The 72089-nt window shown below is 43.3% G+C and overlaps 1 protein-coding gene and 1 pseudogene across 1 annotated transcript; one reads left to right on the forward strand and one right to left on the reverse strand.

The window, feature by feature from the left end:
• Window positions 1-2355: 2355 nt before the first annotated feature.
• On the reverse strand, window positions 2356-44665 carry LOC111143517 (tetraspanin 2). Its single transcript, XM_022497330.1, has 7 exons — window positions 44569-44665; window positions 33814-33911; window positions 31218-31292; window positions 29852-29950; window positions 28549-28620; window positions 6684-6767; window positions 2356-4322 (listed from the first exon to the last, which is right to left on the reverse strand). The coding sequence occupies exons 1-7, from the start codon at window positions 44615-44617 to the stop codon at window positions 4257-4259; spliced, it is 543 nt and encodes a 180-aa protein (XP_022353038.1). The 5' UTR covers window positions 44618-44665; the 3' UTR covers window positions 2356-4256.
• A 19265-nt stretch (window positions 44666-63930) lies between these two features.
• LOC111142957 overlaps window positions 63931-72089 on the forward strand; it is a 22109-nt pseudogene continuing 13950 nt past the window's right edge.

Here is a 72089-nt window from a genome sequence, read left to right on the forward strand (position 1 = left end):
CATTGTTCATAGTAAGTGATTTTTGAAAGGTGCAAATTTGATTTTGTAACTCATTGTTTGAAATTTTTGCCGTGATAGTTGTACAAAGATAAGACTCCTTGGATCAGTTTAATGGGACCCTTCATCTTCCCAGTTCTTGACATGCTCTCTTGGAATTCTTCCATGCTATCTCTTTCAGGGTCTTCTTGATGTTGTTCCCCAAGTGATCCGCTTTTCTTCTCTACTGCTGTTACTTTTTATTTGGATAATTTGTATGGGTTCTTCAGGACTCAGTTTAGAGACCTCAAAATTCAGAAAATCTTTCTCCCCTGACCATCCTCTCTAAGGTAGAGAGGGTCTACTTTTGGTTAATGAATATCATAGCACTTACCTCATGGGAATTATATTTGCCTGTTTTTTCCCCTTACTCTAAACTCCTTGAAGGCAGACTTCTCTTGTTCATCTTAGCATATCACTATCTTCTAAAGAGTTTTGTCAAATGTATAAAATAGTAGTCCTCAAACAAAGTAAAACAAATTCTAATATTAGAGTAGGTTGCATCTTACAAGGCAGAGCTGGTCCAGAGGAAAATATAGGGACTCTGGCTATGGCTATCGATATCAAATCTTTGAATTAAAATAGAATTGGGAAATACATCAAAAGCTATTCATTAATTCTATAAATTAATATTTTCAAATAGGTATTTGGCATCATGCAGAAGTACCTTTAGTTGTGCAAGATGATGCATATTTGATTTATAATTAACAGAAATTTTCATCAGTGTAATAATTATAACAATTTAGATAATATTCATTAGTTGCCAGGTTTGCTTACCTCAAAGTTGGTTATTTTAAGTTTCTTCTATTTAATATAAGTAAAATCATCAGTAAATTATGCAAGAAAACAAAACAAAACAAATCCCAAAAGCTTCAGATGGGTTTCCGGCACATTAACTAAAAATTTTATGAAATCAGCATAAATTTTGCTTTGCAACATTCAGGACATATTACTTCTATACTTTATGCTTTCCATATCCTCAGGAGACAGCCATTGGAAAAGTGGTTTCCTGGGATGTATTTAACTTTTGTTGACAGTGAGGATACCAACAAAATGATTAATAACATTTTGCATTAATTAAGTCTTTTTACCTTTCAATGAACACGTATACATAATAACTTAGAGATACATTTTATAGGAAAAAATAATCATGTTGAAAGTAGAAATTTTTGTGCCCCTCAAAATACACCTTAACAGAAATTTGATTTTGAGGAATTCAAATAAGATGATGTAGTTAATTGATGGCCTCAGGGCCCACAAATGCTCTCTCACAGGGATGTGTAAGATATGGTTGCTGAAATCAGGGGGCTGGTGGTCAAAGGGGATGTCAACACAGTAGTGAACCAGGCAAGTTCTTGAACACCCAAGGGTGCCTCTTCCTTTTAATCTTTGATAGTTATTTCAGAAGGGAAGATATGTTATCTCCTTCACTGTCTTCTTCCCACAAGCCTCTTCTCCTCAAGTAAACCTATTAATGGGGCACACAGGGAAAGGAGAGCAACTCTCCTGGATGACTGTGTGTAGGATTACACTGGTCCCTGTATCAGTGTATGGCTTTACCGATTGAACCCTGGACAACAAAGGAGATATTCTGGGGAAAAGATGTATAATCTGGATGAGACAATGTTAATCGAAATCTAACTACTTGCACAAAAGTCCTTAGGATGTTACTTTTACATCTAGCTCCTCATAGTCACACTACAGAAGGGTTACTACTTTTTTTTTTTTTTAGCCATATTATTTGGTAGTTGGACATTTAGATAAGTTGTGTAAAGATGTGTATAAAGATACAATAGAATTTTAAGAGAAATCAAACAAGAATTCCAGTACATAGAAAATTTAATTTAAAATAACTTAAAATAGTTCATCAAGAAATTTTAATTCAGTGCCTCGGTACCAGATGCTTCAGGGTAAGTTTGGGTCTGATCTCAAATCAGTTCAGATAAATAGCTATAACCAAGAATTTATATATATGAATATGTATATATGTACCCATATATGTATACATGTATGTATGTCTGTATACACATTCATGCATACATATATTAACTTATTTATGTATATATTCAAGAGTTATAAATTCAAGACACATATAGATTCAAGATATATAGGAATTCAAGATATATATAGATTTACGATATATAAAAATCTGCCCTCACTCGGAGGTGGAATTCTTCAGCTTTACTCACGGCACAGATTTTGGAAAAATTACTCCTAAAAGGAACACATTAACCATAGATGGAACAGATCTCTACTCCCCCACTTTTAAGTATTGTACTCTTCTTAAGGTTGTTAAATCAGGTATAGAATGAAACTTTTTTATTTATTTATTTTTTTAAATTAGAGACAATTCTGAGGTGGAAGAAACCTATGCACTTGGGCCTGTCTTCAGGTAGAGGATGAACTAAAGCCATGAAGAGAGATGGACTGTTTGTTCTTCGCTTAAAAGTTTATATTTCTCACCTATACTGGAGTATAAACATCTATTTCATGAAATGATTTTCTTAAAATAATCTTTTCTTCAGCTATAGACACAGTAAGGTAGCCATGTACAATTAAATTTTTAGCTTGCTTCCAATCTGACTTTTTTCCCAGAAAAGCTTCCTCCAACGTTAGTAGCAGTAGCAAGTAAGCAACAGCAGAAGTGTGGTTCTCTATGCAAATGAGACTATTTGTAGTCGTTAGGTCTTTTCAGCAAAACGTTTTGTAGAAGTTTCTTGGGGTGCACACTTTTCTTTAGTGCATACCCAAAGATTGTGTTCTCACAGGTGGATGAGCTTAAGTAGGTTTCCAAAATCCCCAGTACTTTCACTTTTGTATGGCCTTTTAAAATGTAATTTAAAAAACTCTCTAGGATCTAATAAATGTACTACGTTGTTAAAAATTGACAAAGATACCAGTTTAGATTCTAAATTTGGGTTTACCTACCTCAGTTGAAGCATCAAGACCATAAAGAATATGAAAATTTTATTTTTATAAGGAGATTTACACAGAAAAAAACACATTTCTGTTCTGTGGGTTTTATTTTAGTTAGCTTGTTCCTGTTGTGTGCACACAACTAGTAGATGCCTTTCTTTCTTTCTTTCTTTCTTTGGCCAGGGATGCTTCTGATATAATATCTGAATTAGGAAGGATTTTGTTTTAGCTTAAGTGGTAAAAACTATAGGTCAAAATCCATGAAGAAGAGTTCTCTAGGTGAATAAGAAAAATACAAAAAAATTAGGAAAATATGTAAACTCAAGTTATGAGGTATTTCAGAGATACAGTGCCAGTAAAAATGCTCTTTCCCACTATTCGCAACTGCCAGAGCTCTTGCTTTAGTCTTTCTGTCTGCACACTTGAAGAAACGTGGAAAAGTTTGAGATAAAAGCCCTTTTGCTCATGTGAGGGCTGCTATAGTTCAGAGCGGAGTCAGAAAAAGAAAGTTATAAAGTAATATTTAAATGTATTTATATAAGAACAAAAAATATCCTTAAAAAGTTACTAAAAGATTTTTTTTTTTTTTAAGTCCTAAAAACACTCACTTTTATAGGGCTCATGATTGTCTGTGTGACCACTCTTTCCAGAGGGAGTTTTTTGTTTTTAAATACTAGGAAAGTATGACTTATTCAAATTAGATTTTCCATGCTGTATTTAGTCTCACAGATATGTTTAGTTCTAAAACTGTGGTTTACTGTGTTCTGGGGAGTATGTATATAAAAAAATCCCAGGAAACCCTTACACCTAACTCAGATGCAGTCAGTGCATCCTACACCATGATCTCTCAAGTCCTGTAGCTTATTGCTTCCGTTAACCAGAAATCCTGAATTCTCTGTATCTAACTTTCTCTGGCTAGAATCTGGGAAAATGACCCATGATCATTTCTTCTAAATAGCCAAGTTTTTAAAGTTTATCAAAATTTGATGATCTTTTTCTGAGAGTCAAATAGGTCATTCCTCTGATAGAGTAAGAACCAGGAATTTCCAGCAAAACAGATTTCATTATGTACAATGCATACACCAGAAGCTCACAGATCACACATGAATCTCAGTCAACACACACAGCATTCACTCAAGGGGTAAATGAGTAATGAGCCAAACATACATACATGTGCAAATGTACAATTAACAGCATATTATTTTAGATCCTAATGTCCTTTGAATATTAAAAATGAGTCAGGAGACACTTCCGGTGACAGCCGTATGGAAGCTCTAGGTTGCAATTTTCATGTAGAAGTAGCTTCATATCACATCTCGTGAGGTTCGTATTGCACAGCAAAGCACCATGCTGAATATCATGCCAAAGATCTGCAGCAGGAGGAACCACTTGTTAATGACTTTCAAACAATAGAAACTGATTTTAAAAAAAAAGAAAAGCAAACTGCATGGGTGTCTGATAATTAAAGCCAAAAATTACTGACTGTAAGTGACATTTTTATATATACTACTTAATTATGGTTGCTGGCTAAAGACTTCCATATTAACATGTGAACTATTAGTTGTTTACACTTAGGTCTAAAGAGTTTCCTGTTGTTGGAAAAGCTCTGAACTTTTGCAACAGTGACCACATATTACAAAGTAGAGCATCTTTTCATTTTTCCTGCTCCATTTTAAGGTACAAATGATGCTTCACTATTTAACTCAGTAGTTTGCCCAAAGCATAAACTAAGGTGTTAGAACTATGGTATTACTGATGTCTTCTGCCTCTTGGATAATTCTTTGAAAAGCCAAATACTTGGCAAATCCAATAGCCATTGGTATAGTTTGAATAGAAGGATGTCAAAAGATCTTTCTTGTTCTCAATCATTTCCCCAACAATTTCCTAGACCCCATAGAATGTTATCAGCAGGTGCAATGTTTATAAACTACTGTCAATGTTTGTTTAAAGAAATCTGTACCATAACCCTATGATTCTCTCCTTAATCCATCCTTCATCAGACTAGAATCTATAAATGTTCAATTTAAAAAGCCATGTACTATCTGCTATATGGAAGGGAGAAAGTAGGCTTAATAAAAGCAGCCTGGAGCAGGGCTCTAAGCTCCTGGCTGCCAGAACTCAGTACCAGTGTGTGGCAGAGGAGACACCTCAGGACATCTGGCTCACTGATTGCAACTCTTACCCTAAGAAGAAAGGAGTTACAAAAGGATCAGATCTGGGGGTGCGGATTCAAGATGACCAATAGAGGGCCTTTCCCGGTAGTGTGGTTGTCAGGTTGGATACAACACTTGCTTCGTCCTGGTTGTACCCTAAAGGGATCCCCTCAGAAAGGAACTTTCTTAGCACTGTCCTGCCACTGTCATGAGTACAGGTGACTGTCTCTACGATGCTCACTCTTTGAGATGATGAAATTGTTAGGGGTGTCTCTTTGGTACCTCCATTATGCAGCCCATTTTCAAATCTTCTGCCTCAAAATTGTTCTCAGGAAGCCACAGAATAGCGAGCAGGCTAGCCCCAGAGCAGGTGAGGAGGGCCTGAGAGATGTCCCTTGGGCTGGGAGGCCCTCAGTATAGTATTTCACCTGTTGCCCCATCCTGCTGCACTCTAAATACAGAAGAGAGGGAAAGTGCGTGTGTGTCCTGGAAAGCTGCCAATTCCTTGATTTTCCTTGCAATTCCCTTTGCCCCCGCCTTAGCTGATGCCATGAGTTCATCTACATACAGAACTAGAGGGTAAGTACTACCTCAGCATCAGCTGTTATTACTCAGCCCTGGACGGTGGAAATCACCACTTTCCTAGTCTGACTCAAATCCTGCTTCCCTCCAGCTTACCTCCACAGGGCAACACAGGTCCTTCTATCCCTCGGCGGCTTCCTTCTACCTTAAAGACAGAGCCCAATCCCTCAAAAGGGCACACAAAGACCACAGTTTTGCAGACTCTCACAGCCTCCTCACTGTCCTCTCTTCCCGCGGGCCCCTACCAGCTCTTGCACGCTCGTGTGCTTTGGAGGCCCAGAGCCATCTGCAGGTGCCCGGATGCACTGTGCTTCCCGCTTCTGCATGTTATTCCTTCTGTCGGGGTTCTGGTTTGGGAGGCTCAGATTGTGTACAGAGCCAGCATTCATTGAGTGCTATCTTCCAGACACTTCAGATGAGTTAATGCCTACAAATACTTTATATGTATTATCCCATTTCATCTTCACAACAATCTTAGGAGGTTGGAACATTAAAATCCTCATTTTACAGATGAGGTAATTGAGGACTAGAGAAACTAAAAAACTTTCCCATGATCCCAGGGCTTGTAAGTAGTGGAGCTAGGAGGTGAACCCAGACCGGGGTGCCAGAGCTTGCACTATTACTCCCTACACTACACTACTTCTGCAAATCATAGGTAAGAGAGATTTACCTGGTGGGCTATTTTAAATTTCTAACAGTAAGAAGAGACCCAGAATTGGAAATCACTTGTCTAGTTTAAGCTTGCTGGTCTTAATGTGGGAAGTTATTGCAATGATAAACTCAAGGTCATAATTAGGTTCAAGTTAAAATTGGTATCATATTTGAGAGAACTGAGTATTGATAATCAAATGCTTTGTTCTTAGAAGATGTCCTGTCAACAACCATCTGTCTTTTATGAGAAATCTCTCCTAAGATACTGCCGTATCACACTTGAAGACAAATAAGATGCAAAGGCTTCTTAGAAAGCAAAAAAGTTAAGTTCTGGAACTTTCTCACCGTGAGACCTGCAATCCCAATACCAACAATTCCGATGAGCTGGAGCTTAACACTGATTATGGCCTCAATTTCATCAATGCAATTCTGTTTTGGAAAAAAAAAAAGTCAGGAATAACAAATGATGATATCTGTGAGTTATCACTCTGATCCAACCCTCTCCTTCTCTATAGCATTCTGTTAAAGTTAATCCGTGTCAGCTTCTGCTCACATTTAAACCACTTCTCATAGATAGCACCATTCTGATAACCTTAAAGCGAAAGTGTGTATTGGGGAAAAAAATATAATCCTCTTCTTTTGGTGGAATGTTCCTATTTAGGCCAACGACTGCTTCAGAACCTAAAACCTGGCTGGAGGAAGCTATTCTAGGACCTGAAGCATTTAAAAATTTGGGGCATCTTCTTGCTTTCGGCATATAAAAATAAGTAAAATATCCCCCAAATAGTAGTCCCTTGCTTTTGTGTTGTCATTAATAACTTAAAAGACTTTCTGCATACTTGGTCCAATTTACTATGCAAAGTAGGTATTACCTAGTAAGAGGCTTAAAAGTCTGTACAGGTTCAAATTAAACAAAGGAAAACTGAATGTTAGCAGTTAGAGGACCACTCTTTTCTATGATGGCTGGGCTGCATGTATCTCTATCCTTTCATTTGCCCCATAGAGACTTGTGCAGGGCAGGTTCAAAGAAAAGGGGTTATTGGACAGAGAACAGAGCAGACCATTTGTAATTATAATTAGTTTCTCCAGTTTCTATTTGGAATCCTCTTAAGCACAGAGGTATGCAATTTTGTCTTTAGGCTGCCCAGGTCCTTTTACTTGTCACTGGTCAACTCCCTTTAACACTCACATAAGCTATATGAAACCTTACCACTATTTTTGTGTCTCCTATCATACTGCATTCATTCATCATTCAATCATTCATTCAACAAACTGTTCTTGAGCATCTACATTGCATCAGTCAGTCACTGGAATGATATAGTAGATATGGAGATACATGATTTCTTCTGCCCTTAGGGAGCTCACAGCTTAGAAAAGGATATAGACCACAAAAAATACATTCTAATAAAAGTTTGAGAACCACTATACTAGATTTTGGCTCTCTCACTGGAGAAAATGGGAGTCAACCTATAGGAAATCCTCCAACCTTCTTCTCCTTCACCTATAAACTTACATGCTCCATTCAGGGCCAGGCAGTGTTGAAGGCAGTGAGCATGCAAAGTCAACAAGGGAGCTCTGCTCCTTACTTCCTTCTCTCTCATAAAGTCAAAGAAGTACCCTTCTCTGTTGAAAGTTAACTCTTTTACTAGAGCCAGACCTCATTCCTTCTTATCTCTCAGGAAGCCTATGCTGTCAGTTATCTTCTTGTCTTCCATACATTCAGCCTCTACTTTTCCACTGACATTTCCACTCATCATATAATGCCATGCCTGTGTACTTCAGTCTAAAACAAAACAATCCTCTCTAGTGTTGTCCTCCTCTCGCTCTACCCATATCCCCCCCTTGCTTTCACACCAGCTTCTTTTTGTAAGAGAAATATGGTTTATTTTTGCTTACTGTTGAAATTTGGGAAATTCATTAGTTCCCTCTTATCTGTGGTTTTGCTTTTGCAGTTTGCTACCTCTGGTGAACCATGGGTCTGGAAGCAGATGATCCTCTTAACATATTGTTAGGTCATTAGTAGTCCAATGACCTAGTTATCTCACCATTTTATCATCTCACATCATCCCAAGAACAAGGGTGAGTATGGTATGGCAAGATATTTTAAGAGAGAAAGAGACCACATTCATATAACTGTTATTACAATATATTATTATGATTGCTTATTTTATTATTTGTTATTGTTCATGTCTTACTGTGCCTAATTTATAAATTAAACTTTAGATATTATGTATAGGAGAAAAGACAGTATATATAGGGTTTGGTACTATTCATGTTTCAGCCATCCACTGGGGTCTTGCAACATATCCCCTGCCGATAAGGGGGAACTACTACAGATTATTAAAGAAAAGAAAATAAGACATATTTGTATTCTTACACTGCTGGTGTATTCTTTTTTTTTTTTTAAAGATTTTATTTTTCTAAATGTGAAAAATAAGATTTTGTTTTTCTAAATGTGGGGCTTGAACTTACAACCCAGAGATCACGACCCAGAACTCACACCCCAGAGCTCTACCAACTGTGTCAGCCAGCCACCTTTATTGGTGTATTCTTTTCTCTCTCTTTTTTTTTTTTTTTTTTTTTAAGATTTTATATATTTGAGAGAGAGTGAGAGAGAGCATGAGCAGGGGGGAAGGTGCAGGGGGAGAAGGAGAGGGAAGAGCAGACTCCCCTCTGAGCATGGAGCCCAATGCCGGGCTCATCCCAGGACCTCGAGACCATGACCTGAGCTGAAGTCAGACGCTCTACTGACTGAGTCACCCAGGCGCCCCTGGTATATTCTTTTTTTTTTTTTTTTTTTTTTTTTTAAGATTTTATTTGCTTATTTGACAGAGATCACAAGTAGGCAGAGAGGCAGGCAGAGAGAGAAAGAGAGAGAGGAGGAAGCAGAAAGCCTGATATGGGGCTCAATCCTAGGACCCTGGGATCATGACCCAAGCCGAAGGCAGAGGCTTTAAACCACTGAGCTACCCAGGTGCCCCACCCCTGGTATATTCTTAAACACAAACACACACTTAGTTCATATGTGCTTTTTAGACTTAAAATTATGACTTCAAAATTACTTTCTTCAAAAATTCTTTGAAATACTGGCTTTTAATGATTATAAAATAATTCATCATAAGATAGTACATAATTTAGACAATCCTTTATTTTTTCATATTAGTGGCCAATTCAGTACTCTATTCTTATGAATAACACTGCAATGATACCACATCTCTGATTTCTTTTCCTTAAAATAAATTGAGGAGTGGAATTTCTGAATCAGAGGGCATGAACATACTTAACTCACTTGTCTTTAAATTTCTTTTAAAATTTTAACTCCAGTTACTTAACATACAGCGTTATATCAGTTTCAGGTGTACAATTAACACTTCCATACATCACCCCATCTCGTCACAAGTGCCCTCTGAAATGCCCATCACCTGTTGAACCCAGCCCCTCACCCCCCTCTCTGTGGTAATCATCAGTTTGTGCTCTCTAGTGAAGAGTCTGTTTCTTGGTTTGTCTCTCTCCCTCTTATATTTTCTCCCTTTTGCTTGTTTCTTAAACTCCACATATGAGTGAAATCATATGGTATTTGTGTTTCTCTGACTTATTTCACTTAGCATTATACTCGCCAGCTCCATCCAGGTCATTGCAAATGGAGAAATTTCATTCTTTTTAGTGGCGTAGTAATATTCCATGTGTGTGTGTCTGTGTGTATACACCGTATCTTCTTTATTCATTCCTCAGTCAAGGGACATTTGGGCTACTTTCATATTTTGGCTATTGTTGATAATGGTACGATAAACATCAGGGTGCATGAATCACTTTGAATTAGTGTTCTTGTTTTCTTTGGGTTAATACCCAGTAGTGCGATTGCTAGATCTTAAGGTAGCTCTATTTCTAACTCTTTGAGGAGCCTCCATAATATTTTCCACAGCAGCTGCAGCAGTTTGCATTCCCACTGACAGTGCATGAGGATTCCTTTTTCTTTGCATCCTAACCAACACCTGTTCTTTCTTGTGTTGTTTATTTTAGCCATACTGAAAGGTGTGAGGTGATATCTCATTGTAGTTTTGATTTGCATTCCCCTCATGATTAGTGATGTTGAGCATTTTTTCATGTGGCTGTTGACCATCTGTATGTCTTCTTTGGATAAATGTCTGTTCATGTCTTTTACCTATTTTTTAATTAGATTATTTGTTTTTTTTGGGTGTTGAGTTTTGTGAGTTCTTTATATATTTTGGATACTAACCCTTTATCAGATATGTCATTTGCAAATATCTTCTCCCATTCTTTAGGTTGTATTTTAGTGTTGTTGATTGTTTCCTTTGCTGTGCAGCTGATTTTTATTTTGGTGAAGTCCCAATAGTTTATTTTTGCTTTTGTTTCCCTTGCCAAAGAAGGCATATCTAGAAAAATGTTGCTATGGCCAATGTCAAAGAAGTTACTGCCTGTGTTGTCTTCTAGGATATTTTATGGTTTCATGTCTGACATTTAGGTCTTTAATCCATTTTGAGTTTATTTTTGTGTATGATGTAAGAAAGTGGTTCAGTTTCATTCTTTTGCATGTTGCTGTCCAGTTTCCCAGCACCATTTCTTGAAGAGACTTTTTCCCATTGGATATTCTTTCCTGTTTTGTTGAAGATTAATGGGCCTTGTTGTGGGTTTATTTCTGGATTTTCTATTCTGTTCCATTGATCTGTGTGTCTGTTTTTGTGCCAGTACCATACTGTCTTGATCACTACAGCTTTGCCCTATAGCTTAAGTCCAGAATTATGACACCCTCCAGCTTTGCTTTTCTTTTTCAAGATTGCTTTAGTTATTCAGGGTCTTTTGTGGTTCCATGCAAATTTTCAGATTATTTGTTCTAGTTCTGTGAAAAACTTTTTTGGTATTTTGATAGAATTTCATTAAATGTATAGATTGCATTGCATAGTATAGATGTTTTAATACTATTTGTTCTTCCAATCCATAATCATGGAATATCTTTCCATTTCTTTAATTGTCTTTAATTTTTTTCATCAGTGTTTTATAGTTCTCAGAGTACAGGTCTTTCACCTCTTCGGTTAGGTTTATTCCTAGGTATTTTATTTTGGGTGCAATTACAAATGGGATTGTTTTCTTAATTTCTCTTTCTGCTGCTTCATTATTGGTGTGTAGAAATGCAACAGATTTCTGTGTGCTGATTTTGTATCCTGAGACTATATTGAATTTGTTTATCAGTTCTAGCAGTTTTTTGGTTGGAGACTTTAAAGTTTTTCTATATATAATATCATGTCATCTGCAAGTAATGAGTGTTTTATTTCTTACTGATTTGGATGCCTTTTATTTCTTGCTGTCTGATTGCTGTGGCTAGGACTTCCAGTACTATTTTGAATAAAAGTGGTGAGTGGACATCCTTGTCTTGTTCCTGACCTTAAGGGAAATGTCTGTTATTTCCCCATTGAGTGTGTTAGCTGTGGGTTTTTCATACATGGCCTTTATTATGTTATATTACCTCTAAACCTACTTTGTTGAGGGTTTTTTTCATGAATAGATTTTATACCTTATCAAATGCTTTCTCTGATTATGTTTCTTATCCTCTCTCTTATTGATATGATGCAGATTTGTGAATACTGAACTACCCCGGCAACCTGGGAATAAATCCCAGCTGATCATGGTGAGTGATTTTTTAAAATGTACTGTTGGATTTAGTTTACCAGTATTTTTGTCGAGAATATTTACATCCATGTTCATCAGGCATATTGTCCTGAAGTTCTCTTTGTTGATGGTGTTTCATCTGGTTTTGGTATCAGGGTAATGTTGACTTCATAAAATGAATTTGGAAGTTTTCTTTCCTTTTCTATTTTTTTGGAATAATTCAAGAAGAATAGGTATTGCCTCTTTAAATGTTTGGTAGAATTTGCTTGTGAAGCCATCTGGTACTAGATTTTCGTGGGGGTTTTTTGGAGTTTTTAAAGTACTGATTCAATTTCACTGTTAGTATTCAGTCTTTTCACATTTTTAAAAAAAATTTCTTTCTGATTCAGTTGTGAGAGGTTATATGTTTCTAAGAATTTATCCATTTCTTCTAGATGGTCCAATTTGTTGGCATATAGTTTTCCATAATATTCTCTTAAAATTGTTTGTTTTTCCATGGTGTTGGTTGTTATTTCTCCTCTCTCTTTTGTGACTTATTTGAGTCCATTCTCTTTTTTTCTAGATAAGTCTGGCTGGAAGTTTATCAATTTTATTGATTTTTCAAAGCAGCAGCTCTGGTGTCAGTGGTCTGTTCCATTGTTTTGTTGTTGTTGTTGTTGTTGTTGTTGTTAGTTTCTATATCATTTATTTCTGCTCAATCTTTATTTTTTTACTTTCTTCTGCTGGCTTTAGGCTTTGTTTTCTTCTAGTTCTGTTTGGTGTCTGGTTAGGTGTTTATTCGAGATTCTTCTTGCTTCTTCAGGTATGTGTGTATTGCTATAAACTTCCCTCTAAGAACTGCTTTTGTTGCATCCCAGAGGTTTTGGACGATTGTGTTTTCATTTTCATTTGTTTCATGTACTTTTTAATTTCTTCTTTTATTTCCCAGTTGACTGATTCATTGTTTATGAATGTTATTTAACCTCCATGTATTTATGGTCTTTCCAGAATTTTTCTTATGATTGATTTCTAGTTTCATAGGATTGTGGTCAGAAATATGCATGGTATGATTTTGATCTTCAGTTTGTTGAGGCTTTTTATTGTGGGCTAATATGTGATCTATTCTGGAGAATGTTCCCTGTTGTATTTTAACAAATTTAGGATGGAATGATCTGAATGTATCTGTTAAGTCCATCTAGTCCAGTGTATCATTAAAGCCATTGTTTCTTGTTCATTTTCTGTTTAGATGAGTTGTCCATTGTTGTAAGTGGGATGTTAAAGTCCCCTCCTATTGTATTCTTATTGATTAGTTCCTTTATGTTTTTTTAAACTGTTTTATGTATTTAGGTGTTCCCTTGTTATAAGCATAAATGTTTACAATTGTTACATCTTCTTGTTGGATTGTCCTCTTTATTATACTATAATGTCCTTCTTCATCTCTTGTTACAGTCTTTGGTTTAAAATCTAGCTTGTCCAATTTAAGTATTTCTACCCCCGTTCTCTTTTGACATCCATTTGTATGCTGGACATTTCCCTGTCCCCTCACTTTCAATCTGCATGTGTCTTTAGGTCTAAAATGAGCCTCTTGCAGGCAGCATATAGATGGGTCTTGTTTTTTTAATCCATCTGTCACTCTGTTTTTTGATTGGAGCATTTAGTGTATTTATATTCAAGATAATCATTGATAGATGTGTATTTATTGTCATTTTATTAATTGTTTTGTGGTTCTTTGTGAAGATTTTCTCTGAAACTTTCTTGTCTTTTATGGTTTGCTGTTTTTCTTTAGTGATATATTTAGCTTTCTCTTTATTCTTTGCATATTTATTAGTGGTTTTTGATAGATGGTTACCATTAGGTTTGTACAGAACCTCTTCAGCATATAGCAGTCTATATTAAATTGGTGGTTGTTTAAGTTTGAACCGATTGCTTTTTCTTCTCCTCCCATGTTTTTATATGTTATTATTTTATTATATTTTATATCTTTTTTTGTGTGAGTTGCTGGATTGATTTTTTTACAGAAATATTCATTTTTATTCCTTTTGTATATCCTACCTCTATGGTGTCAATTTTGGTCTCTCTATATCACTCAAAGGCCTGTTAATATCTCTTAAAGAGGTGGTTCAGTGGTCATGAACTCCTGTTTTTGTGAGGTGCCCCCCCAACCCCGGGAAACTCCTTATCTCTCTTATTCTAAATGATAGAGTATTATTTCCTGGATAGAGTGTTCTTGGCTAAAGACTTTTCCCCATTCAGCACTTGGATTGTTTCATGCCATTCTCTTCTGTCTTGGAAGGTTTCTGCTGGAAAATCTCCTGCTAGCCTATGGGTTTTCTCTTGTGCTGACTTCTGTTGTCTTGCTTTAAAATTTTTTTATCACTATATTTTGCCAATTTAGTTACAATATGTCTTGGTGTGGATCTGTTTTTGTTGATTTTGATGGGAGTTGTCTGTGTCTCTTAGATCTGGATACCTGTATCCCTCCCCAGATTGGGGAAGTTTTCTGCTATTATTTCTTCAAATGAATTTTCTGCTCTTTTCTCTCTTCTTCTTCTGGGACTCCTATTATAGGAATGGCATGATATTTGAGGGAGTCATTCAATTCCCTGAGTCTATTCTCATTTTGCATAATTCTTTTCTCTGTCTTTTATTCAGCTTTCCATTACTGTCCATTACTCTGTTTTCTAGGTCACTAATTCATTCCTCTGCTTCTTTCATCCTGCTGTTCATTCCATCAAGCATGTCTCTCATTTTGTTTATGGAGTCCTTTATCTCTGCTCTATTTTTCCTTATCTCTGTGCTATCACTCAGGTCTTCCACTCTTTTCTCAAGTCCAGTGAGTATCCTTATGATTATTGCTTTAAACATGCCACTAGGCATGTTACTTATATCTGTTTTGCTTTGATCTCCAGATATGGCCTTGTCTTGTTATTTCATTTGAGATAAATTTCTGTCTCCCCATTTTGTCTGCCTCTCTCTGTTTCTCTGTGTTAAGAAAGTCAGCTGTGTCTTCTGTTCTTGAAACTGCTCTTTTATAAAAAGGAGCAGGCACTTCAGAAGAGTAACCTATGTATGTTGCTTATGTTGTTATTGTGTCTGAGTCACTTTTCCTTTCCATGCAATCATCTGCACTGACTTTCTGCCTGTTGTGTGTTGTGCTTGCTCTCTGTGGTGTTTGGGACCCAGGGAAGCCAGCTCTGAGTATGCATGCCTGCCAGGGAAATTCGGAGCAGGGTTAACAGTGTTAGCCAAATTTGCAACAGGCCACTAGTCCTATGCTACACCCCTGAGGCATTGTGGGAGTTGGGGGCTATGTGCCAGGGCAGCCAGGAGTATGAGGCTGGGCTTAGTATGCAGTTGTGACTTGGCAAATGACAGTGGCTAGGGACACTCAGCTGGATATGGTGCAGCTGTTGGGCACTCAGAGGCTGGGTAGTAGTGTGGGCAGCTTTAACAAAATTTGTCCAGAGCCGAGGTTAGCAGGCTTGGAGTGGGTGAGTCCTCAAGAGATCTTGTGGTCATGGTGCACTGCTAGAAGGTTAGGTAGCAGGTATCTGTGCAGTCCTGCTTTATGCAGGGGACTCTGGTTTTACGCTGGGGGGTGATAGAGGAAAATGGCACCTGCCAGCTCCTTTATTTTCAAAGTCACCCAACATGCTCTGAAATCAGTATGAACAGATCTGTCTCCTGTTTGCCTCTGGCACTGTGTAAACTGCTATTTTCTTGTTGATTCTTCATATAGGCTGCTCTTTAAGGGTGGTGACCCAGCTATCTCTAACTCTCCCATCTTGCCCAGTGCTGAGTCAGCTGACTTCTAAAGTTCCAGGCTCCAAGTTCCACAGGTTTTACAAACTCACGGAAGTCAGCCTCTCTGGTTTTTAAAACCAAACATTTTGGGGATTAGTCTTCCCTGGTGCAAGAGTCCATTTCTCTGTCCTTTCTGTACATGCAGTTCCCTCCCTGCTGTAGGCAGCCTCCCTCTGCCTTTCTGACCTTCCTAACTCTTCAGATGCAGCTTTTCTATATTTGTTGTGAAGTTCGTTTTTTCAGTTTTTGGACTGCTCTCCAGTTTACTGACTTGGATGTGGGTGATAGCTAACAGTAAACAAGGTGAGGCCAGGGTTTTCGTACTCTGCCCCCTAAGAAACTCTCTTAACTCACAAATTTTGCAATCATAATGACCTCTAAAAATTTTGTACCGATATCTCTGAAAATGCTCATTTTAGATCATTTTTGCCAATATAATATATAATTAATAAGAAAAAAGAACTTAGCCAATTTCATAGGTTAAACAATGGCAGCTCTTTAATTTACAATTTTTAAAAAACATTGCTATTAATTGCCTATTTTTTATGTGTTTAATGGTAATTTGGATTTCATCTTTTCTGAACTCTCTTTTCCTGTCCTTTGCCCCAAGACTACTTGAAAGAGCACCTTTATTCCTTACATCTCATTTCATTCAGCATGGGCTCTGTTGCTGACACAAAGGCACCTTTTTAAATGCTCAATCCTGTCAATAATTTGGTAGTTATCTTACTGGACCTCCTTGGACTTTTAGTTCCCTACACAAACCATCATATTTTCTGCTTCTGTGCCATGGCTTATGCTAGTTCCTCTGCAGAGAGATGTCCCCCTACCCTCTGCTGTCTAATGCTTCTATAGTTACTTCTCACACCTGAAGAGTTAACTGAGACATCATTGTTCCAATCAGCTTTCCCCTGATTCATCTAGCCTCTGGCCTAAGTAACGTGTTGGGTTTTCATAGCACTTGTACACTCTGTGCATACTTCTGTTCCTGCACTTTATTCATTTCTGTGCTTATCTTTCCTGTTAAACTCCAAATTCCTTGACAGTAGGGACTTTGTATCATTCACCTTTGTATGTGCAGTGCCGGGCCTAAGGTAGTTATTGATAAATGTTGAGCTGACCTCAGTGGCAGCACCTGACCACCTGACTCTGGTAACCATTCCCTCCCCACAGCATATGTCTTGTCACATGTGTGTTTATTTTTTCTATGTTCTTTATTTGGCAGCTCTTCTCTCCCCATTCTTAAATGCTCTTGTTCCCTGGAGTTCTCTCCTTGTCCTTTATTCCAAACCTAATGAATCAAATTCTTACCTACAGCTTTAAGATTCCCATAAAATACTGACAGTCAGACCTTTCTCCTGCGCTGCAAACTACATTTTCTGACTATCTATTGGACATTTCCAGTTGGAAGTTCCACTGGCTCCTCAAAATTATCATGTTAAGAACTGAACTCACTTTCTTTTCTCCAAAATTTGTTCCTTCTTTCTATTCCTCAGTTCAATAAAGGATACCATCTATTCAGCTGGTATCTACCCCTCTTCCTTAATATCTAACTGGTCTAGTCACCAGGGCCTGCAGATTTTACTTTCTAAATGGCCTTCTCTCCATTCCTGGTGCTCAGTCCAGCTTGTTAACCGTTAACATCTCTTGGCTGACCGTGAGATAGCAGTCTTCTCAACTGGTCTCCCTGGCTCCAGATTATTCATTTTCCATCAATTCTCCAAACTGCTACCACAGCAAACTCAGGAAAATGCAAATCCCACCCCAGATTCTACCTTTGGTGCTTTCCTAAGCATTGAGCATATAATCTAGACTTTTGGCTTCACAGGAGTATTTAAGGCCCTTCAAGGACATGCCCCTCCTCCTTGAAGGACTCATATCCACAGGCATCTGAGCTTTTAGTCACTCCCCACTGCTGATACTTTTCGGGATACAACTACCTTCTCTTGCCTCCATGCTTTACCCCACCCATTCTACCTGGAATACCCTTCTTTTTTTTTGCTAAACTCCAATTCATCCTTTAAAACTCATCCTAAGAACAACATCAGGGGAAAGGATTTCTAGAAAGATGGCAGAGTACGATGTTCCTAAGCTCACCTCCTCCCACAGACACACCTAGATAACAGCTACATCAGGGCAACCAACCCAGAAAACCTGAAGACTAGTAGAACAGACTTTCCACAGTTAATCATGGAGAGAAGGCTACCTTGAGAAGAGTAGAGAGGGCAGAGATACAGTTGGGATGGTTAGTCTTAACCACAAGCAGGAGGGGTACTGCAAGCACAGAGAATGGAGAGAGACAGACCCCATAACATACATCACAGGGGACTGGCACTGAGAAGATAAGTCCCCATAACATTTGGCTTTGAAAACCAGAAGGGTTTAACTTTGAGAGTTTTTTTTACAATCAGTGGGGTTTAACACCAGGAACTTTAAAAAGCAGCATGCTCTGCTCTAGGAGAGCCAGAGGGTGCTAGGAAAGTGAGTCACTATTCTTAAAGAGCCCGCATAGCAAACAGGCCTACTGAGATACAGCACAGAAGCAGCAGTTTGAAAAGTACCTGGGTATATGGGAAGGAGATTTATTTACATCTCAGAACATGAGCTGGAGGGGCAGAGATCTTCAGGAGACTTTTCCAAGAACAAATTCCTGGTGGGCACCTTTTCTCTCCCCTCTGCTCTCCAGCCTAAATACCTAGATACCTAGGGACCTGCAAGAACCAGTGAGAACACTTGCCATCCAGTTTGCTAACAGCACATTGCCTGCCTCTGTGTTCTCCTGTGGATCTGGGTCCGCCCCATCCAATTAGCTCCACTTGACAGGAGTCCCTCCAGAGTGGCTCCTGCCATATCTCAACCTGCAATCAGCCCAGGCAGGGACGCCACCACCCCAAAGTGACTCCTGCCATGGGAAGGGGCAAGATAACCATACACACCATTTCAACTGTAGTCCCAGTAGCCAAACCTTTATAACTGGCAGTTTAGAGAGAGAGCAAGCTCTGCCAATCAGTGCATATGTAGCTCCACTAGACAGACTGGGAGCAGACATCTGATCTCATTACTGGCCCTGCCCACCAACAAAAACCTCCTGAGGACCTCACAGGAAGAGAGCCCTGTAGTTCATGGTCCCTGCAGCATCAGCAGATGGACTGGGAACAGATATCTGGGCTGACTACAGGCCTCACCCACAAATGAAAGCCTTTTAGGGGATAAGGCAGACATAGTGCTCTGCAGTTTGGTATGACCACAGCTGCAGTAGATGAGAGGAGGGCAGACATCTGGTTTGACTGCTGACACTGCCCAACAATAAGCCCACTGTGGTCCCAGACTGGTCCTGTAACAACACAGGGAGCAGATCCTGCCCACCATAGGCAAAGTGGGCCACTGCAGTCATCTGGACTGAAGATAAACAAGGCTCAGCCAGAATAGTAGGGCCTATGCACCCCACATGGAAGACACCCCTGAAGCTCCTGGTCCTGGTGAACAGGGGACATTGCACTATGGGGCACCACAGGACCTCGTCCTCATAGGCCACTACTTTCAAAGTCAGGAGATGTAACGGACTTTCCTGATACATAGATACAAACACAAATATTTAGACACCATTAGGAGAAGATGTCCTAAATAAAAGAACAGGACAAAAACACAGCAAAAGAATGAACTGAAATGTGGATAAGCAATATTCCTGATAAAGAATTCAAAGCAATGGCTATATTCACTGGACTGGAGAAAAGAGTGAAGGATCTCACTGATATCTTCAACAAAGAGAAAAATTAAAAAAAGACTAATCAAATATGAAGAACTCAATAACCAAAATTAAAAATACACTAGAGGGAATCAATAGTAGATTAGAAGAAACAGAAAAATGGATCAGGGAGCTGGAAAACAGGGTAATGTAATGCAACCATGCTGAATAGCAAAAAGAAAAAAAGAACAATAAAAAATGAGAATAGGTTAAGGGAATTCAATGACATCATCAAGCATAATAAAATTCACATTATAAGAATACCAGAGAAGAGGAGAGAAAAGGGGGAAGAACATTTATTTGAAGAAATAATAGCTGAAAACTTCCCTAATCTGGGGAAACAGGTCCAGGCAGCACCAAGAGCACCTGACAAGGTGAACCCATGGAGATACACACCAAAACACATAATAATTAAAATGGCAAAAAATAGTGATAGAGAATTTTAATTGTACTACTGGGTATTCATCCTAAAGATACAAATGTAGTGATCTGAAGGGGCAAGTGCACCCAAATGTTAATAGCAGCAATATCCACAATAGTCAAATGATGGAAAGAGCCTGGATGTCCATTAACAGATGAATGGTTAAAAAGATGTGGTATATATACACAATGGAATACAATGCAGCCATCAAAACCCCCAAATCTTGCCATTTGCAATGATGTGGATGGAACTAGAGGGTATTATGCCAAATGAAATAAGTCAATCAGGGAAAGACAATTATCATATGATCTCTCTGACGTGGGGAATTTGAGAGGCAAGGCGGGGTGGGGGGGGTCATGGGGGTAAGGAGGGAAAAAAATCAAACAAGATGGGACCAGGGAGGGAGACAAACCATAAGAGACTCTTAATCTCAGGAAACAAACTGAGGGTTCCTGGGGGGTGGGGTGGGAGGGATAGGGTGGCTGGGTGATGGACATTGGGGGAGAGTATGTGCTATGGTGAGTGCTATGAAAGGTGTAAGACTGATGATTCACAGACCTGTATCCCTGGGGCAAATAATACATTATATGTTATGAGACTGAGGTTTTAACCCACTGAGCCACCCAGGTGCCCCAATACATTATATGTTAATAATAATAATAATAATAAAAGAATTTTAAAAGCAGCATGAGAAAAGTAAAGTTACATAGAAAGGAAACCCCATAGGATTACTAGCTGATTTTTCAGCAGAGACACTGCAAGCCAGAAGGGAGAGGCATGAACATTTCAAAGTGATGAAAGGAAAAAAACCTGCAACCAAGGCTATCAGCTATCAACCAAGGCTACCATTCAGAAGGAGAGAAAAGGAGTTCCCCAGATAAACAAAAGTTAAAGGAGTTCATCACCACTAAACTGGACTTAAAAGGAACATTAAAAGGAGTTCTGTAAGTGGAATGAAAAGGCCATAAACAGGAATAAGAAAATTATGAAAGGCAAAAAACTTAACATGTAAATACAAACATAATAAAAGTAGTAGATTAGGGGCGTCTGGGTGGCTCAGTGGGTTAAGCCTCTGCCTTCGGCTCAGGTCATGATCCCAGGGTCCTGGAATCAAGTCCTGCATTGGCCTCTTTGCTTGGTGGGGAGCCTGCTTCCCTGTCTTTCTCTGCCTGCCTCTCTGCCTACTTGTGATCTCTGTCTGTCAAATAAATAAATAAAATTTTTTAAAAATCAGTAGATTAAACACTTATAAAAGCAGTACAAAGAATAAAGCACAAAAGCAGAAAAATCAATTTTATCTATAAAAATCAAAGAATTCACAAAATAAAAGAATGTAAAGTGTGACATCATATAAATGTGGAGAAGGGAAAGTAAAAATTTAGTGCTTTTAGAATGGATTCAAACTTAAGTGACCACCAGCTTAATATAGACTGCTATATGCACAAGATGTTATATGAGCTTAACGGTAACCACAAATCAAAAACCTGTAATAATATGCAGAAAATAAAGAGAAAGGAATTAAAGTAAATTATGAAAGAAAATAATCAAATCACAAAGGAAGAGAACAAAAAGGAAAAAAGAACAGAGATGAGCTACAGAATAACCATAAAACAAGTAAAAAAATTGCAATAAGTACATGCCTATCAATAATGACTTTGAATGTAAACAAACTAAATGCTCCAATCAAAAGACACAGGGTGACCAAATGGATATAAAAACAAGACCGATCTACATTCTGTCTAAAATAGACCCATTTCAGGCTTAAAAACACATGCAGATTGAAAATAAAGGGGTAGAAAAAACTTTACCATGCAAATGGAAGCAAAAAAAGCTGGGATAGCAATACATAGACAAAATAGACTTTAAAACAAAGACTATAATATGAGACAAAAGAAAGTCACTACATAATGATAAAGGGAACAATCCAACAAGAGGATACAACAATTGTAAACATTTATGCATTCAACAAGGGAACACCCAAATACATAAAGCAACCATTCACACACATAAAGGAAGAAATTGATCTACAGTAATAGTAAGGGACTTTAACACCATACTTACATCAATGGATAGATGATCCAGGCTGAAAATCAACAAGGAAACAGTGGCTTTGAATGATACATTGGACCAGATGGACCTAACGGAGATATTCAGAACATTCCATCCAATAAGAATGGAATATGCATTCTTTTCAAGTGCACATGGAACATTCTCCATAACAGGTCATATGTTAGGCCACAAGACACATCTCAATAAATTCAAAAAGATTGAAATCATACATATTTTCTGACTACAATGGTATGAATTCAGAAAATAATCATAAGGAAAAATCTGTACAGAACACAAATACATGGAGGCCAAATAACATGCTAATAAACAAGGAATGAGTCAACCAAGAAATCAAAGAGAAAATTAAATACATGGAGACAAATGAAAATGATTACACAACATCCTAAAAATCTTTGGGATGCAGCAAAAGCTTTTCTAAGGGCAAAGAATATAACAATACATGCCTACCTCAAGAAGCAAGAAAAATCTCAAACAAACTAAACTTGCACAAAAGGAGCTAGAAAAAAGAAAACAAACCAAGCCCAAAGCCAGTGGAAAGAAGGAAATAATGAACATTAGAACAGAAATAAATGAAATAGAGACTAAAAAAGCAGTAGAACAGATCGATGCAAACAGGAGTTGGTTCTTGATAAAGATCAAGAAAACTGATAAATTTTTAGCCAGACTCATCAAAAAAGGAAGAGCAAGAACTCAAATAAATAAAATCAGTAACAAAGGAAGAAAAAGCAATATCACAGAAATATGAAAGATTATAAAAGAATAAGAAAAATTTTATGTGAACAAATTGGACAACCTAGAAGAAATGGACAAATTCCTAGAAACATATAACCTCCCACAACTGAATCAGGAAGAAATGAAAAATTTGAATGGATTGAATACTAGCAATGAAATTGAATCAGTAATTTAAAAATCCCAATGAACAAAAGTACAGTACCAGATGGCTTCTCAAGTGAATTGTACCACTTATTTAAAGAAGAGTTAATACTTATTTTATTTTTTTAGTATTCCCCCCCTTTTTTTAGAGAGAAAGAGAGCCTGCATCAGAATTGGGGGACAGGCAGAGGAAGAAAGAGAGAATCTTAAGTAGACTCCATGCTCAGCACAGAGCCTGATGCAGGGCTTAATCACAGGACCCTGAGATCATGATCTGAGCCAAAATCAAGAGTCGGATGCTTAACTGACTGAGCTACCCAGGTTCCCTGCGTTAACACCTATTCTCAAATTATTCCAAAAAAGTAGAAGAGGAAAGAAAGCTTCCAAATTCATTCTATGAGGTCAGCATTACCCTGATACCAAAATGATACCAAAACCAGACAGAGACATTTCAAAATAAGAGAACTACAGGCCAATGTCTCTGTTGAACAAAGATGCAAAAATCCTCAAAATACCAAACCAAATCCAACAATACATTAAAAAAATCATTCACCATGATCAAGTGGGATTTATTCTTGGTATGCAAGGCTGGTTCAATATTCATAACTCAATCAACTTAATATATCACATCAATAAGAGAAAGGTTTTACCATATGATCACCTCAATAGATGTAGAAAAAGCATTTAACAAGGTACAACATCCATTCACGATAAAAACCCTCAGCAAAGTAGGTGTAGAGGGAACATATATCAACCTTATAAATGCCACATATGACATGTCCACAGCTGAATTTATAATTAAGGGTGAAAAACTGAGAGCTTTTCCTCTAAGATCAGGAACAAGATAAGGATATCCACTCTTACAATTTTCTTTCTTTTTTCTTTTTCCTTACTCTTACCACTTTTATTCAACATAGCACTGGAAGTCTAGCCATAGCAATCAGGTAACAAAAAGAAATAAAAGGCATCTAAACAGGTAGGGGAGAAATAAAACTTTCACTCTTTGCAGATGACATGATACTATACATACAATACCCTAAAAACTCCACCAGAAAAGTACTAGAATAGATAAATAAGTTCAGTAAGGTCACAGGATACAAAAATCTGTATATAGAAATCTGTTGCATTTCTAATGCAACAGATTCACTACTACTACGCTACTTCACTAATACTGAAGTAGCAGAATGAGAAATTAAGAAAACAATCCTATTTACCTTTGCACTCAGAATAATAAAATACTTAGGAATAAACTTAGCCAAGGAGGTAAAAGATCTGTACTCTGAAAACTATAAAGCACTGAAGAAAGAAATTGAAGATGACACAAAGACATTCCATGCTCACAGACTGGAAGAACAAATATTGTTAAAATGTCCATATTACCCAAAGCAATCTACACATTTAATGCAATCCCTATCAAAATACAAAATATTTTTCACAGAATGAGAACAAATAATCCTAAAATTTCTATGGAACCACACAAGACCCCAAATAGCCAAAGCTATCTTGAGTAATAAGAACAAAGCCAGAGAAAAACCAGTACCAGATTTCAAGATACACTACAAAGATGCAATAATCAAAACAGTATGGTACTGACACACAAAAAAGACACAGAGATCAATGGGAAAGAATAGAGTCCAAAAATAAACCCATGCTTTTATGATCAACCCATCTATGCCAAAGGAGGCAAGAATATGCAATGGGAAAAAGATGGTCTCTTCAATAAATGGTGCTGAGAAAACTGGACCACTTTTTTACATTATACACAAAAATAAACTCAAAATGGATTAAAGACCAAAATGTGAGACCTGAAAAAATAAATTCCTAGAAGAAAACATGAGCAGTAATCCCTTTGACACTGGCTGAAGAAATGTTTTTCTAGATAGGTCTCTTGAGGCACGGGAAACAAAAGCAGAAATAAACTATTGGGACTACATCAAAATAAAAACCTTCTGCACAGCAAAGGAAACAATCAACAAAATGAAAAGACAACCTATGAATGGGAGAACACAATTACAAATGGTATATCTGATGAGGAGTTAATATCCAAAAATATCTAAAGAACTGGTAGAACTCCACACCAAAAATCCAAATAATCCATTTAAAAAATGGGCAGAGGACTTGAATAGACATTTCTCCAAAGAAGACACTGGGATGACCAACAGACACACACAAAGATGCTCAGCATCGCTCAGCGTCAGGGAAATGCAGTTGAAAACCACAATGAAATACCACCTCACACCTGTGAGAATGGTTAAAATAAAAAACACAAGAAATAAGTGCTGATGAGGATGTGGAGAAAAAGAACCCTTGTGCACTGCTGGTGGAAATTCAAGCTGGTGAAGCCACTATGGAGAACAGAATGGAGGTTCTTCAAAATATCCAAAATCGAAATACCATATGATCCAACAACTCCACTGTTGGTATTTACCCAATGAAAAACACTTTAATTTGAAAAGATATATGGCACCCCTATGTTCACTGCAGCATTATTTATAAAAGTGAAGATAAAGGGGGTAGGAGAAGAATAAATGAAACAAGATGGGATTGGGAGGGAGACAAACCATAAGTGACTCTTAATCTCACAAAACAAACTGAGGGTTGCTGGGGGGAGGGGGGTTGGGAGGAGGGGGGGGGGGTTATGGACATTGGGGAGGGTATGTGCTATGGTGAGTGCTGTGAAGTGTGTAAACCTGGCGATTCACAGACCTGTACCCCTGGGGATAAAATTTATTATATGTTTATAAAAAATTGAAAAAAAAAGTGAAGATATGGAAGCAACCCAAATGTCTATCAATAGACAAACAGATAAACAAGTAGTATATATACACAATGGAATATAACTCAGCCATAGAAAAGAATGCAATTTTGCCATTTGCAACAACATGGATGAGCCTAGGGTGTAACGTTGAGTGAAGCAGAGAAACACAGAGAAAGACTAATGCCATATATTTTCACTCATATGTGCAAATTAAGAAATAAAACAGATGAGCAAACAAAGGAAAAAAGAGACAAAAAACAGACTCTTAGATACAGAGAACAAACTGGTGGTTGCCAGAGGGGAGGTGAGTGGGGAATTGGGTGAAATAGATGAAGAGGATTAAGGAGTTGTTAGTGATGGGCACTGAGTAATGTACAGAAGTATTGAACATTGGGGTACAGATGTTCCTTCTTTTCACTACATCTGTATCTTTGGGGTAAATACCCAGTAGAGCAATTGCAGGGTCACAGGGTAGCTCTATTTTTAATTTTTTGAGGAATCCCACACTTTTTCCAAAGTGTCTGTACCAATTTGCACTGCCACCAATGTTCATAGCAGCAATGTCCACAATAGGCAAACTGTGGAAAAAGCAGCGATGCCCTTCAATAGACGAATGGATAAAGAAGATGTGGTCCATATATATATAAAATGGAATACTACTCAGCCATCAGAAAGGATGAATACCCAACTTTTGTATCAACATGGACAGGACTGGAGGAGATTATGCTGAGTGAAATAAGTCAAGCAGAGAGAGTCAATTATCATATGGTTTCACTTACTTGTGGAGCATAAGGAATAACATGGAGGACATTAGGAGAAGGAGAGAAGTGAGTTGGGGGAAATCAGAGGGGAAGACGAACCATGAAAGACTGGACTCTGAGAAACAAACTGAGGGTTTTAGAGGGGAGAGGGGTGGGGGGATAATGAGGCTGGTGGTGGGTACTGAGGAGGACACGTATTGCATGGATCACTGGGTGTGGTGCATAAACAATGAATCTTGGAACACTGCATCAAAAACTAATCATATATTTTATGGTCACTAACATAGCACAATAAAAAAATAAAATGGTAAATTTTATTAAATGTATTTTACCACATGTAAAAAAAATAATAAAGCAATATATTAAAAAATAAAAAAAGTATTAAATCATTATACACCTGAAACAAAATTAACACTGTATGTCAATGACATTTGAACGACAACAAAAACGAATCACATCGGGAGGGCCTCCCACAACCCTTCAGATCACGTGCCCCCTGTTGAGTCTGTGGTGCTCCTCTCATGTAGCCTTACTCATGCACTGCTGGGTGGTGGAGCTGGCTCCCTTGTGAGCCTGTCCAGCAGATGGGGAGAGCTGTGAGGGCAGTGGCTCTGCCTTACTCACACCATCCTACTCACAGGGAGTCAGTAAGTGTCCAATGCCTGACTCATGACACAAGCTGGAGCTAATGTCTCCTCGGTGCCTTCATAGCTGCATGCCCAGAGCATCCATGTCATTGTCCCCATATTCTCATACCCTCCCATTACCTCCCACATTATGTCTGCTCTTTCCCAGACCTCTTCCTTAAAACTGCAGAGCAAACACATTTAACTATCTCCTAAGACCAAATCCAACAGGTTATTTCCGGCCTTCATTTCTTTGTCTTCTTCCCAGCATTGAACTCTATGGGCAAACCATCTCTGCCTTCACTGCCCCAGCCACACTGTCTTTGGACTCAGTCTTCTGGCTTCTAGTCATTTGCTTACCCCTTAAATGACAGGGTTGTCAGCCCACCTCTATCTTATTCCACACAGTCCCCATGGGTGTTCCTTTCCACTGCTATGGCTTCGGCTACTACCGCCATGCTGGGATCCCTACACCCATCCTGAGCTCGGATTATGTGTAATACCCACAGTTACCTAAAGAAAAACTTGACCAAAACTGCCCCAGGATCTGCTCCTCTCCCTGTATTCACCTCTTGTGGAGAGCAGAGCCTCCACCCACCCATTCGGCCCAAAGAGAAGTTTGAAGTCTTAATTTCCTCCCCTCAACTCCCCTTCACATGCAAGAGGCCTGTGGATTCCACCCCTGAACATCTCAGAATCTGCTACTTCCTCTCCCTTCCCACTGCCCGTCACTTGCATCAGCTCCTCATCCTCTCCTCCCAGGGTGTGCACAAGTGCCACTGAAGTGGCCTCCCTCCATCACTCTCCAACCATCTATCTGTCACACCTGGCAGCCTGAGTACTGTTTCTACAACTCAAAACTGACCATGTTAATCCTCTGCTAAAAGCAACACCTTTCCCAAACTTCCAGGTGTACAATCAGGCCTCTGTCTACCTCCTCAAGCATGTCCCTTACCATGCCCTCCAGAGTCCCTATTCCCTGGAGTTCCACTCGGCCGCACTTCTGTTCCTGCTGTTTTCGGCCTGGGATGACCGTCCCTTGTCAAAATGCAGCTCGAGGATTCCAATCTCTGTGAAGCTTTCCTAATGCCCCTGTTTGCACTGTACTCTGTATGGACCAGGCACAGAACTTTCTCCCTTGACTAGACTTTGATGCCATGGACGTAAGGGCCTCGTTTTTCATCTTGGAGTTTTCAGAAACAGGCACAGTGCCTGACACATAGCACTTAATAAATGAAGCATTTATCAGTAACGCCACAGAGAGGTCTTGCATGACATTCTCAGGGTACACACCCTTGGACCTGGCAAGTTTAAGTAATGCCATAGCATTTGCACCCTTATGGGCAAGGCCGCATACTACCATTTCCCAGGGGACCAAGAAACTGGGACTCAGCATTGCTTCCTACTCTATGCAGAATAGAGCTGAGGCACAGAAGCCACTGGGAGAGGGCCTCCTAGATCACACCCATCAACCCCCCCACCCCCGCCGCCTCCGGCTAGAACCATCTTACACAAAAGTAGGATAGGGACCCTGGCATAGAAGCTTACCTTGGGCCCTAGAAGCTCCTTTGGGCATGTGGGTTGGACCTGTTCAGAGCTTTCCTTTCCACAGCACTGAAACTGGAGAGTCAGAAAAGAGTTTTTAGGGCAGAGGAGGGAGAAGTGGGAGCTACAAGTCTGGGCATCGCTGCTGAGGACCAGGGGACTGAGGCAGCAAAGCAGCTATGGGGCCCAGTCAGAGCAACCCAAGCTGCCATTTCTAGAAAGATAGTGAAGAGTCACATAATCATGCTAGCAAAACAGGGAAAGGAATTCCGTCAAGTTTTCTGAGTTTCACGTTGGGAAGTGACTCAAGGCAACCCAACAAAGCAAGAAGCCAATGGATGGTATCTGTGTAAATTGTTGTTTTTTAGACAGGTATTGGGTTTTTAGATTCTTTTTTTTTTTTTTCAGCCTGGAGTAATTTAATCTACTGAGTGGCTGAAGTTTTATGAGCTTCAGGAAGGGCTCATTAGCTCAGGATAGTCTGGGACAGAGAGGAAAAGTGACCACAGCAAATAAACCCTTGGGACTGAAAGGCCAGGGCCTGAAGGCTGGTCAGCAAACAGGTGTCCTTCTTTATAGCTGGCCCTTCAAGGACAAAGGAGAATGTGTGCGGCTTGATGTCTCAGGGGCAGCTGAGGCTGAGCAGGAGAAATGTTTGGTACTTCCAGGACAGTCCTGCGATGAACAAGAATGGGGCTACCTGAAAGCACCTGGCCCAGGAGTTCATAGCTACTTCTGCATATTGCAGGGAAAGGTTAAGACTCTGGCCTGGCCCATCTCCTCTGTACCTCCTCCTTGGCTGCCTGTGTGCAGCCCTCAGCACTGCACTGACAGCACAGTCCCACGGAACGTTCCAGGATAAAGGGAGCATGGCTGTCTCTGTGCCCTTTCATTTTACAAATGGGGAGCTGAGCGATTATTAGGGAGACAAGGAACGTGCCTAAGTGGCAGGCCTGCAGCTAGAAATGAGCTTTTCTGACTTGAAGGTCATGGCTGTTTGTTATACCACTATGCCGCCTTTTGAGAGACCTTGGTATTTAATTGGGAGGCTTTCTGGGTGTTCTTATTTGTGCTCTTTTGTCTTCCTGGGGCACATTTCCTGACTTCCTCTTGCAAAGCCTCTGTGCTAGGCCTCTTCCTCTTCTAGGTTCTACCTAGAATGCCAACTGTGTCTCCTGAGAGGGCTGAAATATAGTGCTCCAGCTTCATTTCACCAAATTTATTCTGATCCAGGTGAAGAGAGAGAACCTGGCTAATGCATGATCTTTAGAAGAGATGATTTCAAGGAAGAAGTAAAGTTACTTACTGTTGAGTGGAAGGTAATGAGAGTCCCATTTCCCCTTTCCCTGTCTTTCAGGTAATCATTATAAGCCTCTTCGTACATGGTCTGAACATGTCGTATAGCCTAAAAAACCAAGGGGACAACAAGTGGGGAAATTTCAAACATTCTCCTTTCATCAAGAAAACCCCCCCATTCCTTATCCTTGGAAAATACAGCCTTGCCCTATGTTTATCTATATTTAAAGACAATGCTACATATATGGGAAAAATTACAGACTCTGGAGTTTCTCAGACACTTTCGGAGATGGAAGGATAGACTAACCAAGAACAGCTTTCATAGACTAGCAAATTTCTTAAAGCGGAGGTTCTCAAACCTAAATAGACATTGGCATCCATCAGCCCCCAGGCTCCTGGGCCCCCCCAGGACATTCTGACGTATGTCAGAGTGGGGACTTACGTGTTCTTGGTACCCTATTTGTTAGAAGTACTCAAGTCTATCCATGACATGGTTTGAAAAATGTTCATGACCAAGGAAAACTGGTTCAGCATACAAATATCATGAAACTTAGAGAATGTTTTTTTCTGGTTATAACAGCATGTGTTCTGATGTCCCTAATGATCTCAAAAAGTCCTAAAATCCAATTCCTCCAACCTATAGAAAGAACCGGTTACTTTAGAAATATTCTAAAGGAGGTGATATTTACTTATTCTACATGTTTACCATTTTTTAGAAAAATCCAAAGTTCATACACACAATACTGATAGCACATGAATTTATGGGAAATACAGTAAACTTAAGATTCCATTCTTCCTCCTTTTCATGCCCTTCTTTCCCACAGTGTGTCCCTTCTAAAAAGGCTATTTCCTCTGTGGCCTCTGTGGGTTCTCTTGATAACGTATTTTGGATACCTATAGTTTGAGCACCAATTTAAATAAACTGGATTTCCTAGCACACAGCAAGTCAGACTTCAGACTTTGAGGATGATGTGGCCTCTTTTCAGGCCAAGCCCTGTGGACAAATGATAATCTAACAAAGGGTAAAAATACATGTTCCTCTCCATCCCTCTTTCTCATGTGTGCAATCTATCTGCTTCCCTGTTACAAATGGGATCATCTTAAACTAGAGATCCTTTAAAAGAAATCATAGACTCTTTTACAGATCTAATGAACTATCATCTTCTCAGAAAAATGTGTGCAAATAAATGTATGCATACTTACACATACAGTATGCACAGGTCTGCACAATACATGTAGGTTAAAAAGTTCTGTGTAAAGGATATCTGTGGGGATTATTTAGTTTTTCAGTATCATTGTGGGTGAAATATTCTCATAGCTTTTGCCATAAAAAAACACTTTAACCATCATAAAAATAAATTGTAATTTCTACTTACTACACCCTTGCCTATAAAAGCAAATACTCCAGTGGTTACTTCAGCAGCAAATATCACCAGGAGGCAGGTGAAGAACTGTAGAGGAGAGAAAATACTCACTTCATTAACTCAATACCTTTTCAATTTATTTGGCCTCTTTAATGCTAGTTCCACTTGAAAAAAAAACCCAAAACATTAGGCAAGATTATTAGTTTGAATTGATCTGGTAGGAATCATCTACTACCATTCCCCTGTAAGTTTTTTCATTCATTCATTTGCTCATTAATTCATTCAGCAATTGTTCATTAAATACCTACTCTGCACCAGGCACTGTCCTTGGCACTGGGTATACAGTGGTGATAAGATAGGATCCCCACATCTCTGCTATCGTGGACCTTCTATTAGAAAAAAGGGATGAATACTCACCATTTGCATCAACATGTACAGAACTGGAGGAGATTATTGTTTCACTTATATGTGGAACATAAGCAATAGAGCAGAGGACCACAGGAGAAGGGAGGGCAAACGGGGAAGAAATCAGAGAGGGAGACAAACCATGAGAGACTCTGGACTCTGGGAACCAAAGTGAGGGGATGGGGGGATGGGGTAACGGTGATGGGTATTAAGGAGGGCACGTGTGGTGCTGAGAACAGGGTGTTACATGCAACTAATGAATCATGGACCACTACATCAAAAACTAATGATGTACTATATGGTGGCTAACTAAACATGATAATAAAAAAGAAAATGTGAAGTATGATAAATGAGTAAGGCAATAAAAAAGTGAGTTAGATAATTTCAGGTAATGATAAAGAAATCCCACCACTTACATCAGGGAAATACAAATCAAAACCACAGTGAGATACTCACACCAGTCAGAATGGCTAAAATTAACAAGTCAGGAAATGACAGATGCTGGTGAGGATGCGGAGAAAGGGGAACCCTCCTACACTGTTGATGGGAATGCAAGCTGGTGCAACCACTCTGGAAAACGGCATGGAGGTTCCTCAAAAAGTTGAAAATAGAGCTACCCTATGACCCAGCAATTGCACTACTGGGTATTTACCCTAAAGATAAAAATGTAGTGATCTGAAGGGGCACGTGCACCCAAATGTTTATAGCAGCAATGTCCACAATAGTCAAACTATGGAAAAAACCCAGATGTCCTTTGACAGATGAATGGATAAAGAAGAGGTGATATATATATATATACACACACAATGGGATACTATGCAGCCACCAAAAAAAACCCCTAAATCCTGCCATTTGCAATGATGTGGATTGAACTAGAGGGTATTATGCTAAGAGAAATAAATTGGTTAGAGAAAGACAATTATCATATGATCTCTCTGATATGAGGAATTTGAGAGGCAGGGCTGGGGTTCATGAGGGGAAGGGAGGGAAAAATGAAACAAAATGGGACCAGGGAGGGAGACACATCATAAGAGACTCTTGGTCTCAGGAAACAAACTAAGGGTTGTTGCGGGTGTCGGGGAGGGAGAGGATGGCTGAGTGATGGACATTGGGGAGGGTATGTGCTATGATGAGTGCTGTGAATCGTGTAGGACTGATGATTCACAGACCTGTACCCCTGGGGCAAATAATACAATATATGTTAACAAAAAATAATTAAATTTTAAAAAAAGAAGGAAAAAGAATTCCTGTCACTTAGAACAGTGCCTGGCCCCTAGGCAGTCAATGAATTCTTGATGAATGAAAGAGATTCCATAAAGATATAAAACAAGGCCAGGACACAGGAAGTGACTGGTGGGGTCTAGGCTTGGGGAAGGTGTGGTCCAGACTCTGCGGACTGTAATGCTTCTCTGGGGAGTGGGAGTGTTGGTGAGGGGCAGCCTCCTGGACAGATTTCTGTTCTGCTCTCTTGGGTCTGCTCTGTGTTCAGTGATAAATGACAGGGAGCTCAGCAACACAGGAAAGACAGGAAGAATGGAGGATGGAGGAGATGAGTTAGAGATTTTACCCTGCAAAAGATCAGAAGCAGAAGCCACAGTTAAAAATCAAAGATTGCAACAAGAAGGAGAGACTGCCCCTAAAATTGCTGTTTCTGATCCTTCACGGAGAAAGACAAAATCTTTCTCTCTTCCGGCCCCTCTTCCTTCTTGTTTCTCTAGGGTCACTCTGGCATTGGATGTAGAGCAATAACTGAAATTCATTCTTTTCTTTTCTTTCTTTCTTTCTTTTTTCTTTTTAAGACAGAGCCTACTTATTAAAAGAAACCACAAGAGGGATGTTTGATGTTACTGATCTCAAACAGCAATTCTTTTCTTATAGTTCGTAACACTTCCCTACCTATAGGAACCTTGGCTGCCTCCCTCACTGTGAAATAATTTTGAAAGAGCAATCATAATTACCCCTTACAATTATTAGGCACTTTTCCTCCCCAAACATCTTCATGCCAGTGACCTCATTTTTTTTTTCATACTTTCCATATGAGGCGGGGACAAAGATAATATTATTCTTAAGGAAGAAATGGAGAAATGGAGACTCAAGGAAGAAGGAGTGAATGCCAAGGTCTCAGTAGGTCCAGGAGCTGATGCTGGAGGCCAGACCTGGGGGCCCCCTTCAGACCAGTTCCCTCCCCCCATGCCCTACTTACAGATCCAAGCACACACTGCGACTCCCGCATGGCTCCGCAGCACCCGAAGAAGCCCACGGCCATCATCAGGGCCCCTGCTCCAACCAGCACGTACAGCCCTGCGGGGAAGAGTCAGAGGAGCGGCTGACCCTCAGCCCACTGGCTGCCCAGCAGCTGCAGGGGTCAGCTCCTGGTCGGGCTCTGCGGCGAGTCTTCTGCTGCTGCTAATGTGATGGGAGACACCTGTTGAAAGCACCTGCCAGAACCTGTGCAGGGATCCTGAGAGGCAGGGGCTCAGTTACCCCCAGGGAAGAGAGAAAGTTGGTACTTATCCAAGTGAAGGGACCTCCTCACCCTCACTTGAGTGGCAAGGATCGGAAAGCTCTTCTGTCTGATTCCCACAGCATATATGCCCTTAACCACCTCCACACGCCCTCTCCCTGCACCCCCCCAACCATGCCAGGCACTTTACCTTTCAGGTCTCTACCACCCCTGTCAAGTGGTCATTACTATCATTTGCATGAAATTGAGGCAGTTGGATCCAGGGGCGGTCAGGATCAGTGCCAGAGGCAGGGCACAAACCCACACCTCCCTAGGAGCCCCTTGGGCTCTCATGGCACTCAGGAATTCATGGCTGTCACCATCTATGATGGCCAGGAGGACAAAGTGTCTGGGAGGGCTCACGGACACAGCGGGGCAGAAGAGCGGAGAGGGGCCGGAGGACACAGCAATAAGGCCATAAATTTTGTGAGAATCACACACTTTAGAGGGCATCACTGTACGCTGGGCACATGGGTAGTTGCAATGTTCTAAGAAAACAGCCAAGAGAGGAGGTGACAAGGTAACACACACCAAATACTGTTACTAATACAATATTAGCTCCATTTATGAAGGGCTTACTTTTTCCGGGCACGGCAACTGGCACAGATTTCTTAATTTAATCTTCGTTAAGCAAAGCACCATTATTATATCCATTTTCTAGAGAAACTAGGCCCCCAAAGTTTAAGCAATTTGCCCAAGTTCATAGAGCTGGGATAAAAATACCCATCTGCTTTTAAAGCCATGACATCACCACTACCCTAACCTGCCCCACCAGCCCAGCACCAACAGCAACCTCCATTTGGGGGCTAATTTCCCTTACTACTGAAGGCAAGCCATAGAAACCATTGCTCACAGAGAAAGAAAAGGACAGAAATGTTCTTGTTGAGAGAAATAAAGCCAAGCCCTTTCGTATTTCCTTTTCTGATCCAGAGATAAGTTAGCACACAATGTGAGGCCTGGTGCTGGACTTGCTTAGAATAATGCTAATTGTCTCTATTTTATTTTTTGCATTTTAGTCCTATGAGTCACCTGGAAACCCCTCCCATTCTCTGAAAGGGTGGGGAGCCAGCGGTCCGCTTCTGTGGAGGAGGCCTGAGTGCGCCCGCTGGGTGTCTCCGGGGGCCCCACTGGGTGCTGCTGGTGGTTTGTGGGCAGATCTCTTGGGTCCCTGACAGAGACCGGGTGGCAGGCCAGGCTGCTTTTCTTCCTGTCTCCCCCAGGCTGTTGTCAGGGCCTCTGGGCTGGGGAAGCCCTGAGGCATCTGCCAGCCTGGGGCAGGTGTTCCTCCCTCCCTCTCTCTCTCTCTCCTGCTCAGCCGGCTTGGCCCCTTCCTAGAAAGGGAATTTCGTGTGGAATTTCGTGTGGAATTTCGTGTGGAAAGGGGATGTGGTCATGAGAGAAATGACACCGTATTAAAAACAGGCTAATGGCTGTGAAGTGTGTAAACCTGGCGATTCACAGACCTGTACCCATGGGGATAAAAATATATGTTTATAAAAAATAAAATTAAAAAAAAAATGTTGACTCCGCTGCCTCAACACCTTATTGCTTCAAACACTTTCTTTTTCTAAGCTCTTTCATTTCCATCATCTCACCGGCTTCTTGAACAAGCCCATTAGATGAGGCAAGGGTTCTATTTCTGGTTTGTGAGTAGGGGTCGGGCCCGGAGACCCGACTCCTGTCCTGTGCGACCAGGCAGCGGTGGCACCACCTTATTTTGTCCCCTCACAAAGGGTCACACGCATGGGCTGACATTCTATATTGATTTCCCTCTACAGATTCTGCTCCAAGTGACAGTCAAGGGCCTGGGCCCCCCTGGAGCCTTCTGTAGCCTGGGCTCCAGCCACAGGGGAATTCACCGGGACCGGACCCAACCTGTTCTTTTCCATTTGGTGCTTTTGCAGGTTCTCGTATTTGTCTTTCTCTGTATCTGAAGTCCACCACCTAACCTTACTCACCCGATCTAGAATATGCCCAGCACAAGACAGGATTCTTGATCAGCTTGGCTGTCTGCCACTGCCCATCTTTGCCGGGAAATACACGCTAAGAATACATCTCAGCAGACCTCCACGAAGCCGCCACAGGCCTGGCTCTCTCAGGGTTGGGCAGATGAGTGTGTGGCCGCACTCCTGAAAAGGGGCTTCCGGGAGTCCAGAATGCAGGGAAGAGGGGGCTGCTCCTGGGGAGGCTGGGTTGTGGTGGACACAGGCACGGGGGCTGAGGAGGACAACATTGTACCGCACTGTAGACAAGCTCACTCAGCCCCTTCGGCAACAATCCTTGTCCTTCTAAAATAATGACACCCCCCCCACCTCCCTGCACCAAGAAAATCTGCTTATTTGTATAATAGGCCATTCTTAGGCTCTCGGAATCCTAGAGCTCAGAGCAAACACACTGTGGGACTGACCCAGCAGCTCCAGTCCCTGAGGCTCTCCCCAGCAACCAAAAAGCCTTATCTGAAGTAACTCATTTTTAAATGGCTCCCCCACTTTCCGGGACTGGGTAGTGGCGCGGTCATCCATTTCCGTGACTTTCTGGAGGCAGACGGTTTTACAGACCTGGCTAATGACCATTTTTCATCCAAGAATATTTTTTCTCTCCTTGGTGCCACTCTCCCTCCCTCCCAGCTGACCCGGGCTGCACATAATTACATCTGTATGTGGAGTGCGGGATGGGGCTTAGCTGATGGGGAAGGTAGAGACTTGAGCTCTACGTGAGTAACAGCATTGGTTATGGAGTACTGTTGTGTGGAGCTGAACACGGATAAGTCATGGAGTCATTCAGCCCGGGGGTGACAACTGCCACTTCCTGGCACCTCAGCCTTCTCTGTGCAGCAGCCACACTGTGCACCCGACGGGCACTGGCCCAGGAACCGGCCCCCACACCATCAACCCTTCTCTCCTTCTGACTGCATGGCCTCTAAACCACTCACTCCCTGGTCTTTCCTCCCCGTATCCTCGCGTGGAGTCATGCCTCCTCCCTCCACCGAGGAACACAGTAACTTCCCTACATAAAAATAATAAAGCCCACACAACAGGTCCTGCTTGTAAGTGTGCTCTTCTCCTGCCTCACCTGGCTCGATGGGGTCTGTGGCTTATTAGTAGTCACATCTCACAGCTGGGTAATCTGGGACACGGAGAATGGAAGGCGTTTGCCAGAGGGACTGCCCAGCTCATGAGGGGCAAACCTGGAACCAAGCTAGGGAGTCTGCTGTAAAGTTCATGGTCTGACCCCGCTGGTGCAATTCCAGCGGGAATCCAGGACAAGGGGGACTCTCAGCTAGAAGCTGTTCACTTTGCAATTTATAAATGTCAGGAGGGTGAGGGCCTGCAGAGTCTCTAAGGGATGATGTCTGGGTCTTCCTCTGAAAATACAGGGCTGGGAGCTAGAAATCCAGGCCTGTCAGCTGACCTTCGGGTATTGTTATCTACGATATGGAAATAATAATCTCACTTGTAAAAATGCTTTGGAGAAACTGTCTCAACCAGGTAAGCTACAGCACCTCTCTTCTGAAGACACCATGATTCTCGGGGACAGCTGAAAACCAAGAAGTAACAAAACATGATCGGAGTGAGTTGGAGTTTTGAAAAAAGCAAGCCAGCCCCTCAGCGTTCAGCCCTGGAACCCTTTCCTTTACACATAATGTTACACACAATCGAAACCAGGCTCCCTGACTCTGAATTCAACAGGGGGAGAAAGCTACGGGTCAGCCTGGGACCCTGGAGAGCCAAAGGGCTGCTGTCCGTGTGGGCAGCCCGCCCCTCTGTGGAAAAAACCTGCCAACGTCCTTGGCTCACAAACACGACTTCATGTGCCCCCAGCATGAGTGCCCCATCCAGGCTTCTGAGGCCCGGGAGGCCAGTGCCCTGCTCAGCACTCCTGGAAAGGGCCCCCTGCGCTGTCTGTCCCTCTAGGAGGCCGCCGTGGAGAGGGACTGTAACAGGAGTTCTGAGGGGCAGGTTAGTGGAGTTTGCAAGCCAGGGGGCAGGGGAGCGTCCCCTTGGGGTTTGTGGAGAGAGACCACAGTGGAAAGAGGGCAGGAAACCCCAAGTTATCCCAGCAGTTCCTCTCTTTAAGGCTCTCTGTTCTCCACGTTAGCACTCCAGGGACACGGATATCCTGCCCCAACCTCCACACCTTGGCCTGGACTCAGAGGACCTTGAGAAGGGGCGGCAGGGGGAAGCCCTCAGGGCTCAGGGCTCCGGTCTGGATCTCTCCACACTGTTCCCAGCTGTGACGTCAGGGTAGATCTTCATCACAGGAAGGGAACCTCTCTCCATCACAAGGAAGAAGCAAGGATCCCAGACAGGAAAGCATCCTCCCCACCAAGGACAGAGAGAAAGTTCTCCTACAAAGCCTGGAAGTCATCTGCCCAGAACCAGGGAGCTAGGCCCTATGTGTTCCTGAGGTCGCTCTCAGAGATGGGCCTCTTGGCTGTGAGGCTCTTTCTTTAAAAGCCACAGGAAAGTGCCCCTGCCTGTTCACCAACACTCTTTAACAAAGGGGTGATAAGAGTTTCATGGGCTGATTGCTCTGGCACTAATTCTGAAAAGAAAACACCCAGCTTAGTGACCGCCACCCTGTGACATGAAGTGAGATTTTCCAAAACCTGTGCCTGCTTCTTTTTTAAAGTCCTATTACCTCACACCGTTTGCTCTGTAAGTCCATAAATGGTGTCCTGGTGTATTTGTCTTCTCGTTTTATTGCCAGAGAGCAGGTATCTTTCCTATTTGGATAATTATTTATTGAAGAAAGAAGTACTGATTTCTGCAAACATGTATATGGCTCCAGTTATAGTCTAAGAAACACCTGAGTGGAGAGGAGGTCTCTGACTTCCTGGGACTGTTTATTGTTGTCACTGTCCAGGTAAAGAGAACAAGCACAGGCCGAGGCGTCAGCAGACCTGGGTTGTGGGCTGAGCCCCGCCACGAAGAGCTGGAAAACCACCACTGACTGCCAACCTCCCGTTTCTTCTCCCCTGTGCTGTTTCCTTATTCCACCTGGTGCTAAGATTCCTGATAACACGTTTCCCTGAACTTTGAGCGCTGACCGCGAGCATCTTCACCACCAGCCACTCAAGGGCAGACCTGGGGCGGGGAGGTGTGGCTGAGGAAGAAGAGCTAAGTGTGGGCGAACCCACATCCATGCCCCAGGCCACCAAGAACACACTAGAAGGACTCAGGCCCTGCCGTATGGACTGTTTTCCCCAGCCAGCATTCACTTCCTCATCATCTCTGTGACAGAAACCAACCTCCTTTGCTCAGTCCCTGTGGACTTTGACCTTTAAGGCAAACGTGAAGCCCAGACTTCGGCCAGCAAGCCCATCCCAATGACTGGTGTGGGAACAGGCCCTGGACCTGAGACTGCTAGCAAGACTGATGCTCGGGATTTTAGTCAGAGCTGCTGGAATGAAAGCAGGAGGGGCCTCCGTTGCCAGGGTTACTAGGGAGCTGGCACCTGGGGCTGGGAGCGGCCATGTTGTCACGTCTTGAGGAAAACTGCCCTTCCCTTAAGGGAAGCAGAAGGAAGACATGGGTACAGGTGGGACTCTGACCCCATCACTTGCATGAATCTTGGACTTTTCGGTTTGGCGAGTCAAGAAATTTCTGTTGTGCTCAAGACAGCCTGCGTCAACTTTCTGTGACTTGCAACTAAAAAAGTTCTGACAGATATGTCCATAAAGATACGACATTTCTTGCATCATGGGCCGCTCATATTGCTTCGGTTTAGATTAGCGAATACGAATGTCCTCACGGAACAGGTCCCCCTCCTACTGAACCCAGGAATCTCCTGAATTGACAAACACTCCATTCTGATTTTTGCCAGTTAGTGGTTAAATAGCAACGTAGGGGAAAGTTCACTCTTACCTGTGGGAGTCTGCTTAGCTTCGTGGGCTTACAAAAGCATGAAAAAGGTTTTCTTACCTTGGACCCAAATCGACACGTGTGAAACTGCTGGTCAGCACCGTGTGGGACAAGGCGGACAGAGGCTGCTCCCCACGCTGCACCTCAGGTCCACACATCGTACCCCCTCTGAGTGGGAGCCCTTCCTTCTGCAAATCAGGTTCCCACTGAGGCTCGTGAATGATTCCTGCTAGACTTGACTCTTCTCTCGCTGATATCTTTGATCATTTTGATTCCTTCTGTCCCTGACTTTAATACTGTTTAATAATAATGTTTAATAAAGTTTCTTGTCTTTCTTCACAGTCCCTACTGTTGACAAGCACCACGGTGATGCCCTTCTGTCTGAGTCACCTAGCATGTTCTTTCCTGTCTCCCCTCTCATTCCACTGCTGCCAGAATAATCTCTTTAAAAATGCAGCCCCGATCATCCCTCCCCCAAAACCCTGAATTATCCCTCTGTTGCTTTACCAAATGAATAAGCGTTGACATTCAGGGCCCTGTGTGTTTGTCCTCTCCTTCCCTTGCTCTTCTAATCCTACCTCCCACCTTGCCCCAATCTGTTCCACTCCAGCCAGAGTCCTCTGCCCAGCTTGGGCTTGCTGATCACTGTCCCGTGGACATGCCTGGCACGGTCTTTGCCCCACAACCTCTGCTGTCCTTGTTTGTCTTCCACTCATTGATGACAGCTGGTCTTTAAAACCGAAATCAGATTCTTGCCTCACTGGTTTAGAATGACCCCTGATGCACCCACAGCAAATACCACTTAGCTGGCATTTAGTTACATGCTCATTTCCATTAGAATTTAAATTGTTAACTCTGTGAGTCTTTTCAAATAGATCGCAAAGATACATGGGAGCCAGTACAGCGTTCTCATCCTCTTTTGTGTGATTCCGGAGCCCAGGACTATAGATTCTGGCTGATGTAGCCATGAATAGAGTATATGTTTTCCTAAATAGAGGAGCCTATAAAAAAAGAGGGAAAGACTAGAAGGGCCCCTGCTTCAATGCATAACGATGTTTGCATAAACCCAAATACTTGATGAAATCCCCAGATTAAAAACACCATGAAGAGATTTTTAGATAGTCAGGTGTTTACCCTCATTGAAAGGGAGACAGCCTTTCTTACCTGTTTTTCAGGGAACCCAGCTCTTCATAGTTTTTTAGAAATGGTGTTTCTTTACTGCTGCCCCAAATTCCCAGTTCAGGATGAAGAATTACATTATAGGGATTTACATCTTTCAACCTCACTCTTGGGGGTCGTGAGGGGCTAGGTGGCTCGGTTTTAGGTGGTTAGTTTTTGCCAAACCACTTGAAGGAGAATGTCTGCCTCTAAGGGAAGGGGGGGCAGGGATGCTGTCTCTCGTTTTGGTTCTAATGAAGGACGGACCCTTCCCTCCCCAACCACCTGAGGGCACAACTGCTGCTTCTGAGGGCAAGTCTTGAGAGTCCTACCTGGGGAACTGGAGATAAATTGGGTTCCGGTGCAGAGCCTGCAGCACGTGAGGAGAAGACAGACTGAAGGCTGATACCCCGAACCCCTTCATGCCTGAACTGCAGGAGCAAAAGATTCCCATTTTATGGGGACTGACATTGCGTTGGGACATAAGTAACTAGTGAATTCAGAGTAGGGAGAGAAAATAATGTTCACCCTGAGGATCAGCTGTAAGTGGTCAGAGGAGCTAGGTTAGGAGGAAGCCCCTAAAAGAGTATCCTGAACGATGAGCTGTCTCTTCCTCAGGCTAAAGAAATGACGGGCCGCTGCCTGCCTTCTACGGGCCAGCGCTAACTCAAGAGTCATAAACAAGGCTCTCCCTAGCTCAGTCCGTCTGAGACCCCATTGTCTTCTGAAGCCCCATTCAAGCACCCATCCACCCTGACGGTTGTCTTGCTGACCCCCAGTGTTCTCTCTCACTTTTTTTTTTTTTTTAATGTAAGCTCTAGACCCAACGTAGAGCTCAAACTCATGACCTGAGATCAAGAGTAGTATGTTGTACTGACTGAGCCAGCCAGGTGGTTGCTAGAAGCTTCTTCCTAAATCTTTGATGCTTTTTAAAAACATGACTACTAAATTCACGGGCGCATATCACCACTGTTCCCACAGGATCTTTTTATTTTTTTTTTAAGTGGGCTCTGCACCCAATGTGGGCTTAAGCTTACCACCCTGAGATCAAGAGTTGCACGCTCTACCGATGGAGCCAGCCAGGCGTCCCTTCTCACTTCTTAATTCAGTGGTGCTGTTTGCACCACTCATGAGCACTTAACATATGGTTGTGATTATTGTCTGCTATTTATCATTGCATATGCCTGGAGAGGCAAGAATCCCATTACGGCGGGATCAGACCTTTGCTGTGGGTCATCCTGTGGGCACTGAGGTGTGACAATGCTGAACAGAGTTAGAAATCACAGGGAACAGCTATAAAAAAAAGCTGCCCCGGGACCATGATCAACATGAGGGGAGAGTTGTTCCTTCTGGTACCCTTCCCCGACTGTCCCTGCATGTCCCCCTCAAGGTGGCGGGGAACAAGGACAGGCTGAGCTCTGTCCTGGGGCACTGGGGCTCACTCTGGGATGGAGAACGCTTCTGAAGAAGTTTGCAGGGCCCAGAGTTCCTCAAGGAGAAATGTGTTGAATGTGTGTGTTAGTTTTGGACGGAGGGGTATGTGCTACCTGGAAACCACATGGTGGAAAAGAGCATTTCAGTGTTAAGTATAATGACAGACTCCTGTGCTGCTTCCTTGGGACAGAACTCTGACTTGGTCCAAGTGTCAGGGGCCCTCTGGGGCACCTGGGCCCCTTCCCAAGCCCAGGGTGACGCTCCTTTAGTCACAGGAGCCAGTCCCAGCAGCTCTCCTGGCGGCCGTGACTAGGTCAGGCATGAGCACACAGGCGGCTCTGGCCAGCAGGCTGCAAGAAGAGGGCCCCCGGGGGTCTTCCGACAAAGGTTGTATTCATTCCTGAAGAGGACCGTGTGAGGTGAAACTGGCCTTTTTTCCCTCTCTCTTTTGGACTTGGCAGCATGAGGATATGACACTTAGAGCCACCACAGCTCTTTTAAACCAGACGGGATGCAATTGAGGTCATCTCGAGGACGGCCAGTAGAAAGAAGGGAAAAAACCTGGGTCCTCGATAACTGTGTGGAACTCTGAACTCTGGAGAGTCCCCATCACCGCATTTCCTCCACCGTGTTTCACCGATTTCAATATACATTTGACATATTCACATTTTACAGTCCCTAAAATTGGGATATGCATATTTTATGGCGTGTCGTGGCTGAATTGGCAGCATTTCTTCTTTTCTTAGGGGAACTTACATGAACTATGTGGGGTTTTTTATTTTTTTAAGATTTTATTTATTCATTTGACGGAGATCACAAGCAGGCAGAGAGGCAGGCAGAGAGAGAGGGAGAAGCAGGCTCCCCGCTCAGCAGAGAGCCCGATGCGGGGCTCGATCCCAGGACCCTGAGACCAGGGCCTAAGCCGAAGGCAGTGGCTTAACCCACTGAGCCACCCAGGCGCCCCTAACTATGTGTTTTACAAAAGACTACATCTACGCTTTGGTGAACTGTGGACTGTCCTTACTGCCGCCCATCTTACAGTAGGTTTGTGGTTACTTCCTTCTAGAAGTGTCTTTGCCACTATGGCTGCCCTCCTCAGGAGGCTCGGCTGTGGGACCTACCCTTTACGAAGCCTGGAGTGAGCCTGGGTGCTCCGTCCCTCCTGGGAAGCAGACACTGCTTTTCTAGGCACTGGGAGCAGATGACCTGTCCAGGATCCTGCTTCTCCCCGTACTCTATGTACCCTGTAGCTGGGGCAGACCGTGGAATGGCCAGACACATAGGACTATGACCTGTAGTGACAACAGTCTCAGGCTTGTTGAAATCTAGAGTCCGGGTGTACTCGGCTGGAGAGTGAGGACAGCCCACAGAAGAGGACGAGAAGTAGATCAGAGGGACTAAACCCAGGAGAATGCTCAGCCCCTACTTACCACGTTGTCTCAGAATTGCAGGCCACCCCCCCTCACCACTCATCCCTTCCTCACAGCTGGTGCTGCAGGAGGCTCGTTCCCAGATGAGCCCTGCCCTCTGCAGTGCCTAGTTAGGGAGGGACTGAGTACCTCCAAACCTCGAGATGTCTCTGTACTTGGAATTATGTCTCCCTCATCGACAACTTAAAATACAAGATCACAAATAAACCCCTCACTTGACAGGGACCCCATCAGCCCAGATGGATTGATGCATAACTGATTTTGCTCAGTGGGCAAAAGGGAGTCTTCTAATTCTTTGGAAATGGATGGCGGCTGAAAGAGCACGGCAGGTCTGTCCTCTGACACTGGTCTTTCTTGATTTCGATGAACCATGTGGGGAGGGGCAGGCTAGGCGTGCAGTGCCCTCGCCCACCATGACTACACAGTCCCTCCAGCCCCCAGCCAGGTAGAGGCTACAGGGCTCAGTTTTGCCTCCTCACTTCCCCTCCCCCAGAAGTCCAGGGGTGAGTTCTGCTCTAAGCCCCTGGGGGCAGCTCCAGCTAACCCTCAGGGAAGCTGAAGTCACTCACCCATGTAGAAATACTCTGGGGATTTGTCCGCCGATGAGAAGTCCTTCATGGTACCTCCGAACCGAAACCATAGTCCGAAACCAATGACAGCTGACCCTGCCAGCTGAAAGGGAAACAATACTGGTTTTCAGCAAAGGGAAGGGGATGGGTGCGCACAGCCCAGGAGTGGGCTGGGGGTACAGAGCGTTGAGGCTGAAGAGGCTGTCCCTTTAGAGATCAGCTTGTCCACCCTTCACATTTCCTGGGGGAGGAGAAACGATGTGCTCAGAGCCCCCCAGGTCCCCGACGGGATATCAGAACTGGGGTTTCCTGATTCCAAGCTGAGTTGTCCCCATTCTTCTGGGCTTCCCTGTGGTTGCTGGGCATAGAGAGCACAGCCTGGGGAGGCATCTCAAGAAGAATATTCCAATAACAGCCCCTGGAAGGCATCTGTCCCCTGACATGTTGTCCTTTGCTGGGCACCCCGGACCTCCTCAGCAATATCACGGAGAGAGGGGACTGTGTTTCAGCCTCTGGGTCACCACCAGCAAGATGAACTCTCAGACCTGGGGGAAAACCATTCTTTTAAATTGGGGGGAAACACATAGCCTTCAGAACCCACTCACACCTCATGAGTGTGCAGTGCCAGTTAGAAAGCTGTTCCAGAGACATCTAGAACCCTTGCTCCCGGGGCCTCCACGGTCACTCCACTGCCTGGGGATGGTTTTGCTGGCAGAGAGGAAGCTCAGCCGGTTTTTGTTTTGTTTTGGGTTTTTTTTTTCTTTTGGTTGCTATTTTGAGTTTCCATGGAAAGTGAGAAAGGAAAAATAATTTTCTGAAAAAGCATGGTCTGTGTGCTGTGCGGCTCACGGTGAGGCCGTGTGGCTGGCGCAGGCCCGGCTGGGCAGGCTGGCGGCCCGTGGAGTCATCGCCTGCTTCCTCTGAGGGCTTCTGTGAGGCTCTGTGTCAATGCTGGGTCTTTTCTACTGTTGTAGGACTGGGACAACTGCTGGTCTGCAGGCTCCCGCCACAAGCACCCATCCTGGGCTGCACCAGGCCGATCCATCAACAGACGTCTGCTGGATACCTTCTGGACTCAAGTCACACAGGGAAGGAAGCAGATGGAAAGACGGCCTCCTGGTTCTGCCAACCCGTCTAGTTCATGTGGGGGCCCCTGGCCTGTCACCAGATGAACAGATTAGAGGCTGTCGCTATCTCTGTCCCTGTCCCAGCAGGGAAGAGTGGACACAGATGCCAGCAACAAGACAGGACGCAGTCAGACGAGTAGAGGTTTAATAAGGAAAAATGGTATCAAAGTCAGGGGCAGACCAGAGAGCCCTCGGTACACAGGGGCCCTCTATTGGCAGGGCTGCAAGCCAGGCTAGTGCTGCCCTTCGGCGCTCTCTGGCTGGACTTAGAGGAGGCCTTAGCCATTCCCTTCACTCCCCTCCAGGCCAGCTTCTTCAGAAAAGCGGCGTGACTTCACTGACGAGTCTGAGGGGCTAGAGCTCTACCAGCTGAACTCTCTCATGAGGAATAAGTAAAATTTTCCAGTACTCAGAGGAAAGCACCAATTGGATAAAGTGAGGGGCAGCTAAAGGAGCTGGACTCAACCAGCTTTCAAAGACTTTTGCATTTTTAAAAGGGTAGCATGGCATGGAAAAATATTGACAGAAGTCATGCTAAACCATTCACAGTATTTATCTTTGAAGGTAGGATTATAGGTGGCTTTTTTCTTTTCACTCTTTTAAATTGTCCACACGAAGCATGGAATTACTCTCGTACATTTAAAAATGTTGTTTTCTCCATGCATTATATGGTAGTTTATCTGCTCAATCCAGAAAAAGTGGGGAGGATTTTCTTGGGCCGTGCTCTAGTTTTGGGAGAAAACCAGCTTTGAAGTCATTGCTGTTCTGGTGCAGGGAAGAGAGAGATGCCCTTAGGAAGGCACTGTCCTAGACGCTCCTTGAGGCTGCCTGGGACAGATGTGCCCAGGAAAGCCGCACAGGCAACCCTCCCCATCTTGCCTTTGTGGTGACTTGATGGAAAGACAGTTTCCAAATACAAAGCAGAACCTATTGACAGAGGCATCAGGCCAAGGCCTGCAGCCACCAAGCAGACTGTGGAGGAGGTGACTGGTCCCAGGGACACCCTACCACACGGCCACATTTTTGGCATGTCTGTACACAGACTCTAATTTATTGCTGTCTGGGATCATCCTCCCAGACGGAATACATTTGTCCACTTCTGGCACAGATGTAATTGATGCATAATGGAAAATTAAAACAGAGGTTGCAATTTCAAGCCACGGGGTAACGAGGGGAAAAAATCTGCGCTTGCTCGTCCACACCCCCAAGCCCAAACCACACGGGTTTCCTCCCGGGTCAAGGAAACTGCGGCTTAACTGAATGTCATCACTGTGTGGAGGGAATCCTCCCAGCACACAGCCACGGGCTGTGTCAGGAATATGTGGGGGAGGACCCGTCAGGCCTGAGGTTGCTTGTGACAACAACGATCACTGCTTTGGAAAGTGACATCAACAGAGACCACGTAGCCCTTTGGTCCTTCCAAACTCCCCATTCCTGTAAGGCTCCTGTAATACTCTGGTCACCGGGCTTTGGTTGGTCTGCCTCACCCTAGAAATGGAATTGAATTAGAAAAATTCACCTTGGTTCCAGACCAGTCAGGAGCAAAGTGAGCAAGGCTAGTAATATGAAGTTCCATTGCTCTGTGGGTCCCAAGCCCAGAAGAGACCTCTCACAAAATGACCCGGGGAAGCCTTCAGGCCCACGAAAAATGTTAACCCCTTCTAGACCCAACCCTCTCTGTTCCTGTTCTTTCTTCTCTTCTTAGTCTCAGCCACAACATGGCCCCTCAGGCTACATTAGAACAAGTAAGGAATGAGAGGCTGTCCTTTCCTTCTCTTGCCTCCTGCTCTCATGTCCTTCCCCTTCCTCCCTGTCTTTCAAGGAATCAACTGCAGTCCGGGTTGGGGGTGTGCTAGGCTTCATGGAATCAATGACAAAAGACAGGACTCACAGTCTCACACAGGAGCTGATCCTGCAAATGGGTACATGCAATAGAAGGCAGGAAGCTCAGTGCTCAGGGGAAGAACATCACACTGCCCAGGAAGCAGAGCAAAGCACGACAAGTGGTGTTCAGCAGAAGACATTCTGCTTTGACTTACACCTTCAAGCATGAATTTGAAGTCCTTGAGCAGGAGAGGGCTGGAGGGAGGAGCAAACACCAGGCAGAGGGAACAGCATGGGTAAGGCTTCGCTTCCTTACCTGCAGCCTGTGTTGGGCAGAGAGAGGAATCTGGGGTTGGAAAAGGCAAGTTGGGGCAGACCATGCATGGCCCACAGCTTCTTCTTAGCCTGCTACCATCTTAGAAAGCCCATGGCAGGGCCTTGAGGGAGGGGAGAAGGGAGTTATTCATCCTGACGGGAACAATCAGGAGCATAGGTGCTCTTGGATGCCAGACAGCGAGGAGCCAGGGATAAAGGTCTGATGGCGGAAGGCGAGAGTGGGGACAAAGCAGGGACAACGGGGAGTGGATGCGGTGAGCACTGAGAACCAGAAGGATCCACTCTACTGAGGGCTGCCCTGCTTCCAGGACTAGCACCAATCCCCATGCCTTTGGAATAATCATCACTAGAAATGTTGTTTTTCCAGGAATGGAGTTTTTCGTACAACACCATGAGTGGGTCTTTGATGCTTGTCACTTAGTAAACATTTACCGAGCATCTATTGTGAGCGAGGAGCCAAGGATTCATAGGAAAGGAAGATTCACCTCCTTCTCAGGAAGCTCTCAGGGGCTCATGGAGAAGCTGATTCCCACTGGATGGTCCAGGAGGGACACTAACTTTGCAGGTGAGAATTCAATCACAGAACCAGCCCATGAGAAGATGATGGATAGCATCATTTCTTTTCTGAGTCTCAACAGTGTGTTAGGAACTCAGAGAATGTGATGAAACAGGATTCTGAGGGCAAAAGTGTGTCCATTATTTAAGAAGAAACAAAATAGAGAAAAGAAAAAGGCAGCAGTGAAAGGAACAGTGATATATCAATCCATGTCATTAAATTGGGGGGGGGTATCACCAGATACAATTATATTATGCATCTTCAGGGGCAATCAGCATCTTCAGCTGATTTCAGCTTCTAACCATATTCCAGAGAGTCTGCAGGACACAAGGTTGCAAATTGTAAGCGTATGTTTTTAGAGAAGACAGTTTAGTGTTCTAAAACTGAAGTGGCAGAAGAGAGGACTATGGACCTGCTCAGAAAGCATCTAAAACAAAGTGGATGGGCCAGAAGTTTCCTTTAAGTAATGGCTATCTGTCAGAAACAGGTCATTTAGCATGAAGCAGAACTGGTTAAAGGATTCCAGTTTCATTTTACTGTATTTACTTCTACTTGCCTGGGATTGCTGCTGAAATGTTCTATCTTGAGGACACATTTCTTTTTTTCACTTAAAAAAAAAAAAAAAGTTTCAGGCGCCTGGGTGGCTCAGTTGGTTAAGCGACTGCCTTCAGCTCAGGTCATGATCCTGGAGTCCTGGGATCAAGTCCCGCATCAGGTTCCCAGCTCCACGGGGAGTCTGCTTCTCCCTCTGACCTTCTCCTCGCTCATGCTCTCTCTCACTGTCTCTCTCTCTCTCTCTCTCTCTCAAATAAATAAATAAAATATTAAAAAAAAAAGATTTCATGAATCATGAACATGGTTCTTAGGAAGGCAGTAAGATGGAAATCGGTCAGGGCTGAGATGAAAGGATGCCAGGATCACTTGACAGTCCTGGGTGCCCAGGCTGCCTAGCTCCCCCCAGCCCCCACCCCCACCCAGAGAAGGCCAGCCAACCCTGATCACAACCCCTAGTCATGCCGCTCTCTTTTCTGATGACTAAGCCCACCTTTCAGAAAGCCCTCTTTCTGGGTAAAAAGCTTCACTTGGGGAAGTTCTCACATGACGCGTGTCTTTTCACCTAGATAAAGACTGTTGTCCTCAGATCCTCTAGCCTGTGTGTTTCAGTTCCTTTTCCCACTTGGGGGTTTCTGCTCCTCCTATTTCTTTAGCTGGGAAAGCTCTCTTCCCCTACCTGTCCCTCTAACTCAACCAGCCCAAAGTCACTACCCTGGCCTGGGTATGTACCTGCCTTCATGTTTCATATAGCCATTTCTATTTAAATATTTCTGGAATTTAAAAAAATGAAGGCCTGAGCTGCATGGGGACAGGGACAGGGTGTACACTGCTCTTAGGCCCCTGTGTGCAGAGCAGGCTCCCAACGGACATCTGTTCAAGGAAAGAGTGGAAGGCCTTCACCCAGGTACCGTTTAAGCTGTGCTATGGACAAAATGTGTGTCATCCACCCCCCCACCCTGATTCATCTCCTGAAACTCTGCCCCCACTGTGATGGTATTTGGAGGTGGGGCCTTTAGAGAGAGGTGATTCGGTTTAGACAAGGTCATGAGGGTACAGCCCCATGATGGGATTCTCTTGTAAGAGATCCCAGAACCCTGCCTCTCTCTCTCTGTCTCTCTGTCTGCCATGTGAGGACACAGTGAGAAGGCAGCCCTCTGAACGCCAGGAAGGAAGCTTTTACCAATACCTTGATCGGCCGATACCTTGATCTTGACTTTCCAGCCTCCAGGATTGTGAGAAATCCAATCTTGTTGTGTAAGGCACTCTGTTTTTTGTTTTGTTTTGCTTTTTAATGGCAACCTGACTTGACTAAGACAGGCTGACAGGAGTGACTGCCCCCCCGCCACCCCGCCACCAAGGGAATCCTTTGCCAAGTACTATTTTCAAAAAACATCTGCACCTGGGAAACACTGAAACAGACACCTCGGAAGGCACGGTGTGAATACACTGTTGAATTGACTCAGCAAAATACTTTCCCACAGAAAAACAGAACAAAACTAGCCCATGTAGTATCAGCTCTGTGTTTTCTTAAGCCTGTGGGGATGTGCACTGTGCCTCATGTACGGATGCCAAGGGTACAGCCGCACGTGCCTTTTAGAGGCAGGGGCTTATGAATGCCTAAAGCAATTAGAGCAGCATGCGCACAATGCCCTTAAACACAAGAATGAACAAGGTCAATTTTGTATTCTTGCTTCCCCAGGGGGAACACTAGGTATCTACACAACCCACCTCATCTGCAAATCTCTTCTTTGCAATGGAGTCCCACAGAGCTGGAAATGACACTGTAACCCTAGAGTTTTCATTAAAAGCTTTTAAGCTAATACTTGCTCTTGGTGGCAATTCCCATCCCAGACGCAATCAGGTAATGAGCATTTCCGATCTTGATCTGATTGCAAACCGCATCACGATACCATAAGGGTAATGGAGTTCCATCCTTTTAGCAGCAAAAGTCAGAAGCACATTTGCTCTGGAAGATGACACTAATTTTCTCCAAGAGGAAAGCCAGCTTCCAAGATTTTCATCCTCTTATTCAGTGAGAGCAAGGCAAGAAGTCACATGGCACTTTCTCAAAATCAAGGAACCCGTCAGAAGAAACACAAGACCCTAATGTCCTCGGGCATCCATATATAACCACCCCCGAGGAAGCCTGCTGCCTTCCCCTTGACCTCAGGAGCAGGTGAGGTGGGACCGGAAAGCAATGTGACAGCATGTGATGAGGCAGCGGTTAGCTTGGAAATGTGCCAGTTAGAGACCAGGGTTTCTGATTTTCCCTATTGTTTTTCTTATAACGAATCCATGAGAATCAGCTCATGCTAAGAAATTCCCGAAAGACTTCTTTCAGGTATATTTAAAACCTATCAGTGTTGAATTCTCTGCCATGACAGTAGTGTTCCACGGTCACAGCTGTGACTGGATCAGGAGTGAGCTATTCATCTCTGGAGGGAATGCGGGGCTATGTATTTGGGCCGAACATACCTTCTTCTGTTTGCTTAGATCATTCGGGAGTTGACTTGTGTGGATCAACTGGCAGACAGCACGGAGGCAGTGTGGAAGGGCTGGTGGCATTCCGGGATCAGGGGAAGGAAACTAACCTGGGCTGGGGGAAAGCCTGCTGTCGTGACAAAGCAGATCCAAGACAGGTGGTGGGAAGTGTGTTGAGTTTATTCAGTGGTTCTACACAAGGCTTTTTCTCTAAAGAAATACGGGGCAAAGGAGGAGAAAGGAAATATCAGCAAGAATTCAGAGAAAGAGGATGGTGGGATAGTTGTCTTGGACACCCACACAAGTATCAGACTGCTGGCTTCTGACTGCAGTGAGCAGATGGCCTGGTGAAGTGAAGATCAAATACGCACAGAACGAAGATCCAATCCACTCAGTCACCGAAGTGAGTAAAATCCAAGGTCTGCCTTGCCTCACCTAGCGGATGATTTCCAGGACGGTAATGGCCTTGATGACATCCCCCGACTTCCTCCTGGCAACACCAGCTGGTGCTTATCTCAGGGTTGCCCTCTGAGTAAACACTCAGCTCCAACGTCTACAATGCCTACTGTGAGGTCTCATCTATACTGAGCTTCCTATGAGCAAAGACTGGGTGTTTAACATTTGTTTTACTGCCTAATATTGTTCAAGGTAGTTTGAGAACCACTCTTGAGATAAATAGGATTCTTACATGTCAATTGATGGAAATGATCTATACTCAGTTTAAGGTGTTACTGGGAGACAACGGCAGGAAAAAAACATTTCAGGTAGAACTCAGGTTAGCCTGGAACAAGCCTAAGAGCTCTGGTTTATTAAAAAGTTAGCTTGGATGAAATCCCGGAGAAATCACGGACGTCCAGCTTGGTGTTCCAGAGAGCTTTCACTTCACAGCAGTCTTGCCAGAAGCCATTTGTGTCCTGAAGGCCAGCAGCACTGGGTCATTTGCAGGGGAACGGGCCTATTTGAGCATGCGCACGGCGAGCAAGTGGGCTTCCTGGCCGAGTGCCAGCAGCTTGCAAGGCACCAGGCCCTGCCCTGCTAGGGTCTCTTCCACCCCTGCCCAATTCCCTTGCCCCAGTTTATAAGCTGACTCTTTCCCAATCACTATTATGATGGGGAGGACAACAAAGCATACACTTTGGGACACTGCTGACTGCTCTTCTAGAAACTTTTAGCTCTTCTGAGTATTCAGACTGTGTAGCAGTGCCTTGAGGCAGGATAATAACACTGTGGTGTCGTGACGTCAAGAGGCTGCAGCAGATGGGGGGGTGGTGGTTGTTTCTAGGCATCCTAGATTTGAATCGGGTTCTATCTATGATCTTGCTCAAGACATTTGATTGCCCAAACCCTCAGCTTCTTCCTTTGCAAAGTGGAGGTAATAATAGTGCCTTCCTAAGAGGTTAAACGAGTTCAAGTTTCACATTGAGAATGGGGAGTGCCCAGCACTTAGTTTTACTCTAGTGGTAGACTTGCTAACGTTACATTCAGACCGAAAACTGAATCTGACCCAAGGTAGGAAACACCACTCCCATAGTACCAATAACAAAGCCCTTGGCTGCCTTTCTCTACTCATTTTTATGTTAGCTCTATGCTCTTTCCAGGACAGCTAGAATCCCTTGAGTTTTCTAAATGATCCATACTCAGTATGTCAATGCCCCATTCTAGAAGCTATGCTCCCTCTCTCTCTTTAGTTTTAGTTTTATAAGACCCAATAAGAGAGAAATGGAAAAATGATTTAGAGAGAAAGAATAACTATATCTAGGCTAGAGCTATCCAACAGAACTTTCTTCAGTGATATACATGTAACGTTCTCCATCTGTGCTGTCCAATATTACAGCCACTTGCCACTTACGGTTCCCAAGCATGTGACATGTGGCTACTGTGACTTAGGAACCAAATATGAAATCTCTTTTAGTATTAATGAATTTAAATTTGAATAGCCACATGTGGTTAGTAGCCTAGCCACCATATCGGAATTCACGTGCTCATGATAGCTCCAACCTTGTCTCCCGTTCCTCTGCATATTGGAGTGGTGGACAGCATAGACTCTGGGGCCACACACAGAACCCCAGCCCTGCTGCTGGCTGTCTCTGAGTCCCTGGAAAATCTCTGAAACTCTCTGTACCTCAGCTTCCTCCTGTGTACACTGGGGGATGACAAGAGCTGCTATTTCAGGGGGTCAATGTGAGGATTAAAGGAGCCAGGGTACAAAATGTGCTCAGGAAAGCAGCAGCACAGAGCTTGCATTTACATCACACTGCTCTTCCTCAAGATTTTGCTACCGAAATTGAGTTAAAAAAATCTCTTGATACATATCCCTTCTCAATTCCCATCTTGCTTTTCTTCTGCCTTAAACTGATCAGTACTGGTTTCAACCTAACCTGCTTCTCTCATATACCAGGCGGGCCTGACTTTCAGCATCAATGCCTCTAAAATGGGGATAAGTACATTAGTTCATGAGATTGCTGTAATCCATGATCAAATGGGATATGCATGTGGAAGCATTTTGTAAACTAAAACATCATATGAATGTTAATTAGCATTATTATTTTTGTTCCCAATTAAACCCCAAAAAGATGAAAAGGTGGGCCAGGGTAACCCTTACTCATCTGTAAGATGTGATCCCAACCAATCCGATAGTCTCATTTTTTAAAAAAAATATTTCATTTACTTATTTAAGAGAGAGAGAGAGAAAGAGAGAGAGAGAACATGATACCAGATAAGGTCAGAGGGAGAAGGAGACTCCCCAAAGAGCTGGGAGTCCAATGCGGGACTTGATCCTGGGACTCCAGGATCATAACCTGAGTCGAAGGCAGTTGCTTAACCAACTGAGCCACCCAGATGCCCCCGATATTCTCATTTTACTTGCTTCTTCCTGCATTCCTCCTCCTGATTCCTTAGCAACCATGACATGTCTCAGTAGTCAGTACAGTATCACTTACTTCAGGAGAACAGCCCTGTTGTGATATTAATTGTCAATATTAAGGTAGGAGACAGAGGTTATGTTCTCTTTTGCCACACAGTTGGAGGTCCAAACACACGGCATGGATGTTCTAAAATTACACAGTGAAATGCAATGGACAATGAAAACATGGCTACCTGGTAATACTACAAACCATCAAGTCTTTATATGAAAAAAAAGTCTTGAAACAATAATGGTTAAATTGTAACTGGAATTAAGAGAAGTGCCATAAGACAGCATACTTATCCACAGTGACCTGGCAGGCCAGAAAGGACTAGCATGATATATTCAGAGCACTAAACAAGAAAAATATGCAGCCAAGAATACTATATCCAGCTAGGCTGTCACTGAAAATAGAAGGAGAGATAAAAAGTTTCTAGGACAAACAAAAACTAAAAGAATTGCAAACACCAAACTAGCCCCATAGGAAATACTGAAAGTGGTCCTCTAAGCAAAAAGAGAGCCTAAAAGTAACAGACCAGAAAGGAACAGAGACAATATACAGTAACAGTGACAGGCAATACAATAGCACTAAAGTCATATCTTTTAATAGTTACCCTGAATGTAAATGGGAAAAATGCCCCAACCAAAAGACACAAGGTATCAGAATGGATAAAAAACAAAACCCATCGATCTGCTGTCTGCAAAAGACTCATTTTAGATCCAAAGACACCTCCACATTTAAAGTGAGGGGGTGGAAAACAATTTACCATGCTAATGAACATCAAAAGTGGCAATCCTTATATCAGATAAATTAGATTTTAAGCCAAAGACTATAATAAGAGATGAGAAAGGACACTATATAATACTTTAAGGGTCTGTCCAACAAGAAGATCTAACCATTTTAAATATCTATGCACCTAACATGGGAGCAGTCAATTATGTAAACCAATTAATAACAAAATCAAAGAAACACATCGACAATAATACAATAATAGTATGGGACTTTAACACCCTCCTCACTGAAATGGATAGATCATCAGAGCAAAAGATCAATAAGGAAATAAAGTCTTTAAATGAAACATTGTACCAAATGGACATCACAGATATATTCAGAACATTCCATCCCAAAGCAACAGAATCACATTCTTCTCTAGTGCATGTGGAACATTCTCCAGAATAGGTCACATCATGGGTCACAAATCAGGTATCAACCGGTATCAAAAGATTGGGATGATTCCCTGCATGTTTTCAGACCAAAGTGCTTTGAAACTAGAGGAAAGTTGGAAAGAACTCAAATACATGGAGACTAAAGAGCATCCTACTAAAGAATGAATGGGTCAATCAGGAAATTAAAGAATTGAAAAAATTCATGGAAACAAATGAAAAGAAAATGAAAACACAACTGTTCAAAATCTTTGGGACACAGCAAAGGTGGTCCTGAGAGGACAGTAAATAGCGATACAAGCCTTTCTCAAGAAACAAGAAAGGTCTCAAATATACAACCTAATCCTACACCTAAAGGAGCTGGAGAAAGAACAGCAAAGAAAGCCTAAACCCAGAAGGAGAAGAGAAATAATAAAGATCAGAGCAGAAATCAATGAAATAGAAACCAGAGAACAAAACAGATCAACGAAACTAGGAACTAGTTCTTTGAAACAATTAATAGGATTGATAAACCCCTGACCAGACTTATCAAAAAGAAAAGATAAAGGACCCAAATTAGTAAAATCATGATGAGGGGTGCCTGGGTGGCTCAGTGGGTTAAAGACCTCCACCTTCGGCTCAGGTCATGATCCCAGGGTCCTGGGATTGAGCCCTGTATCAGGCTCTCTGCTCAGCGGGAGCCTGCTTCCCCCCTCTCTCTGCGTCCCTCTCTGCCTACTTGTGACCTCTGTCTATCAAATAAATAAACAAAATCTTTTTTAAAAAATCATAAATAAAAGAGGAGAGATCACAACCAACACCAAAGAAATACAAACAATTATAAGAGCATATTATGAGAAACCATACCCTAGCAAATTTGACAATCTGGAAGAAATGGATGCATTCCTAGAGACATATAAACTACCAAAATTGAACAGGAAAATAGAAAACCTGAACAGACCTATAACCAGTAAGGAGATTGAAGCAGTCATCAAAAGTCTCCCAACAAACAAGAGCCCAGGGCCAGACGTCTTCCCAGGGGAATTCTACCAAATACTTAAAGAAGAATTAATACCTATTCTCCTGAAACTCTTCCAAAAAAATGGAAATGGAAGGAAAACTTCCAAACTCATTTTATGAGGCCAGCATCACCTTGATCCCAAAACCAAAGACCCCATCAAAAAGGAGAATTACAAACCAATATTCTTGATGAACACGGATGCAAAACTTCTCACCAAAATACTAGCCAATAGGATCCAACAGTACATTAAGAGGATTATTCGCTGCAACCAAGTTGTATCTATTTCTGGGCTGCAAGGTTGGTTCAACATCTGCAAATCAATCAATGTGATACAATACGTTAGTAAAAGAGAGAAAAAGAACATATGATACTCTCAATAGATGCTAAAAAAGCATTTGACAAAGGACAGCATCCTTTCTTGATCAAAACTCTTCACAGTTTCGGGACAGAGGATACATACCTCAATATCATCAAAGCCATCTATGAAAAACCCACAGCAAATATCATCCTCAATGGGGAAAAACTGAGAGCTTTCCTCCTAAGGTCTGCAACATAGCAGGGCTGTCCACTATCACCACTGCTACTCAACATAGTCCTAGAACTCCTGGCCTCAGCAATCAAACAACAAAAAGAAATAAAAGGCATCCAAATTGGCAAAGAAGTCAAACTCTCATTCTTTGCAGATGATATGATACTTTATGTAGAAAACCCAAAAGACTCCACTCCAAAAGAGCTAGAACTCATACAGGAATTCAGTAAAGTGTCAGGATATAAAATCAATGCACAGAAACCAGTTGCATTTCTATACACCAACACAAGACAGAGGAAAGAGAAATTAAGGAGTCAACCCCATTTACAACTGCACCCCAAACCATAAGATAGGCAGGAATAAATCTAACCAAAGAGGTAAAGAATCTGTACTCAGAAAACTACTAAGTAGTCATGAAAGAAATTGAGGAAGACACAAAGAAATGGAAAAACATTCCATGCTCATGGACTGGGAGAACAAATACTGTGAAAATGTCTGTGCTACCTAAAGCAATCTACACATTTAATGCAATCCCTATCAAAATACCATCAATTTTTTCAAAGAAATGGAACAAACAATCCTAAAGTTTATATGGCTCCAGAGAAGACCTGAAATAGCCAGAGGAAATGTTGAAAAAGAAAGCCAAAGTTGGCAGCGTTTCAATTCCAGACTTCAAGCTCTATTACAAAGATGTCGTCATCAAGACAGTTCGGTGCTGGCACAAAACAGACACCTAGATCAATGGAACAGAACAGAGAGCCCAGAAATAGACCCTCAACTCTATGGTCAACTAATTTTCAACAAAGCAGGAAAGACTGTCCAGTGGAAAAAAGACAGCCTCTTCAACATATGGTATTGGGAAAATTGGACAGCCACATGCAGAAGAATGAACCTGGACCACTTCCTTACACCACACTCAAAAATAGACTCAAAATGGATGAAACACCTCAATGTGAGACAGGAATCCATCAGAATCCTTGAGGAGAACACAGGCAGCAACCTCTTCGACCTCAGGCACAGCAACTTCTTCCTAGAAACATGGCCAAAGTCAGGAGAAGCAAGGGCAAAAGGGAAGTATTGGGACTTCATCAAGATCAAAAGCTTTTGCACAGCAAAGGAAACAGTCCACAAAACCAAAAGACAACTGACAGAATGGGAGAAGGTATTTGCAAATGACATATCAGATAAACAGCTAGTATCCAAAATCTATAAAGAACTTATCAAACTCAACACCCGGAGAACAAATAATCTAATCAAGGAATGGGCAGAAGACATGAACAGACATTTCTGCAAAGAAGACATCCAAATGGCCAACAGAGACATTAAAATGTGCTCAATATCAGGGAGATACAAATCAAAACCACAGTGAGGTACCACCTCACACCAGTCAGAAAGGCTAAAGTTAACCAGTCAAGAAATGACAGATGTTGGTGAGGATGCAGAGAAGGGGAACCCTACCACATTGTTGGTGGGAATGCAAGCTGGTCCAGCCACTCTGGAAGACAGTATGGGGGTTCCTCAAAAAGTTGGAAGTAGAGCTACCCTATGCCTCAGCAATGACACTACTGGGTATTTACCCTAAAAATACAAATGTAGTGATCCAAAGGGGCATGTGTACCCAAGTGTTTATAGCAGCAATGTCCACAGTAGCCAAACTATGGAAAGAACCTGGATGTCCATCAACAGATGATAGGGATAAAGAATATGTGGTATATATGTACAATGGAATGCTATGCAGTCAAAAAAAAAAAACACCCCAAAATCTTGCCATTTGCAAAGATGTGGATGGAACTAGGGCATATTATGCTAAGTGAAATAAGTCAATCAGAGAAAGACAGTTATTATATAATCTCCCTGATATGAGGAATTTAAGAGGCAGGGCAGGAGGTTGTGGGGTTAATGGAGGGGAAAATGAAACAAGATGGGACCAGAGAGGGAGACAAACCATGAGAGACTCTTAATCTCAGAAAACAAACTGAGGGTTGCTGGAGGGGCAGTGGGTGTGAGGGTTGGGGTGGTTGGGTGATGGACATTGGGGAGAATATGTGCTATGGTGAGCGCTGTAAATTGTGAAAGAATGATGAGTCACAGACCTGTACCACTGAAACAAGTAATACATTATATGTTAATAAAAAAATAAAAAATAAAAATAAACAGATAATAATATTTTTTCAGGCAAGTATAAAGATTCAAGAGAAATGTTTCAAGCATAAAAATTACTTTAGGATTACATTTCATGGAAAAGATGGAATGGAAATACAAGTTCAAGGAGAAAAAAAAAGATGTCAAACTTTCGCTCAGGTAAAGAGGTGTTTATTCAAACTTTTTCATATAGCTAATGAATATGTACAAATAACAAATTATGTTGTACACTTGAAACTCATATAATGTTGTGCATCCATTGCACCTCAATAAAAAATTATTTGAGTCAAGTTTCTCATCAACGAGAAATATTTAAAAATTGAGAGCTCGCCATCTACAAGCATTGATCAAAAATTTCCTGTTGTCATGTCAAGCACTAAACCTGATACATAAAAACAAATGGATGATGGTAGGTAGCAGATCAGACTGACACTAAATTTCTCCTGGGTGCATTAAAATTTACCATTTTTTTAATGTCAATATTTAAAATACATTAGAAACAACATCTTTTGCAAACTTAAAATTAAAGAATTTTGTATGTCGGTTGAAAAATAAATGAGGGTAAATACTGTACAATTTCACTTTTATGATGTTACAGAACAGGGAAAATTAATCATGAAAAAAATCAGAACAGTGTTTGGTGCTATGGATGGTGGTATAGACCGACTGTAAAAGGGTTCAAGGGAACTTTCTAGGGTGATAGCAATGTTCTATACCTTAACAGAGTTTGAGGTTAGAAAGGCAAAAGTGTTTGTCAAAAATCATCAAATGGTGTACTTAAGATGTCTAAATTTCATTAAGGTAAATTTTATCTCAAGAAAAAAAGAAAAACTATAAACAAATATATGAACTCTAGTTCATGTTATGCATGCTGAGGAATTTAGGGGTGAAATGTATTGGTGTCAAGAATTTATTTGGAAATGTATAAAAAATAAGATTGACAAATGGACAGATAGAACTAAAACAAAATGTTTATAGTGGAATCTAGGTGGTGTGTATATGTTGTTCACTGTTCAATTTCAACTTTTCTGTTTGTTTGAAGATATTCACAACAGGGGCACCTGGGTGGCTCAGTGGGTTAAAGCCTCTGCCTTCAGCTCAGATCATGATCCCAGGGTCCTGGGATCGAGCCACACATTGGGTTCTCTGCTCAGCAGAGAGCCTGCTTCCTCCTCTCTCTCTGCCTGACTCTCTGCCTACTTGTGATCTCTGTCTGTCAAATAAATAAATAGAATCTTAAAAAAAAAAAAAAGAAAGAAAATATTCACACAAAATATTGGGGAACATGTACAAATAATTTTTTTTCATAATCCTTTAAGGCATATATGGGTAAAAATTTGAAGACCATTGGTTTCTGTCATCACCATTTGTTAATGAATCTTTAACCTAAACTTACAGCCCAAACCTCTCTCCAGAATCTCAGTCATCTTTCCATCTGTCTCCTGGAATGCTCCATCTGGATTTCCCATCAGTTCTAAAACTCAACAAATCCAAACATGAATTTATTGTCTTCCTGTGTCAGTTAGAAATACCATCAGCTACAAGTAACAGAATAGAACAAACAAAACAAGGGTGATTTCTCTTATGTAACAAGAGATCTGGAGGTAGGTGGCTGCTGGTGTTGGTTCATCTCCTGGCTAACAGGTCTACCATTCCCTTGGCCTTCCTTCTTAGTCACAAAGTGTTCTGCGTCTCCAGGCATCATGTCTGAGTTCAAGATAGGAAAAGGGGGAAGGAAGCAATGCCAGTGACAACTGAACTTTTATCAACACAGCTTCAGATTTTCCAGAAGCCTCCCAGCAGACTTCCCCATAAATCCCATTAATCAGACTGTTGCCCTAGCTGCAAAGGAAACCAGGAGGCAAGTACTTAACTTCCTTATCCTCTAAATTCAAAGTAGGATTGGGTGATGGATGAACCTGCCTACAGTATCTGTAACATTCTTCCCAACCCGCTCCACCTCCTATACCCCTCATCTGTGTTTACAGTCCCAGGACCTGACTAGTCACCCAAGTAAGGAGCCCCAGGAGTTATCCTTAGCTCTCTTTCCCCTCTACTCCTCATATCCACTGTTTGGATCTTTTCTCAGTCTTTGAATCTCTCTCACATCTGAGCCTCCTTCCCATACCCACTGCCACTGTCTTGGCTCATGTTCTCATTTCCTCCCTGAACTGCTCTAACAGTCTCTTAGTCTCAAGTCTTAACTTCAAACCATCCTCCATGTGGCCCCAGCTTGACCATTCTAAAAACAGACATCTAACCATCTTATCCCCTGCCTAGATGTTATCTGTGGCTTTGCCTAACACCTAGTTTAAAGGCTAACTTCCTTAGTATGTTATGTAACATAGTCCTGCAGTTTCCTTAATAACATACTCCTGAAACTGCCTCGTCAGAGTGCCCCAGTCCTGTCAAGGATCAACTCCCTTAAGACACAACTTCCTAGAGGGAGGAGCTGGGGAAGTCGATACTCAAAATCCAAACCTGTTGTGCTAGGCAGACGGCCATCTGTCTTTAATACATTTGTGCTAAAACTGTAGTATGAAAGAACAATAGATTTACATATTATAATAAGGGATCTTTTCCCAGAGACTAGAGAATATATCATCTCTAAATGTTATTTTATCTTGGAGACATAAATTAACAATATATTTAAAGGTTAATATCATTGTTGTTCATTCAGTTCAGAGATTTACTGAATGCCCACTATGTATTAGACACTATACTTTAGTTCTTTTCCTTTATAATAGAACAGAGATGACAGATCTAGAACAGTGTTCAATTGAAGCTATCTGCCACTTTCTGCATACCTAATGACTTCCATCTTTTTCTCTATTGCACTATTTAAGACTTATTCTTATCACCAGCATCAGCACTTTCATGTTTCTGTCTTCTACTCATTTTCATAAATAAAATTCATTAGATATTCAAACATATGTCTAAAGGCACAGATGGAGGCAAAGATGGCAACATGGTCAAAACTGGTTGATTTTTTTTTAAAAGATTTTGTTTATTTATTCGGCAGAGAGAGAGAACACAAGCAGAGGGAGCGGCAGGCAGAGGCAGAGGGAGAAGAAGGCTCCCCACTAAGCAGGGAGCCCAATGTGGGGCCTGATCCCCCGAGTGGAAGACAAACACTTAACCCATTGAGCCATCCAATCCAGGCACCCCAAAACTCACTGATTGAGAGAATGCCATGTGATAATAGTTAAGCTTTCTAGAGCACTTATTCTGTGCCAGGCACCCTTCAAGGCACTCTACAAATAGGATCTCCTTGATCTTCACAACTCTATGAAGTAGGTACCATGATCTCCACGTGGCAGATGAGGAAACTGTGGCCCAAGGGTAGTTTTGCACCTTTGTCGGATGAAAGCTATGCCCAACACCTCCCAGACTCACCTCCTGTCTGCTTCACTTGAGTTAACTACATTTCTCCTAGTTCCAGGTAGTGGTCTGTGGTCTCTCCAGCATTATGCTTCTGCACATGCTGTCCCTTCTCTCCCGACTGCTTGTCCTCTGTGCTCATTCCTGGAGACCGAGTGAGGCCCACGCTTCTCAGTGAAGTCTCCTCTGTCTGGTGAGGTGCGGTCAGGCTGTGGTGGCCAGCACCTTGCCCAGCGTCCTCATCCTGCTCTATTTACGTGCTTACAGCTCTCTCTCTCCCACCAGAGATGATGCTGCCAGGCATGGCTGTCTCCTCATGCTGGAGTCCCTGGGGCTTGCTACTATGCCCGGCCTGGAATCAGCACTTAAAGGCTTGCTGAAGTGATGCATAGCATCCCTGGATTTTACACTCTGTTGTCGCCCCCACGCCGTCTGACACCACATATTGCAGACACTTAGTCAATGGGGAGCGGGAGCCTGGTTTCCCAGCCAGCAGCCTAACTTAATGAAACAGAGCAAAACAAAACCCACCCCCTTTTCTCCCATCTCCACATCACAATAATCCCCGAGGATCTGAACTCCTTTCCAAGCCCTCCCATCAGTCGAATGCAGAGGGACCCGAGGGAGACCCTGACTCCCCTCCGCTGGCTAGGCGGAGCAGGGTGGGGAGCAGCCGTCAGGGCGCAGAGCAGCCTCATCCCGCGCGTTCTGCCAGTTCTTGCCTATTAAGGTAAGATTTCTCGGAGGAGAGCGGGAGGGACCGGCGGAGGGTCCGCCAGAAGGGACCCCGCGGCCTGTGAGCTCGCCCGGAGCCAGGGGAGCACAGACCCCGGCCGGGTGCCCCGCGACGGGTACTGCCAGCTTCAGGGCAGCCCCGGATCCTACTTTGCTCTTCTACCCGAGGCCACCTTCCTGGGTTTCCATAGCCACTGGGGCCATGTCCTCATTCTCCACCGCCACCGCAGGCCTCAAATGAGTCTCTGCACAGGGCGCTGATTAAATGGGTCTCGGGTCCCCAGCGGACGCTCCTTCCTGGCAGATGCCCGCAGAAGCACCGAGGGCGCTGCGCCCGCGGGGCCCGGCACCGGCAGAACGCACCCGGCGTTACCCGGGCAGAGCCCGGGACGCGTCCTTCCGGCCGCCAGATCTCCGCGCTCTCTGCGCCCCCACCCCACGCCAGACTCTCGGGGTCCTCCGGGGCCGCCTCCCGCCCAGCGCCCGGCTCGGGCCCCGCCCCTCCGCCCCGCCCCCCTCAGGCCCCGCCCACGGCTCCTCGCGCTCCGCCCCCTCCCCGCCGGCTCCCGCCGCTCCCCGCGCTCCGAGCGCGGGCCTGGGGACACGGGATCCCGCCGCCGGGGCCGCAGCATGGGGCGCTTCCGCGGGGGTCTGCGGTGCATCAAGTACCTGCTGCTGGGCTTCAACCTGCTCTTCTGGGTGAGACCCGCAGCTGGGCAGGCCGGGCAGGGGAGGGGCCGGGCGGGGGCGCAGGGCCGGGGTCCCCGGGGAGCTGGCCGCTGCCGCGTCCGAGCCGGGCTCCAGAAGGCTGGGTGTTCAAAAAGGCTGAGGTGAGGAAGAGGCAGACAAAGAGGGAGGGGAGGGTTAGCGGGAGGGATGGAGGGAGGGAGAGCAGAGGGAGGGAGAGATTGAGCAACAAGAAACGGTGAGAAGCGGGTTGGGGGGGGTGGGGGGACACCTTGTGGCTCTTCCCTTTGAGGAAGCTCTGCCTCAGCTGGTGACTCCAGGTGCAGGGACACCAGCCCCTCCTCACCTCACCTCCTGAGGAGTCGGCTCCCCACCTGGCCTCCGGGGCACTCACCCCTTGTCTCTCTGCCCTTCTGCTGCAACCAGGGCCTGGCCAGGGCGCTGGGAGAGAAACCCCTGTGCCAGTGCGGGGGCTGCCAGGGGTGGTGCCCCAAAGCGCGTGTGTGGAGACACCACCTGGCGGTGATGGTTTTGTTTAAGGAAATTGGGGGTAGGAGTGAAAATGGTGGGAGGGGGGCAGCTGTCGTGCTTATTCTGGGTGTTAGAGGAGGGTACCTGGCTGCGAGGAGGTGGTGATACTCTTCCCTGAAGCGAAGGGACAGAAGAGAGGGGCTTCCAAAGGGCAACAGCATCTCCCAACAGCCCCTAGCCCACAGCCTCTGCTAAATACCACAGATGATCTCATTCAACTTCGCAGTGAACCAACATTCCCCGGATTAGTGGTTCACAGAGAGACAGGGGCCATGCCCCTTGTCTCCCATATTATTGGGACAAGGTTAGGGCCAGACCATCCCTATATTCCCTGGTTACCCTGTCTCAGGCTCTGGAGGACTGCAAAAATTATCTTGTCTGCACATTCCTCTTGGGCTTTCTGAAGAAACTGTCAGTCAGTTAGACCCTGAGGGAAAATAGAAATATTGTTTTGGGTTCTTAACGCTAGTGGGGAACAGCGGCAGCCCGGGTGCTCAGAAGCAACTAGGAGAGGGGAGGGTGGTGATTGTCCTATCTGCTCCAGGGAGTTTGTCTTCCATGACTGCAACTAATTAATTATTGAATGATGGGCTCTGCTTGTGTCTGCCAACCCATTAGCCCAGATGCCTGGGTGACTCCAGCAACTCTAACCTCTCATAAGACAACTTGCCATGCTCTGCATCCTTCAGCAGGGGAAGGTGTGAAGGAGGCACCCCAAAGACGGCCGCTGAATTTTAAAAACACACATGGTTTTTGTACACCGGGCATTTACACTCAGCACACTACAGGGAGGGACATTTCTAAAGGTCCTTTATGCTGGCTTAATTTAAAAGGCTGTTAATTATAGATGTCATGCTTCGGTGACACCCTTCGCTCTCACTGCTTACAAATTCAAAACAAGTTTTCTCTCAGCCTCAGAAGGACTTCTCAGGCTGGGCTCAGTGCTTATTTAGTGCCTGATGCTGTGCCAGCCTTTCCAGGGATCATAGGAAGCATTTATTGAATGTTTTCAGTGTGTCAGGGACAGTGCTAAGCACACTGCATTCATTATTAAACTCAATCCTGACGGTGATGCTCATGTATATAATATTGTTATCACCATTTTTACTCATGAAGAGGCGCACATGTAGATTGACTTGCCCAAGGTCACATAGCCAGTGTGTGGCAGAAGTGGGACTCTGACTCAGCCTCTGTGGTCCTAAGTGCTGTGGCACATTACACTCTTAAGCGGTGGTTCTCAGAGGGTGGTTCCTGGACTAGCAGCATCAGCATCTCCTGGGAACTTGTCGGAAATGTACATTCACTGCTCCATCTAGGCCAGCAGAAGCGGGATCTCTGGGGGAGGGACCCAGTAGTCTATGTTTGCAAGCCTTCTAGATAATTCTGATGCTTTCTTAAGCTTGAGAACCAATGTCAAACAATTATTAAATAAATATTATAAAGATAATTTATAATATGTAAATATAAATCAGTATATATAATTTATAAATATAAAATGCTGTTCCCTAAGCTGCCAATGTTGCTAAGGAAACAAGTCCAATGTATATAGAACAAAAAGTTAAGAAGTATATAATCAAGTGACAAATGTCACACTTCTGGCCATACATAGTAAAGAAGGTAAGCAGGAACAAAGCAATGTTTGAGCATTTGCCATGTGTTAGCCACTGGGGTTAGACATGACCTTTTATATATAGGATCTAATTAAGGAGAAAGGTGGGTGCCTGGGTGGCTCAGTCAGTTAAGTGCCTGACTCTCTTGGACTCAGGTCATGATCTCAGAGTGGTGAGATGGAGCCCCACATTGGGCTCAGCACTCAGGGAGGCATCTGCCTAAGATTCTCTCTCCCTCTCTCTCTGGCCCTACCCCTTGCTCTCTCTCTCTCTTTCTCTCTCTGAAATAAATCTTTAAAAAAAAAAAAGTTCAGAGAAAGGATTGCAGCAACAGTGAGGAGTCAGGACAGTTGTCCTGAAAAATAAGGTGTTTAAGCTGGACCTCAGAGGACTGGTAGAATGAAGGTGGGCAAGGCAAGAGGGGTGACATGCCACCTACCAGAGAGGAACAGCACAAGGCTGAGTGTGACTACCATTTGACAAAGGGGTCAGGCTTGAGGGCAGAGATTCCAAGCAGGGTGTGTTTGAGTAAGTTATTCTTACTTCTAGGTGTGTGTTTGCTCATCTATACAATTAGGGCAATAGGGTTTTCAGGAGGATTAAAACAAAATGGTGTGAAGTGCCTGACCTCATCTTCTTATGAACCTAGTACATAGTAAGTGCTCAAAAAACATTATTTTTTTGTGCCTGTTATTATGTTATTAGTGCCTGCACATAGGAGCATCCAGTAAAACTTAATTCTCTTTCCCGAGTCCCTTAATTTGGGGTAATAGCATCTATGTTCGCCAAATGACTTGGAGCTTGTCTTTGTTGTAGGGTGACTACACATTATCCTCTCAATTTGTACTTGTGAATTTTCTCCTCTCGAACTTGGAATGTTTTGAGAGCAGGCTTTTTTTTTTTTTCTTTTTTTCTTTTTTCCTCTTATGTTCACAATTATATCTTCAGGGCCTAGAACAGAGCCTAGCACACAGGAGGCATTCAGTAAATATGCGTAGAATGAATGAATGAATCTGCAGCTTAGAGCACTTGGTACCAACGGCCTTCCCAACTTGCACTGATAATCAATGATCTGAAAGATTGATCTACCTCTTCCTGCACATTACCTGTTGATCTGTCCTTTGTCTGCACAGACTGAACCCAGGAGGGGGTTATGGGGCCTTCCTCTCTCCCAACTCCATGGGAGGGTGGGGCCGAGGGTGTCTGAACAGCGCAGTTATGGAGGCTTTCCCGAGTCTTAGACATGCACCACCATAGGGAAAGGGCCAACTGAAACCGGTACATCATCATTTAGAGGAAAGTGATTATTGGGGATAAATTATCTAGATATCTGCCTTCACTGTAACTGAGGGAACCTGATTCCAGGAAAAGCCCCACCCTAGTTTCTGAAGTTGTTTTTCCTGGTTGGAGGGGTTTGTGGGAAGTTTGTGGAAGGGCAGAGGGTGGGGGCTGGTTTTCCTCGAAGACTCAGCTTTAGCTGTGACTTCACTTGTCTTATTCACGCACCCCTTGGCATGCTTGGGTGCCTGCCCTCCTGAGCTATAAAGTCCCCCTCTTTGACCGCACTCTCTTTTCCTATCAGGAATTCACCAGAAGGCAGGCAAGGAGGTGGGGGTGGGTGTGTTCTGTGATCTGCAGTTTGTCCCCTTGGGTGACCACACTCTTTCCTATCAGGAATTCACCAGAAGGCAGGCAAGGAGGTGGGGGGCGGGTGTGTTCTGTGATCTGCAATTTGACAAATCGATTTGCAGGCTCCTCTGGCAGCTTGGTTTAAGTAAGTTTCCCTAGGCTGTGCTCCTGATTTTATAAACATTCAGCTAGATCCTGCCAGAGCCGGCACAGCTCTGCCAGCCCGGGGCCGCCAACTGTATTCACCACTACATTTTTAAAAACAAAAGTAGAGCCTGGTCATGAACCCCACTAAATTCATTTCTGTTATCATGGTTGATGTCTAACATGGAACCCCTCCCACCATCGGTCATGTCTAAATTCGGATACTATAATCAGATAGCACGGCATAGGCCCGTGCCTCTCACTGGAATCACCTTTATTTTTTTTTTTTCTCCGTTGCATAGCAATATAAATAAAACACTACAGTCCACCAAGCCGCATATGTTGGTTTCAAGAAAAACTTGGGCGCTGTTTATTCCTTGCTTTATTGTTGTACGCTCAGCGTTTTCCTATCATTGTGCTGTACTGAGCAGCTCGGTGTTAGCGACCGACAGGAAGCAGGACTGTTCACATGCCATATATGGCTTGTCTGAACTTGCTTTCCTTTCCTTCTCACCAGCATTCATGCAGCTCTGGGGGTTTGGTCAATGACGCCTAATGGGTGCTGTTAGGAATGATCGTGTCCCGCCAGCCGGGGAGTGAAAGATGTTTGATGCTGGGTCCCAGGTTGCCTCCTCCTCTTCCTCAAACTTGTTTCAAACAGTAATTTCAGAGCTAACACCCCTATCAGGAATACTGGTTGAAACAAAAAAGTTCCTGAAGAAAGTATTCTTTGGGGTCCACCCAAAAGCTAGACCACCCCAGAAGGCAGATAGGAATTTCCTTGGTCTTCTTGTAGGATAGTCTTCGTTTCTCATTGCTGTCAAGGTGGGAAGACAGCAGCAGAGGCCATCCTCCCCTGACGTGGATGAGAAAGGCCTGGTGTGGCTGGAAGGAGCCAAGTGTCTATGATAGGGGCCAGTGTGCAAAGGCTAGAGGGAGAGTGCCAGCAGTCCACAGACCTCAAACAGGTCCAGGCAGGATGGCCATTCAAAGCCAGGGACTCAAAGCCAGGAAGGTGGATGCTGGCATCACACTGCCTGGGTTGACTCTTCCCTGTATTATTTACTAACTAGGGGACCTTGGGCACACTGTTTAGCCTATTTGAGCCTCAGTTTTCTCATCTGGAAAATGGACATAATTAAGTACTAACATCAACCTGTGATTTTTTAGTGCAGATAAAATCGGTTAATACCTGTCAAGTAGTAAGTAGTATGGTCCGCATGCATAGTTAATACTCAGTAATGTAAGATAGTAGTAGTAGTTATATTTAAGCACTGGAAACACAAGTAGAAACCAGAATCCAAGAGGTTCATAAAAGTAAAAAGAAACAGCAAATAAGCATCCTAGGTCCAACCAACCAAGAAAAAGAGCAAGAGTTCCACAGATTCTCAAAAGCATGGAATGCAAAGGAGAGACTTCCTTCTCTGCAGGCACTTGGGAAACAGATACTGATGACCTAGTGTGTGCCCAGCACCCTGCCAAGTGTCTGGGCATTCAAAAATGATGAAGACTCGATCCTTGATTTTGAGACACTCGGGCGTCTATTTACTCCTCCATTTTGCCTTGGAGTAGTTTATTTCCTCTCTAGTGTCTTTGTTTCCTGAGGCAGTGGCTATCTCTTGCCAAAGGAGGAGGGATCCTCCTCCTTTCAGCCCTCAGCACCTAGCAGAGGTTCAGCAATTACTGGCAAAGCTCCAGCTCCCAGGATTGTGGGCATCAATGCCCACACAGGCACTGCTCTTCGTTCCCTGCCCTGACCCTCTGCTACCAAAGGGAAGCCTTGGAAGGCACAGGAAAACCTTGGGGATTGGTACCGTCTCATTTCAGTATGTATGCCAATCATCTGAGGATCTTGTCCAAATATATATTCTGTTCTACTGGTCTTTTTTTTTTTTTTAAGATTGATTGATTGATTGATTGATTGATTTCAGAGACAGAGAGAGAGAGAGAGACATGCACATATGTGCATGAGCATGCAAGCGGGGAGGGGCAGAGGGAAAGGCAGACAGAGAATCTAAGCACACTCTCTGCTAAGTGCAGACACTGAGCTCAGTCCCAGGACCCTGACATCATGACCTGAGCTGAAATTAAAACCCTGAGGTCATGACCTGAGCTGAAATCAAGAGCCCAACACTTAACTGACTGAGCCACCCAGACACCCCAGTAGGTCGGGATTTCTAACAAGCCTCCAGGTGATGCTAATGCTGCTGGTCTAAGGAATACACTCTGAAAACCAGTAGTAAAGACCTACTGGTCGCTCACATTTCTGAATGGGGCAGAGAGGACCCTACGTCTTGGCTTCCTTATGGCACTTCTCTCTCTCTCTCTCTTTTTTAAATTAACATATAATGTATTATTTGCTTCAGGGATACAAGTCTGTGAAATATCAGTCCTACACAATTCACAGCATTCACCATAGCACATACCCTCCCCAATGTCCATCACCCAGCCACCCTATCCCTCCCCCATGCCCCAGCAGCCCTCAGTTTTTTTCCTGAGATTAAGAGTCTTTTATGGTTTGTCTCCTTCCTGGTCCCATCTTGCTTCATTTTTCCCCTCCATTCCCCCCACGATCCCCCACCCTGCCTCTTAAATTCCTCATATAAGAGAGATCATATGATAATTGTCTTTCTCTGATTGATATATTTTGCTTAACATAATACACTCTAGTTCCATCCACGTCGTTGCAAATGGCAAGATTTTGAGGGCGGGGGTTGATGGCTGCATATTATTCCATTTTATATATATATATATATATATATATATATATACACACACACACACACACACACACACACACACACACACACCTATATACCACCTTTTCTTTATCCATATCATCTGTTGATGGACATCTAGGTTCTTTCCATAGTTAGCCTTTCCATAGCCTTTCCATAGGCTATTGTGGACATTGTTATAAACATTCGGGTACGGGTACCCCTTTGGATCACTACATTTGTATCTTTAGGGTAAATACCCAGTAGTGAGACTGCTGGGTCGTAGGGTAGCTCTATTTTCAACTTTTTGAGGAACCTCCATGCTGTTTTCCAGAGTGGCTGCACCAGCTTGCATTCCCTCCAACAGTGTAGGAGGGTTCCCATTTCTCGGCATCCTTGCCAACATCTGTCATTTCCTGACTGGTTAACTTTAGCCATTATGATTGATGTGTGATGGTACCTCACTGTGGTTTTGATTTGTATCTCCCTGATGTTGAGTGATGTTGAACACTTTTTCATGTGTCTGGTGGCCATTTGGAGGTCTTCTTTGCAGAAAGTCTGTTCGTGTCTTCTGCCCATTCCTTGATTGGATTATTTGTTCTCTGGGTGTTGAGTTTGATAAGTTCTTTATAGATTTTGGATACTAGCCCTTTATCTGATATGTCATTTACAAATACCTTCTCCCATTCTGTCAGTTGCCTTTTGGTTTTGTGGACTGTTTCCTTTGCTGTGCAAAAGCTTTTGATCTTGATGAAGTCCCAATACTTCCCTTTTGCCCTTGCTTCTCCTGACTTTGGCCATGTTTCTAGGAAGAATTTGCTGTGCCTGAGGTCGAAGAGGTTGCTGCCTGTGTTCTCCTCAAGGATTCTGATGGATTCCTGTCTCACATTGAGGTGTTTCATCCATTTTGAGTCTATTTTTGAGTGTGGTGTAAGGAAGTGGTCCAGGTTCATTCTTCTGCATGTGGCTGTCCAATTTTCCCAATACCATATGTTGAAGAGGCTGTCTTTTTTCCACTGGACAGTCTTTCCTGCTTTGTTGAAAATTAGTTGACCATAGAGTTGAGGGTCTATTTCTGGGCTCTCTGTTCTGTTCCATTGATCTAGGTGTCTGTTTTGTGCCAGCACCGAACTGTCTTGATGACGACATCTTTGTAATAGAGCTTGAAGTCTGGAATTGAAACGCTGCCAACTTTGGCTTTCTTTTTCAACATTTCCTCTGGCTATTTCAGGTCTTCTCTGGAGCCATATAAACTTTAGGATTGTTTGTTCCATTTCTTTGAAAAAATTGATGGTATTTTGATAGGGATTGCATTAAATGTGTAGATTGCTTTAGGTAGCACAGACATTTTCACAGTATTTGTTCTCCCAGTCCATGAGCATGGAATGTTTTTCCATTTCTTTGTGTCTTCCTCAATTTCTTTCATGACTACTTAGTAGTTTTCTGAGTACAGATTCTTTACCTCTTTGGT

The sequence above is a fragment of the Enhydra lutris genome, unplaced genomic scaffold (genome assembly GCF_002288905.1).
Source record: "Enhydra lutris kenyoni isolate GAN:26980312 unplaced genomic scaffold, ASM228890v2 scaffoldscaffold9, whole genome shotgun sequence".
Taxonomy (NCBI): Eukaryota; Metazoa; Chordata; class Mammalia; order Carnivora; family Mustelidae; genus Enhydra; species Enhydra lutris.

What these genes read in the sequence shown, in the direction of transcription:
- LOC111143517 (XM_022497330.1), bottom strand. Translation starts at nt 44,617, where the DNA reads ATGAAGGACTTCTCATCGGCGGACAAATCCCCAGAGTATTTCTACATG. An exon ending in AGGAGCTTCTAGGGCCCAAG is followed by an intron (nt 6,768 to 28,548) that starts GTAAGCTTCTAT and finishes TTTCCAAAACAG; the next exon opens with AATTGCATTGATGAAATTGA. An exon ending in TTGGGATTGCAGGTCTCACG is followed by an intron (nt 4,323 to 6,683) that starts GTGAGAAAGTTC and finishes CTCCTGCTGCAG; the next exon opens with ATCTTTGGCATGATATTCAG.